The sequence below is a fragment of the Haemorhous mexicanus genome, chromosome Z, assembly GCF_027477595.1.
Source record: "Haemorhous mexicanus isolate bHaeMex1 chromosome Z, bHaeMex1.pri, whole genome shotgun sequence".
NCBI lineage: Eukaryota > Metazoa > Chordata > Aves > Passeriformes > Fringillidae > Haemorhous > Haemorhous mexicanus.
The window spans coordinates 37,951,648-38,023,736 of record NC_082381.1 but is presented as its reverse complement, the minus strand read 5'-3'; the positions used below and the strand labels follow the sequence as shown (position 1 = coordinate 38,023,736).

General features: G+C 42.4%; 2 protein-coding genes and 1 long non-coding RNA gene across 4 annotated transcripts; 2 read left to right on the top strand and 1 right to left on the bottom strand.

Annotated features, from left to right (window-relative positions):
- Positions 1–42,471: 42,471 nt before the first annotated feature.
- Positions 42,472–47,870, bottom strand: TOPORS (TOP1 binding arginine/serine rich protein, E3 ubiquitin ligase). Of its 2 annotated transcripts, XM_059873533.1 has the most exons (3): positions 47,615–47,741; positions 46,434–46,547; positions 42,472–46,011 (listed from the first exon to the last, which is right to left on the bottom strand). In XM_059873533.1, the coding sequence occupies exons 2-3, from the start codon at positions 46,491–46,493 to the stop codon at positions 43,030–43,032; spliced, it is 3,042 nt and encodes a 1,013-aa protein (XP_059729516.1). In that variant the 5' UTR covers positions 46,494–46,547; positions 47,615–47,741; the 3' UTR covers positions 42,472–43,029. The 2 variants fall into 2 exon arrangements, with proteins under 2 accessions (XP_059729516.1, XP_059729515.1); XM_059873532.1 differs by lacking the exon at positions 46,434–46,547 and having other exon boundaries at positions 47,615–47,870.
- Positions 47,871–47,945: 75 nt separating this feature from the next.
- LOC132322189 (uncharacterized) lies at positions 47,946–53,698 on the top strand. Its single transcript, XR_009485038.1, has 2 exons — positions 47,946–52,210; positions 52,804–53,698. It is a non-coding gene; the product is annotated as an uncharacterized LOC132322189 (long non-coding RNA).
- A 5,701-nt stretch (positions 53,699–59,399) lies between these two features.
- Positions 59,400–65,089, top strand: LOC132322484 (E3 ubiquitin-protein ligase Topors-like). Its single transcript, XM_059836972.1, has 2 exons — positions 59,400–59,415; positions 63,657–65,089. The coding sequence occupies exons 1-2, from the start codon at positions 59,400–59,402 to the stop codon at positions 65,072–65,074; spliced, it is 1,434 nt and encodes a 477-aa protein (XP_059692955.1). The 3' UTR covers positions 65,075–65,089.
- Positions 65,090–72,089: the final 7,000 nt, after the last annotated feature.

Sequence of the window (72,089 nt, the reverse complement as noted above, 5' to 3'; positions counted from 1 at the left end):
CAGGGGAGAGTTATCGGTCTCTACAACTCCCTGAAAGGAGGGTGTAGCCAGGAGGGGTCAGCTTCTCTCCCAGACAACAACTGATAGGAAAAGCTGAACTACTCAGTATCCAAGAAAACTGATGGAGGGAGAATAAAGGAATATTCACGTTAATGGGTTCAGGCTTATAAGTAACTGAGCTGCAATTTCACCAAGGGAAAAAGGAGTAAAGTTTTGGTTCACACTGAGGCAATGCTCAATTTTTGTTTGCTTCCAGGGATTTCAGGTGAGGTCTTCTCTTGCAGAAAACATGTGACAAAATCAGAGTGACATGTTTAATACCTGTATTGTCGCCTCAAGACACAAGTCATTGCTTGCACATAGAAAACTGAAAACACATAAAGAGGATGCTGGTGATGAAATATGTGCAATTACTCGGCACACTGCAATAAGTTATTTTTCTCATGGTCAGGAATGCAAAATTCCTCACTCAAGATGTCAGCATTACCTTAGGCTTTCCCTCTGACTCTGACTTTTTTTTCTCCCACCATGAAATTGCTTCTGCCTCTTCTTTTCTCCTTTTCTCTTTTTGTCTCTTCTCTTCTTGTTTGGATTTATTACAGGGTCAATATCCAACCCTAAAATAGCAATACATAGAAAACAATTTCTCTTGGCCCTGTCCTTGGCCTGCAGAGCCTTTATTATTTGCCTGATTTGTTATTATAGCTAATAGTATTACTACCTATGCCTGCTAGTACAGCACAAAAGCAAAATGAATTGATAGTAATGAGAAGCTTTTAGAGGCAATATTCAAGCAATAATGACCCCGGAGTCAAACATTTCCTGGCAGCTAATGACTGGCTGGAAGAGTAAAAGGTCTAAGATAAACCCAGGGGCTCTTAACCCAACCCACTATTAGCTGCCAGGAAATGCCTGACTTGGAGAGCACTAATACTATTATACATCATAAAAACATGAGGGAAACCTAATAGCTTTTCTGCATGTTCAAGAGCTCAAAACTGAGTATCAAGTGCCATGGATTGTTCCCTGTTCTTGTGTTTTCCTAGGTGTTAATCACCACAGTAGTTATCAAAACAGAAACTAAAAATAAGTCAACTGGAATCAGTAATATTATTTGGAGCTGATAATTCACCCTAGTGTGTAAGTCCAGAGAAGTCTTTTTTACATCACACTGACTCATTATATAAATTTAAGTCCTCATAAACATGAATATCCATGAGATTTCAAAAGATATGTGTCACACTGACTGTAGACTATTTTTTATACATCTTTGTGCTGATACGGGAATAACAACCATTGGGAAAAGAATAAACATAGTTGCCATCTTCTAGCCAATACAAGCTGGAAATAACCATTTTTGCATCTTCTATAGCTGAATAGATAAGAAAAATTTCTCCAAGCCAGGTCAGTTGCTATTCTAGAATAAAAATAGAGTTTCTTACAATTTCATGACCTAGTGATTCATATGATTTATTGGATGTAGTTTCTCATATTTCAAATGCTTTTGACTTTTCCCCTGAAATGTGCCCTACAGTTTTGTTGCATTGTACATTAACCTTAAGGCACCACACTTCCTTTTCCCACTGCTCTTGCCTCATCCATTTACACCTCCTTGTTCTCTTTGTAAACAAATCTCACCTCTTTTGACAGCTGTCCTGGTGTTCTTTGAGAAAAAGCTTTGGTTTATTATTTATAAAGGCTATTTGTTGCAACAAATTATTTCCCACAGCATTGTGCTTGGATGGGAGCCACAGCTGGACTAGCAGAGAGAAGGAGCTATCACCTGCAAAATGAGAGGCAGTTTGAATAAAGAAGTAGCCCATTTGGAAAATGTTACACTTTTCCTTGCTGAATGTTTGGGCATTGCAATATTTATGCTGTTTAGCATAGAGTACAGGTGGCACAGTGCAGCTATTGCCATAGTTTTGTTATGAAAACAAACACCACCACAGATCAGCTTCACTGTGAAATTTCAAGTCCTTCTTTTCTGGATACTATCCAAAGGCTTTATTTTCTACAGATACGCTTTTGTTCCAGTGAGCTTAAAATTTGTTCTTGTGTAAATGTTTTTTGTGATTTATATCTCCTCTGCTGATTTAAAGTCCTAGAGAAAACAGAAAGTTAATAAATCAGAGCATATCCAGGAGGAGTTATACAACTCAGATAGCACATGCAATAACTCTATTGAAATTAAGAAGAGCCATTACAATGTGCACCTATAAAAGACAAAGAAACAAGGAAAAGTCTAGATACAACCTTTTCCTACTTGGCTCCCTATCCTTACAACCATATTCAGTAGCAGTATGCAAAGAAATGTCTGTTGACCAAAAACTGGACTCCAAAAATCCTGAAAATCCTTGATACCTGTTAAGCTACAAAATTTACCATATACAAACCCCGTGGCCAGTTCTATGCTTGAATATCTGGAAAGCATATCTTGATCCATTAGCAATTAACAATAATGCAGATGTTGTTACTCAGTGCCTTTTTAGTACAGACGTTTAATCTGTAATTCATTTAAGGATGTTCCAACTGTCACAGAAAGTTATATTTAATACCTGCTTCCCAACATGCCATATTCCCTCTGAAACCCAGTCAGAATCTTGGATCTTTGGCCCCATAGGGTACAGGGTAGAAACCTTTCTGTCACCTCTTTAGCCTCCACGTGGATTTGTGATTGTGTCCAAAAAAGTACCATTAACACAGACAGCACAAAGGATCTCTAAGTGCATCTGTCATGTGAGACAGACCAAGCTGTTGCCACTCACAGAAGTTCAACACCAAGGGCAAAACATGGCCCAGAGTTCAACTCCTCTCTGCCCCTGCTTCTCTTTGCCACAATAATCTACTAAATCAGACATTCCAAGAACACTATTAATAATTTCTCAGCATGCTTCTTTCTTGAGCTGGTAAAACCATAAAGAAACAGTTGTCAAGTGTTGGCTTTGTTTTAGATTCAAGTTTCACTTGCTACTTGTGTTGCTAACTCCTTTTAGATTAGTGCAGAAAACCACTGAACCTAGATCAAAAATAATACTTTTACTCACAGACTTAAAGGTTAAGTCTTACACAAAACTTGTTTCTTTGAACATGATGTACTTTACTTGTTTTGGATTAGTATGAAGGGCTGGAACTGACTCCTACTGATTTGAGTTATCTGCTTTTGATCACTGTTGTTTAAATCACAATGGCATTTTCTCCAGTTCCAGCTCCAAGGACACAAACCTTATTCTTGCTTGGAATGACATGTTTTGCATGAGAAATCAGTGTGTCAGCGCCAGGCCTGCCTAGCTTTGTGCCCTGGGGAACAATGAAATAGTAGCTAGTTTTGATCGCAAATGGAAGACTAGTAGATCTGAACAGGTCCTCTCTTCTCATCTGTGCAGTGCAACATCCACATGATATTTCTGTAGGGACAGTTCAAAATCACTATAATGATTTAGTTACTAATCACCCAGTACCAGATTTCAGTTAGCACCTCAAAAGCAGACATTGAGCCCAACAGGAAGGGGCAGGAAGTCTCAAGCTGGTAAAATGCTGATGGTCCAAGGACAGCAGCAGGTCCACAGCATCTCCCTTTTCATCTTTCTGGCAGTCACACACCACACCAAGACTTACAACTGTCCTATTTGCCCCTTCTGGAAAAACTTTAGTCCTGATGAAGCTTAGCTAAGATGGAACTGAGCATGAATGATATCTTCCCTTTGGAAAAAAAAGTCAGTAAGCACCAGACAATTAAAAGGAACTAGGATGATTGGAGACCCTGGAAATATGAATACCTCTCTGACACCAGTGTACAGCGTTTATTTGAAACACCAGTGATTGCTAATCAAGTGCCTGAGAAATGTTTTCATGGATCATTTCCCTATCTAGACAGCTGTTGCACAAGAACAAAAAAAAAAAAAAAACCACAAAACAAAACAAAAAGTTGTTCCATCACTAACAACAATAATTGACAGTGTAAGAATGGAAATGCCTTGTGGAGAAGAATACACACCCCATAGCTTCATCCCTGAGAGTAGCCAGATGTGAGGCAAGCCTAAGAAATGGTGTATGCACATGGAAAGACCTTTTTCCCAAAAGAGTTATTCATATTCTAGTAATGTAGGCAGAGACTGGGAGATGATAACAGACAACAAGACAGGCAGTGATTTCAGATATCAAATGGTTATTTATCTGCTGTAGACCTCAAAATAAAGGACATTCTTAAGGAGGTTGTGTAATTCTGGAGGCCACTGCCCTTGTTCTAGAAGGGGAAGGAGGGCTAAGTTCACAGAACAAAACAGGCCAACCAAAGTAAATCCTATTGCTCCCACTAGGTCTGGTGTAGGACTTCCAGAGAAGCTGGCTACATGCAGAATACACAAACCTCCAGTTCTTTTGCTTCCCTAGCTTTCACTCTCTACAGGTCCTAGAGACCAAAAGACTGCTCACAAATATAATTTATCATATTGCAGAAGTCAAGTCATGCTCCTTGGACCTCTTGCAAAACATGACAAGATGTGCAGAGGTTCCTTGTTTCTGATAGTTTTGCACATGCATATTAAACCTTTCTTTCTGGTAATTGTTTAAGTTGTGACTCAGATATGTTGCATATGAGAAAGCAAAATGCTTGATTAAACTCTTCAAAAGGGTAGAGTTTAGAAGTACAAAGCTAGGATAAAAAAACTTTAAGAGAAGATGCACCAAGTTATCTTCCTATTCCTAAGACAGCATAGATAGTTTTCAGACTACACTGGAGAAATGTTCTTTGTTTTGCTGAAAGAATAAAATTGTGCTAAAGAAGTTTCATCTATTTTCAAAGTGAAAGGAAATAGAGTGTCTGGATTTTAGCATCAATCAATAAACATAACAATAGTTTAATACAAACGTTGCTTTTCATTACTTTATACTATAACAACTTAATTGATGGGAAAGTTGAAAGCATCAAGAATCAAAGCTCCTGTAAGGCACCGGATATTTAATATGAGTTCTCTTCAGGCTTGCTGCTGAAAAAATGCATGAAAAAGAAAGTTCCCATGTGCGCTGTGTTGGAAAGCAGGAGATAACTGAATGTATAAAATTATCTCAATTTCATGCTATTGAAATTTACATTGGAATAGAACTACCTACAATCTAATCAGGACCCTGGGGTGTGTGTTGCACTAATATTTCTATTATTTAAAGGAATAGGCACTAGGAACCTTAGGCTTTTAATGACAGTAGACTCTATAGAAAAATGAATGCACACAAAATTGCCAATTCCAAGCACCACAAAATATGATATTCCCCTTTTTCACAATCATTTCCCCCCACAATTATTTCAAGCAGGATTATCACTGCAAATTACATTTCCCATTTACTGTTACTATCCCCTCATTTAAGTACATATTTATGTTAGTGACAAAAGTACACTAATGTATACTTCCTCAGCTCTTTTTAAGAAGGGAAATTATGGGCAAGTTTTCTGCATGAAAGTTAATTCTTCATGTCTTATCATTTTCTAATAATGCTTACCCGAGTGCAAGCGCAAAACAAATTCAAAGTTCTGGATGATTTGGATTCTTGACCCTTAGCAGGAGAAGACTAATTTCCTGGGACATGAGTGGAGACCTGCGGGAGAACTGCTTCATCTACTGGAGCCACAAGTATGAAACATTTCTGAAGGTGAGAAGTTAACTTTATAAGTAAAGGCAACTGCAGCTAATACACTGATAGCATGCAGGTAATTCCGTCAGTGTCATTGAAGGACAGCCCTGACAGATTTTTTACAAATGAAGTTGTGTTAATTGAAACTGGTGCCCTTTTATTTTCCTCTTATCAGTGTAGCAGTCTGGACTTTGTTACTGATATCTTCTAAAACCGGATATTTTGTCTTCTGGTCAAGAGTAGTTTGTACTAGGATAATTGTCGATGCAGAGTAATCTAATTTAACCTCAACAGCCTTGGAGCTTTGTATCCAGCTGGTGCACTTGGACAAGACCCAAGAATATGTCTCAGAGGTGTTCTGTGGATGCTGAAGTTTGAATCAGTTTTTGAAACAGATTTTGCGTTTTAGCTTGTGCTTTCAAAAACTCTACAAGGCAACAATGAAACAGGATTTACTCATGAAGTTTTTCTGAAGAAGGTAGAGCACTGCAAATAACATTGTATACTGATGGCTTTGGCTGTAGGGTAGATACGATAGAAGGATTCATGTTTTATTTCAATAAAGTGGTTAGAGAATTCATTCTATTTAGCTACTATTTTGAAGTCAGAGATAATTTTGTACTTTATATTGCCCACAAGTACAGGAGGAAATTCAAAGTGATGTGCTGGCAGTTGAAAACCTATGAGAACAGTAAGTAATGGCAAAATGGATGTAAGGAACCAAGGATGAACACTAGGACATACCTAGAGCAAATCTCAGAAAGCCAAAATGGTTATGCTGAAAATTGACTTCACTGCAGGAAGACAGACAATAGCTAATCCCCTCTTGAAATTTTTTAGTTAGTTTTGGCTGAGAAACTTTCTATGGCCATCTGACACAGGATACTTTAGAGACATTAAAATATCAGTGCAGGAATATTATAAACTGCAAATGAAAATAAAATTACATATTAAAATTATTACAATTATGAAAGAGAATAATATTTCACAACTAAAACTAATTGTATTGTCTCCCTTGTTGCTTGACTGCCCTTCAGGCAGTAACCAGCCATGCTGGGGAGATTCCCAGTTGTTGTCAATGAAGTCCTCTTGAACTTCTTTGAGATACTTCCAAGGACCTACAAAACATGAAATTCCTACTGTTCCCCTGAAATCTGCTTCAAGTGTGTATATCTCTGACACTGGAAAGCTTGCAGGGCTCAGGAGTGGTTCAGCAGAGAAAACTGCCCCTGTGTGGGAGTGAGGGGTCTGGGAGAGGATGCCCCTCTGCCTGCACCCAGAGGCATGGCAGGGCTGGCCAGGCACTGCCAGAGAGTAACACTGGAGCCCTGCAGGGCACCTGCATCCACCCTGGAAAAGAGGAGGGGAGGGAAGCCAACAAGGAGCATCCTCATCTGGGTAAAGCAAGCTCCAGGTGAAGGAATGTAGGAAACAGGGGCAATATGCCATACATCATTTAAACATTTCTGTGCACATCATGCTCTGTGCCCCCAGTCAGTCATCTCTAGATAAATTCTTTGGTGTGCAGAATAACTATCCCATATTAGCTTAGAAGACCAGGTGGCTTGGGTCCACAATTTACCCTGGGAATTTTGGTGGAACCACAGCTGCACACATCTTGGGTGTTTCAGTAACTTCTGAAATGAGCTCCTCTGTATGCTAGATTATTTTAGAGTGCAGTTGGATTTCACTAAATTCAATATTGATGTCAAAAAATCTCTGAAAATAAAGAGCTCCCACTCCTTGTCCAAATATCATAGGAGTGCCAGAGAATTCAAAAGCCCCTGCTAGATAGGATGGAGAATATAAAATGAGGACGTAGCAAAACAAAAATAAAACCAAAACAACTTATCAAGCTGATACATTCAGGATTCAAGCAGAAAACAAAGCCACTGATCAAAAAAGCTCCAGCTCCTTCTACATATCAGAGTCCTTGCAGGGGCCCCTCAACACTTCATGAAAGGAATCCTCCACTCACAAATCAACAGAATTTCAAAGACAGAGGAAAAAAATGAATTTTAAAGCAGTCAGTATGAAACAGACTTTGTTTCACCATAAGGGCTCCTCCAGGACTGTTATACAGAGATGCTGGCAGCCAGGAACAGAGAAGTTCAGGTTCAGCATTTAGGGTGAACCACTATATGATTCTGAAGGTAATGCAAACTAGGGAGTTGGTATATCTTCTGTACAGACAGTGACAACTGATGTACTGTGATCAACAGTACATGAAAATTATTCTATAAACCATATATGTGAGTTATACTCTAATGAATGAAAAATACTGAGATCTATTTCCAACTACATAACTTTTGTTTCTGCTCTTCAGAGGACGGTATGAAACATCTGTTACTGAAACGATGCTCTGAAGGAAATATAGTGTAATTTAGGTCAGTGTTTGTTTCCAGTAAGAGGAAATTAGATGCTTTAAGCATTGTTTGTTTGTTTGCTTGTATGTCATATATTTTCTTTCTGAATGTTTTCCCTTCAATGGTAAGATTTGTATAGAAATTTTGTGGAGGCTGTCAGTAACTATCAGTATATACATGGGCTTTAGTCACCAGATGTCATTTATTTATATTATCAGGAAAAATCTGTACATCTTGAAAGGAATCATTTCTATTTAGATGCATATGCCATTACTAGCCCGAAGTTTGGTAGCTACCCTGGAGACAGTGCTTGGTCTCTTAGGTCTGACTGGATTTGTACTGCCAGTGTGAAAACAATTGTGCGTCAAGGACTATTAGGTCAATCCCATTTTTGCAATCACTGACAGCCTCATGTTGTGGTATATCTTATACCTGCAGAAATCTTTCTACCTGCAAAGTTTTGCTGTTGCTGTTATACAGATCTGACAACTGCCCAGACATTTTTAAGTACTGAGTTTGTCCAGAGATTTTTAAGCACTTTAGGAAGTGTAAATTTCATTATTGTACAGTTAGAGAAATTGAGGCACAGGTAAATTATAATGTGTCCAGCGAAAAGATACAAAGGAGACAAAGGAGATTAGGTAAGGACAAGAGTCCACAATAAAAACATTCTTGATAATGACTTTCTGGTTCACATGTCAGTCACGCCGCTCACTGAACCATATATCCAACTCTTTTATTGCAGGTGTTGTTTGGTACGTGTGCTACAGGAGACTAAACACAACCCCATAAAATTTCCCTGAAAGTTTATCCCATCAGGTTTTCACTGCTACATGTACTAAAAAAACCCAAGATTTGTGATACTGGCTGTTGCAACTAAATGGCTTGAACATAATACTCTAATCTTTCTGGCTTATATCATGTAACTCGGTGAGACTCAAAGACTTCATAAAGAAGCTACCACCCTCTGCAGGAGCTGGGAAGGGCTGCAGGGACTCCACTTGCTCCAAGGAGGAACGCTACTTCCATGCGATCGCTGGAGCACTTCTGTCTCTGTTCTGCAGAAGGAAACCCAGGAGGAGGGAAGTCAGTACCACAGGGCGTGGTGGAGCAGTGCTCAGGGTGCTCAGACACTTTGCTGGCCAGCATACAGCGAGGAGGGATCTGCTGACCCCCGTGCACCTGGAAAGCCGATGGTGGGATCCAGGCCGGGGCGTGGGTCTAGCTTTATTTTGTGCAGAACCTTGTGGCAGGCAGCTGGGGGCTAAGCCAGGGTGAAATTACTGGCTATGCAAACGTGCCTGGCTGCAGAAGAGGCTGTGTGAGGACAACTTCAAAGAGACCCCAGTCCCAAACATTTCTACTCCTTTGCCTGCTCCTACAAAGAGACTGTTCTTTCTCTGCCTGGCCCGTGTCAATGTTTTAACAGGTAACAAATATCACTTATGCTTGAAGAAACCTTTGAAGATTAAAAGTGTTTTCTGAAGTGCTTAAGTGTCATAATTAGTAAGGAAAGTACTGAATTGCTCAGTCAAGAAGGCAAGGAAAGACAATTTGTACATTCATAGCATTGTGGTAAAATTACTTCTCACAAGTGAGAGACCTCATATTATTGCACTGATTAAAACTCAGGAGGATTTCATGGCCAGGTGCTCAGTGCAAGATATAAAACTTTTTGCTAAAAGGTTTTATTCTCTAAAATTCTAAAGACATAGAAAACAACTAAAAATGCTGTTAAAACAAAACTTGAAAGAAATACTCTTGGTAGAGTATACACATATGTGGGCTATTACTCCTCCTTTCTAAATTAATCCTTGGAGAGCCAGAGTGGCACAGTAAGAAATTTGTAGTTTCACATAATTTTGGTGTGAAGCCCAGCAAAACTTGGCAGATATAAAAATGGATTTGTAGTACTTAAACGCAAGTGGTTTGGCATTTTTCCCTGGCTTTTTCAGAGTAGCCTAGTTTGATAGCAAAACTGTTTGATAAATGGGCATACTTTGCTCAAAATAACCAAGGGAAAAGGTGAAATTATCCCTGAATTTCAATTATACATTTTATTTCAATTTTTTTAAAAAGTGTTTTCTAAGCATTGCTTCTCAGAGAGGGCCATAAGCTCTTCTGGAGGCAGCAGTGTCTTTTAGCTCTGTCTTTTTACAGAATGCCATGAAGTTTCTAAATACACAAGTGAATTTCTTCAACTTGTAAGCAATAAATAAAAATGTGGAGCCTCTCAATCAGAGAAAAATAGATCTTGGAAAAACTCATACATAAGTCAGATTGAAATTCTGAAAGTACCTGAAGGAGAGAGAAAAAATTTTACTTCAGCTGTAAACTGAAAGTCAGAAATGCTGAATCCACTGTAAAATGAACTTCAATCTTTTTTCCTCCTTCTTTAGTTTGCACTATTAGTAAAACTTCTAATTCAGAAAGTACTGATATCTCTAGTCCTTGTTTGTGTTCAGAGAGCTTATTGTAGCATTATGTAAAAAAAATATTTATATTCCTTTCCAATTAGTAGATGAAAACAGCAGGAAGAATGAATCAGATCTTTTGCTGACCTATTATCAACAGAATAGTTGAAAAAACAACCATCTCAGAATCCTTTTTTTCTGGTGAAACATAAAGGGCAAACTTTCACTTTCCAGTTCCAAGGTCTTTTTGGAGCCAGATATCATGAAATATTTTAAGGTTACACGTAAATGGCCCAAACTAAGAGATGCTGAGATGACTAAAATGCATAAGAAATCATGTATTTAATTTTCAGAAGAGAAAGCTGCCTTAACTTAATTTGTTTATTTTCTCTACAATATGAACCTGACTTACATCCTAGATTCAACCTTCCTCTTTCCAAAACCAAGTGATATACAAACATGAATTATTGACACTTTTGCACATTGCTTTTTTGGCATTTTAGAGAGTAATACATACAAGACAATATTATTCTCCAATGTGTAAAAAATGTGGAAAGCTAAGCAATATCTGTTCTTGTTTGTGCATGAGAGAATTTAAAAAGCAACAATTTGTTGTATCACCTGTTTTAAACCCATTCTCTTCAATTTGTAACCAGCTTTCTCACTGGGAATTTGAAAGAAGAAGATGCCAGTTCCATTTGTTCTGTTGTGCTTAACTACAAGCCACCTCATGCTGTGGGACTGTGCAAAAAACCCGAAACTTCAGATGTGAGCTACACTTTCTTTTCACTGTTAGAAAAATTAAAAAGCACAAAACTCATTCCTATTCCTGCATCCTTTGATTGTACTTTCTAAAAGTGGTAATGGTATCAAGTTTGTCAGGAATACAGTTGTTTTTTTTTAAATGAGTTTCCAAATGAAACTTTGTGGTGAGTTTTTTCTGAGCATATATTCCTTCTGTGACAAAGCAGTCAAAAGAGTTTAAATCAACTCACAACAGAAGTAAAACGTTCAAACTCTGCAGATCATGGTAGAGAACACTTGGAAAAGGTAAGAATATGTCTTATTTATCATTGAGCACTAGTGGTTTCTATTTGGAATCCTGTATTTGGATAAGATTAATCCTACGTCTAAAAGATGATATCACGACAGAAGTAAACTGAAAACACATTTTAGGCAAATTCTTTTTAATTTCAGTTTCTCTGGTTGTTCTTGCAGACAACTGATTTCAGAAGCCAAGTTGAATCTTACTTCTGTGAAACTGATTTGTACAAACTATGGTGGTTTTATAGGGATCAGACTCTTCCCATTCTTTGAGACATCCAAACAGCAGTGGCAACCTGAAACTGTAATAAGTAAAAAAACACATCTATAAAGCTTTCCATTGAGCAAACAACATCACCTCAGTCTATGTTGCAACAAAGTGTTTTGAAACCTTAAAAGTCACTTTTCTTCAATAGCAGGTTAAAACTAAAGGCTACCAAGACACCAGAATAAAGCCTGCACCTTATTTGCATTTGCCAGTGTAATTCTTACATGATGCATCAATTAGCTTTAAAGCATTCATAACTTTATTTAACTTTCATTCATGAGAATACTGTAGCCCTTGGTAATTTCAGCAGAGGTATCTACCTCTTAGCAAATGTAGATAACAAAAATTTGCATAAAGCAGGAAAGCCATAAAATATAAGGAAGAAAAAAAAGCTATTGCAGTTAAGATAAAGAAAGTACAAGAAATAAAAATCAGCTTTCAAAGCCTTCAATCAACATAGCAATTGCAAAGCAGATTAGAATTTGGTCAAAGGTGAAAAAAAATTCCAAACCAAATTCCAAGTTATGAACACAAATGATAATTGTTAAGGAAAGCTATGCTAAAGATTAGCAAAAGTTCTCAAACACCTGAGGTGGCAACTTTTTGGGTGATTTGTGGAACATCCTCCCCAATGGAATTTTTTTTCCAAGGCCTTAGGAAAGCAACATCCGTATCTGTTCAACAGCAGAGAAATTACTTACACAGTATTTTTGACATCAAATATGCATTTCTGTAAGTGCACACTCAAAGACCCAACAGAATAACAGTATTTGAGGGACAGACAGGGAAACTTAAGCTTATACGAAGACTCAGTGCAAGATCTTCCTGTCCCCTGCAGCCGCCATGTTTCTTCTTGTTCCCCCTACAGCATATCTGCACCAACATCACAAAAATGGTCATTCTTTGCACTATCATGGTAAAATAGTGTTCATAATTAGCAGAATAGGTGTTTTTTTTCCAACATCCTTTTGGGAAATAAGGTTGGAAGAGCTGGAATTAGGCAGGGGTGCTGGGGGAGGTGTGCACACACACGTACATGTATAGAGAGACAGACACTCAGTCCAAGCTGCTTCATACAAAACAGAGAAAAAACACCAGCTTTTACTTAAGTCTTGGAATTTGCTGGTTTGGCTTTCCTTCTCCACTCACTTTCTTGCCAAGCTCAAATTAGATCAGAATAAAAAGATTTGCAGGAATTTTTTGAAGGTAGTGTGAAAAACATGTTTCTGTTTCTCAGTTAAGAACAGGGAAGATGATTGTATGCCCACTGATGATAGATGGTTCCTCTCATTATTGAGCATACTTTATTGTATATTTATGGCAACTCTGCTATGCAGTATGTCATTACTTATGGGGGATTTAATGTCAATTTGAATGAGATTTAGAACAAGATCTGGCATAATAAAATTAAATTATTTTTTAAAATAATTTGTGGGTTCTAACTACACAGTTAACAGCATACAATATATTACACTTTTCAGCCATATGGATATAAAAGAGAGTGAAATCTGAAAGTGAAATCTGTACCCGAAAACACTTCATTTAAAAGGAAAATGAGATTTTAGATAACTGTAATAAGAACTTGTAGTCAGTGTTGGCTTGCTGTCAGAAAGCCATAGTATACGATCCTACAATAAAATACATGCTACCCTGTTTGTCACAAAAAAAGCAAATTAAATCTGGAGTTTTCCCTCTGACTTTGTAATATCCTCATTCTTGTTGGTTTATTGAGCCTGTATCTTCTATTTTCAGATTTTCACGTCTACATACATCTTTGCCCATAAATTTCAAAACTCGCCTCTGCCATCTTGTGGGAAAATGTGTGCTGCTACTTTTTCACAAAAAGGTGAAGAAAACTCATTTAACACAATTTGTGTTCTGAAGACATTCCTAACGGTTAATAGAAATATATTACTTCATATCTAAGTCAAAAGTCACAAAAATCATGTATTTACCACGAAATAAAAAAATTGACTATGAAATTAAAATTCAAAAGTACTAATTTCAATAATATCTAAGTATTTGCCAACATCATTAAAACATTTTGTTCTCCTTTTATTATAAAACTCAAAGGGTGTTACACTAAACATCTAGTAACAAAATTTCTGTACTCATGCATCACATTAATGTACTCTATAAATTGAAGAACAGCTTTTTTGACATTTATGAGACGCCTTGACATAAGAAAACAGAATATGTGCTCTAAGACTTTAATTTTTTTTTTTTTAAGGGAAAATTTTTATAAAATGCTTTAGTTTTTAACAAACTGCATTTTGTCATGTTTGTTGTTGTTGTTTTCAAAAAAGCACTAGCATATGCTAAAAATTTATAAAGGCATTAACACTAACAGAACAAACTTTACAGGTATCATTAGAAAATTTACAAGGTTTCATTTCAATGTATGACATCTTAAAAAACAGTAGAATTGCAAAAATATGTCATCATCTTACAAAAATTATCTTCCTTTTTGACACCTCTTCCAATATTTCCATGATCACAAATATTTTCTGGACCATGCACCTAGGGGAGAGAGAACATCCTTATGGGTTTAACAAGGTCAGCAGTGGGACTATAAAAGGCTGTCTGCTCCCTCAGTGGATGGAAGAGTTATCACTGCAGGCTGTGGCACGGCACAACTCTGGTTTGTGTGAGCAAGAGAGATGCCAGTGCAGGACCCGAGCTCACTGAGCTCCCACGGCAACTGCAAACGAGGAGGCAGCTCTGCAGCAGGGGATAGGCACACAGAGCAAGAAAAGTAATTTGTCCTCCCCTCTGACAACAGCAAGGCTTGAGCAGCTCTGCCATCTCAGGCGATTTCGCTCTCTCTATTCAGCTGTACGTAGGTCTAGGAGTTGGGAGGGACACGGAGACACTTGAAAGGTTGCCTGCTGCATTGTGAAGGGACCAGATTTTTTGTATTTCCACCCAAGTTTTTAAATGCATTCTCCCATTTAGGTAGACATCAAAACGCACTTTCTGGTAGGTTGAATACTCTTGCATCTGCTGCTCCAGGCTGATTTGGTACTGCAGAAATGTTGAGAGCAGTCTAAGGTGCTGTGGTGTGAACTACTCCCCTTTAAAGGACCAGACTCAGCAATGTTCTCCCTCTGGCTGACTCACTTCAAATACCGTAAATCCAGGTGACCTGGTCTGAAAAGTCTAGGTTTGCTGTTGACTGGCTTTGTCAAAATATCAGGACCTATTGCTTTAATCTTGGGTACAGCAGATCCTCCACTCATGCAACTTACTCATCCTCAGTGTCCAACAAATACAGACATGTTTATACTGGGTGCACACAGAGAGCAAAAGGAAACTGCCCTGTTACCCTGGTCACTGTCCCTCGGGCATAAAACTCAGCTTTCAGCTGTCTGTGCAACTCTTTGCAAGAAACAGAAATTTGGGATCCCTCCCATGCCTTTACGTCTTACAGTATATATTTCCTTTGTTCATGAATGGAGATGGATAGGAATTAGTAATTCTTAATTGCACAACATGTTTTTAATTATAAAACCTGTCTTTTCTACTTTTGCACTGAGATCAAATTAAAACTTTTCTGTGTACAGTTAACAGGAGGATGAGGAAAAGGAGGAAATTAATGTGAAATAAAAGTGCAATTCACTCATCTCTCTTTTTTCACAAGTTTCATAAATTCCCCTTATAGTAATTTCCTTTCTGGACCACTGACTATGTATTGCTACAATCTGGAAAGTCTTCAGGAACGTAGTTATATAGAACTTCAGGGTTTGTTTTTTTTGTTTTTTTTTTTTGGTTTTTTTTTTTTTTTTTTTGTTTCCTGGGAAAAGAAAAAAAAATTAAATCATCATTTATTTGGAAAATTGACAAACTCTTTTGCCTTTGTCTGAAAAACAAACAATGAAAGATAGAATAGGAATAGGTAATGTCTTTGCTTTGTTCCCTCCAAATTTTTCTCTGAATTAGAATGAAAATCATAAAAGAAGAGAGAACATTGCCTTCTGCTAATCCAAGAGGCAAATGGAGCAGTTTATTTCGACAAGTGCCTGCAGCTTTATCATTCACTCACCAGCAGCTGTCATTGTTATGGCACAGCATGTTGGAAGAGACTTCCTAAAAGCCAAATGAGTCAAATAAACAGCAAACAAGAGTCATCTTACAAAGAGTTACCTAAGGACAGAGAGAAATTCAGGCAAATGATTTGCTCATGGGTGTGCATGAAAGCACATTGTGCAGCTACTGCTGACTGAGTGCTCACCAGTTTCTGACAGCTCCTTGTTGGGTCGGCTGTATGGTGTCAGACTGGGTTACTGCTGCACCAGTACACCACCACCACTGCTGTAGCAACATGGGTGCAGCAGTTTGCTGCACTCCTGCATGCCTGTGTTCCTGGATGTGCCCCATAACTAAGCCTGCAAGTCAAGATTTAGGCATTGGGAAAAAAGGTGAAAGGAGCTGTGTGAAAGATTAGACTTGCAAATCTCAAAGTACAAGGTGTCAGTCTAGTCATGTCAAAACATCTGCTTAGAACAACTCACACAGTAACTGTAACATATTATAGAGAGGAATCATGAATATGCAATCAGAACAAAACAGTTTCAAAGCCTGACTGTCACCTCTGTCAATTCCAGCAGTCAATTTCTCTGATGTTGTCTTGTCATTTTGACAGTGATTATACTTTTGTGTGGCATATTGCAGATACTACACTTCAGTTGTTTACAAATAAAATGGTATCTTACACTTTCACCCTAAGAGTAGAACATTTTAAGAAAAATACTCCTCCTAATAATACTTTCACCAAACTCATTATGCATGAGATGCACTCGAGAAAATCATCCTCTCTCACAGCTGCATGATGTGACCAACTCTACCAAAATCAAGTTTGCAGACAACCTATCTAAAACCAGTGTGAAGGATTTCTCAGCTAATAATGATCAAACCAGCACAATTTTCTCCAAGCAAGCAAGCCATTTTTAAATAAAATATTAACAATTTAAGCTTTTAAAAGCAATTTATTTTAAATACAGCAAGTTATAAACACCTGTTACCTGGCTGAACATTTTATAGAGCTCCTGTATGCAATGTTCATATTCATAAACAGGTTTGTTTATGATGCTATACACCGACTGTTCACTACTGCACAGTGATATAGAATAAGACAAGATATTTTAAAGACAACTTAAGAAAACTGTAGAATCATCATAACAAAAGAGGTATGTAGAAATATTTATTCAATAAACACTCACAGGACATTCTATATTTAATAAATACGTCAGTATATCCTCATCATGTTTGGCATGGAGATTACAGTATATGAAGGATATATATCTCAGTTGTCAATAATTATTACAGCATAAATATCCTCCCAAGTTCTAGTTATAAAGGACTTTCAGAGATCACAATGTAGACTGTATCAGCTAATGTAAAGTGAATACAATGAAAGATTGGAAACTCTTTTATTATTTTTTTCTGCATTTGTTGTCTCTGTGATATCAAATCAGGAATCTTTTACTGGTGATGACTTTAGACAGAGATCCATGTAGATACAGTATCAGATTTATTCCAGGTATTAAATTTTTAATCAGGGGGTTTAGACATTGTTCTAGTAATGATGTACTGGAGATAGTATGAGTAACTGAGTGATAAACACTGCCATGAGAAATGCACAAATTCTGGATCAGTTACATTTTCAGTGATAACTTTTAGTGACCAAATATGACATCAGAACTCTGAGCAATTAGAGCTTTCATATAAGAATTCTGAATTAAACTATTTGATAATTACAAGATAAAAAACATTTCAGAGCATTTGACCTTAAAATTTTTACATATTCTTCAGAGTTACCCATCAGCACAGCTGAGCAACAGCCATGAAAATAGGCAGGGAGAACAATAAACCCTGACTGAAATGCAAATTTTTTTAACCTACTGAGAAACTATATGGCCAGTAAAAGAAAACTGTCCATACAGAACCAAAACTGAATTAATCACTTCTATGTTCATCATCTCCACCAGTTTTTATAATGTGGTGCAATTTGCATCACATCCTTTAATTAATGACAGTCAGAACAAAGCACAAAACATTGTACCCATTTTAAAAGCACCCGTTTCTAGACTTCTGAACACCAATAGTTCACTCAACTCCTCTACAACTATTAGTAAAATACTTGTACCTAAAGGAACTTTCTGGTTTGCCAGAAATTTTAATGCTGATGGTCTTATTCAGGTTTAGTCTTGGCACTTCTCTGCACATGGCAAAGGCAAAAACCACAAAACTTGTCATCAGCAGTGTTAAGGTTGCTATCAAAAGAACTCCCAATATCTGTGACAAGTAGCAGGGGTGAAAGAGCTTATTAAAGCAAATAATCTCTTTCCTTCTTCTGAACAAATTGAATAGTTCAGAGATACTTTGCAAGCAAAATACAGCCAACTTAAAAGCACAGTTATTTAGTAGCTAGCTGTAGTTATAAAGCACCAAAGGCACAAATGGTGTTACTTCTAGCTCCTCTAATTAAAAATAAAAAAGTGTAGAATTACAGAATCACACTGAAGACAGTCAAAGTTCAGCAACAGTAGTATGGTTTTCATGGATGGCACAGGTTTAACAGGAAATGTCAAGAGGAATTTGCTTACCAAGGCACTCTAATTGCTTGAATACTGGTTGTAAAGTACTGCATATCCTTTCAATGGAAAATACCTCTTAAGTTACTCCAGAGTTTGAAGTGTTTGTTACCAAATGCCATTTCAGGTACCTCTGCATTTTATTTCAACAGATACTGTAATGACAAATTGTTTCAGATAAATATTTTCTTCCAGCACTTTTTTCCTGTCTGAGGGCTTATTACCACCATCTCTTGGGTCAGCTTGTATAGCTGCTTTTAGCTCCACATGAAGACTCTGCATTTAAGATATTAAGACTTTCTGGAGTACATAAATTCTATAATGACTCAGCACACATAAAAGACAGCTAAGATCCAACAGGCTAATAATGCCCATTTACTTACCACCCCCAGAAGACCCCTAAAGGCTATTTGGTGGGCTGGAAATTCATCAGACAGAGAAAAGAATGTGAACCACCATCTTCACCAGTGATATCAGTAAAGAAAAGGAAAGGAAAGAGCCTATACAACTGACAGACAATACATTTCATACCAATGGAAGGAAATGCATTTTTTTAGTGCACAATTACCTTGTGAAACTCATTGCCAAGGAATGTTCCTGAGCTCAGAATCTTTGCAGCATTCAAAGGCATAAATCTCTTTATGCTGTAGGAGCACTCAGGATCATTGTGAACATGACAACAGAAGCAAACTGTCATCCTTTTGTCCAAAATTGAATCAGGTTTGATGAAAATGAACATTTTCTCTGGAGTTTAATGTTTGCTTTTACACTCTTCTGGTGCAGCTGACAATGCCCAGTGTTAAGGAAACTTCCCTGCCTGACCATCCGGGAGCCATTCTGGCAGTCACTCTTGCACCACCTGAGCTGGAGCTGAAGCTCTTCCAGTTATAGCCCCCACATCCCCACAGTCAGAACAGGTTTCCTTACTGGGCTGAGCCCAGATTTCCCATAGAAGTCTCAGGTCTCCCAACCATTAAAACGATTTCATCACAGTGCAATAACAAACAAACAGTTTGGGCTGCTGTCTCTGAGGAGGGACCCAGACCAAAGGAACCCCTGGGCCTTTATCCCCTCACCAGTCTAAGCGTGGGAAGGTCTGGGATCGTCGGCTCCTGCCGTGTCCCGGTGTCCGGTCCCCTGGCTGGGCCACAGGTCCCCGGCCCTTGTGTGCCCAGGGTTGGCTCTTCATGGCCTCTTTGCCTGGGCTTCCCCAGCCTGAGCTCAACCTGCAGTTCCCCCTGCAGCTGCACCCTGAGCTACCTCAGTGAATGTGTTCCTCAACATCAGGTATGGTATCCTCAACACGTTACTGAACTCGATGGATCACCACCACTGCCATCCACACGCCTGTCTTCTGCAGCAGATAAGACATTTTGCACAGAAAACTTTGATCTAAGACAACAGAAATGTATCTAGACCAAATCTGAACTGATTCCCAACACATATCCAAACAGCTTTTCTTGTGCAGTTTTAAATTTTTAGTCTCAAAAAGGATTATAGCCAATGACTAAATACTTGCTTGTTAAATGCTTTTCTAATGGACAAAATATATTAGGATTTTTCTAGAATTATTAAATGCAGTAAGCAGAATATTCAGAATATGAATTACTGAATATTAACTGAGCATCCCACATCAATTACTGCTTGAAAAAAAACAAAGCACTGTTACTTCTGTTACTCTGAAAATAGTTCCACTTTTTTCTTCAATTTGCCTCAGACTTGTCTTAGGGATAATCATTCCTTTAACAATATGCTTCACTGTGTTGGCATCAAATACCTACTCAAAAATGTACTTCACAAAATGAAGCATCTAGGGCCCGTAATCATTTTGTAATTTTTTTAGCTCCAGGTTATTTTTTAGTTCCAGAGAATTTAGTGGAAACATGCCAGATAATATACAGCATCTTGTTTCTGAATGTTCAGGCAAGGAAAGACCATTAGCTCACCTAGTTTAACCTCCATTGTAAGAGAAAGTTACAGCAAGCTTATAGCACCTGCTCCAGCTCTCACCCCCTTCTGTAAATGCTACAATCTCATAGGCCAAAGTAGTTAAAATATCCAACAGAATAAAAAAATAGGAAAAGATAGAGATGATGGGAGGGGTTATTATGAGTGTGCATTACCTGTATGAAAAGGGCAGTTGCTGGTAAAGAATATAAAGCAGAAAGTGAACACTAGAACAAGTTCACGGCAAAAAAAAGCCAAAAAAGCAGAAGACAGAAGGAGAGATAGAGGGTTTCACACTTATGTAGCAGTATTAATAAAATGTGTAAAAGTGCCAGATGACTCATACTAAAGTATTTGTGCTGTCTAAGCAAAACGACTCAAGCTGATCCTCAAAAAATACAAAGCATAAAGAAACACACCAAAGATATTTTCAGTGGGCTGAAATAGATGATAGATCAACAGGTGGTGCAGGCCCAAGTAGCCAAGTGAAGAGGTCAGCTTTAAGGATTTGTAAAGACTGATGCTTGAACCTGCTGTCAGCCAGGCTCAGTTCTTTCGCACAGACTTGCAGGTAATCCTGTGGTCCTCACTGAGGTCACAAGCACTGCAGATGGGGGAAATGGCACCACAACAGCTCATCAGCATGGGGGACAAATGGTCACAGAAAATGCTTCCTAGTGATGCATGGTTTGAAAAAGCTAAACTTGATGGAAACTGAATTTTTCACAAAACAGATTGCATAGAAATTCCTGGAGTCCATAGAAGTATTGGCCCTAAAGTTTGAGAGAGGTGGAGGCAATCTGGAAAGCAGCAGGATGGAAGCTTCTGCCAGGACACAAGGGTCTGAGCTCTTTAGAGATTAGAGTAGCAACATTAGCTCTGGTGAACCCAGTACAAACTCTTCTGGTGCAGCCTCAACTAGAACTGCTTTAAAAGTGATTGGCAGATATGTTTTAGGTCCTACTATATATCTCCTGTGGTGAAATAAGAAATGATGTTGCAGTTATTAATTCACAAACATTTATCTTGTTTACCCTCCAACAAAATACTTGCTGCTGGATTATAACTACAAGATGGTTTTGCCATCCATTCATATAGCTGAGGTTACCTTTCCCCCAAGCCACTCTCAGAGGACGGATGCTGCACATGTCACAAACCAAATCATAGTACACTAAGATGAAGTTCACATCCATCTGATCACAGGCTTTTAACTGTTGTAAGCCTATCATATACCTCAAGTTTCCAAGGTCTACATAGTTTAATTCTCACTCATACAGAGCAGGCTCATACCAGGCAGATGGATCTAGAGATTATGAACACACCAGCTCCTCAGCTGAAATCCATGGAACTCCACAAATCTATTGTTAGCTCAAAGGCTGTATTTTTTTTACTTGCTTTCCTTTCACTGAAACAAACAGAGCAAAGTGTTCCCCACACCTGATACATACACAGAGGTGCAAAGGCATGTATATGAATGCATTGAAACAACATTACATGAATCTAAGGTAACAAATAATACACAAGGCTTACACCTAAGAATTAGAAGTTATTGTCCTTTGTAATGGTAATACATTTAGAAAATAAAAACAATACTTGTTTAGCAAAAAAAAACAAAAGAGGTCCTTCCACTAAAACCTTTTCACATTAGACCACTTTCTGTTACCTATTTAAACTCTGAAAAACTTACGTGGATGGGAAAAAATGATGGGGATCTATATCTCATTACTGGTTTTGTATAGATATTGGTATCACAGCAGTGTGTTCACACATTTAGTAAAGAAAGAAAAATAAGAGCAGACATTTTTAAAACAGAATAAACTAGAATATAAAATTACCTGGTTAATTGCAAAGCAAATTCAAGTAATTAAAATAACATGACAGGAACTGCAATTGGGAACAATGGCCCTGGAGATTTTAATTTTCCATTAAATACAGACTTCTGGCTGAGACAATGGTGTCTTCATGCTAAAGGTGGGACAGTGACAGTGTGGTGCTGCTGGCATCTCCAATCAGTTGTTCCTGTCTACCACATTTCAGAAAGTCTGCACTGCTTGACTTAGTTGAGGAGGAGTGAGCAGGCAGAGAAGCTTCACCCATAGACAAACACAAGTGAGAGCTCAGGGATATAAGCACAGCCTCCACACCACATCATTGCTTGTGAGTGACAGAATCACAGAATATACTGAGTTGGAAAGGGCCTACAAAGATCACTGAGACCAACTCCTATGTGAATGGCCCATAGAGGGATCAAATCCACAACCTCGGCATTACTAGCAACATGCTTAATCAACTAAGTTAATCAGCCAAGCCCGACTTACCCAAAGCAACCATCTGAAAATCCTATTGGAGACAGGAGCTACCAAAGCAAAGTCTTGCAGGAGAGCACTTCAGCTAGTAAAAGAACACGGAGAGAAGACGCCAGCTTCATTAGTTCCTTCCTACACCAAAACCAGTGATAATTCCTAAGGTCTACATGCACAGATTTAGCACACTCATTACCTGGGGGTAGGAGGACACATTGTGTTTATCCATTACACAATGTTTCAAAAATTTTGTGTTGGACAAATAAAAAAACTCTTGTCGATCCAAGTGAATTACACAAACGATAATATTAACGTTGATTGCCAAGTAAGGAAATGTAAAGAAGCATAAAACTACTGCTAGTAATGGTCCTTTGTCATTACTTGCCAGAAAAATATAGTACAGAAAATAAGGTAGTATATTTTATAAAAAAAAACCCCACAATTACTAACATACACTTCTACTCCCAACTTTTAAATGCTTAAAAATCGTAGCATCTCACTAGTCCTCATACTTTAGGGAAGTTTGTCAAAATTATTTGCATTTTGCAGAATCAATTCAGCAATTTTTTCCAAACTCACATATGAATTTCAAGGGGAATTTAGAGAGGAAACCAATACGAATAAGAGACTGTCAGAGTTGTTAAGACGTGATTAGGACCCTGGTTGTCTTATAGACCCCAGTGCAGCTGGAGTTATCCAAAGAGTCTCCTTAAGTCATTGAATATTCTGATTAAGGAATTCCCCTTGCCATCTCTGAACTGAGGACAGATTTCACTGAAAAGCTTTGCTAACTTTTCCTAAAATTTTGAGACTCTCTCGTCAACATTTTCAGTGTTTCCAGATTTCTTAATGTGCAGTCTGACACACTCCAGAAACACCTGGCTTTCAATAAATATGCTAATAATTCACTTTTAATACATTTACCACTGCCAGTTATGAAAGGAAGCAACTAGACTTGCTAATTTCCTCTAGAAGTCTTGTTCTGCTCCACTGCTCATATGAGGGGCATTTGGTACATAATATCTCTCTTTAAAATAAACAGAGAGATCCTCTATCTCTCAATGTAATATGGGTTTTGAAGTAAAATTTGAAGCACCCAACAGCAGAAATGAAAGATTGCATAAACAATTAAGCTTCTTCTTTGGGTCATTAGGTGTGGTCTAAGCTTTCAAGGGCAATGCAGGATTTAACTGAAAAACATGAGACTGCTGGTAAGGACTTTTTTTTGTTCTTGCCTTTATGAACGTCTATTGTTCACACTGCCAAATTTTCCTTTCTCTCCTTTTCTCTGCCTCACAATACCAGCAGGAGAACATTGATGTTACTACTGGGCTTTTTTTCTTTTTCCACTGACCATCTGATGACATGAAATCTCCTTTGACATTATTTTTGTGAAGCTCTGGGGGATCAGTGCTGAAGTGTGCTAAATACCACAACTGCCTCCCACTACAAACCAACGTGGTAGATTCTCTTTGAGGAAACAATATTCCTCCTTGCTGAGAGGCAGAACTGCAGACTTCGCTGCTTAAGGAGCTTTTGCAATCAATTCATAAAATACCTCATTGGAAAGATGATCAGCCTACCCAGTCAAAAACACTATGACACATGGGTGTTCTGGATTGCAAGGCAGGATGTATTCTATTACCATCTGTATGGCAGTTGTCTAGGTGTTAAGTGGGCAATTTCCCCTTATCTCTCTCCCTGAGAGATCACAATCACTCCTCCCTCAGCAGGGGGCATCCCGTGATAAGAGGCTATTGAATGTCACTGCATGGCTGATAAGAACTGTAACATCCCATTGTGAGATGCTCTGCCAGAGGGAGGAGCCGAGCATTGCTATCCAGATATAATCAGGAGATTCTGACACACCAACACAGCTTCTCCACTGGATTCACCAGAGGAACAGCAGCTGCTTCTACTTCCACGGATCTGCGGAGGAAGAATCACCCTTTTTTCTACAGGACCCCCTGCTCCAACAGAACCACACCTGACACCTCAGGAGGACTGCAGCCACTTTTCCAATTGGACTGCTGCCAGCACCCTGACCAACAGGGTGTCAGGTTGAGTTCTGACTCTGTCATTTTAGTGTACTGCATTGTTTTTATTTTATCATTTTATGTTTTTTCCCCCCTTCCCTATTAAAGAACTGTTATTTCCTGCTCCCGTATTTTTTTTGTTGCCTGAGAGCCCCTTAATTTAAAATTCATAGCAATTTGGAGGGGTGGGGAGGGTTTGCATTCTCCATTTCAGGGGAAGCTCCTACCTTCTTTAGCAGGCACCTGTCTTATCCAAACCAAGACAATGGGCCAGTTCAGAGAAGATTAAAGAGCAGTTTTTCTTGAGATCAGCTCTTCCCTCTTTCAAATAGAATAGAGAGTATTTAGGAATAACAATGTCTGTACTTTTAGGTATTTAATTTTCATTTGTATATGAAACATTAGAGGTACAAGCTCTTAGCTATGGAGAGGAAATCTTAATCTAACAGGGATTGCTTGTATCTTTACAGTCAAAAAAGTAAGCTCTGGAATCACCAGAACAAACAAAAAATTTTGAACAAATTTACACAGCAGCTGTAGACTGGAGTGTGCATATGTCCTTGAGTCTGTTTTCATAACAATTGAGCAGGTTGCTCAGAGAGGTTCTGGAGACTTTATTCCTGAATATATGTAAGTCCTGACTGGTTATGGTCCTGGGCAACCTGCATTGAGACCCTGCTTTAATGGATCAGTTAGATGATCTCAGAGGTACCAGCCACAGAAATGTGGTAGCTCTTTAAATGAACACCCTTAGATAAAAACAACAGAGATTAGGAAAACAAAACAAAATAAAACAAATCACAGAAGGGAAATACGCATTCTAAGAATAAATTTCATTTAAGGCAAAAAATGCTATTCTAAATTCCTATTCCTAATCTAGATTCTTATTCTGTCCTGTTTTATCTACATATGTGGTAGTGCTCATTGTAGGAAGAGTATATGTGGTGGGGGAAAGACTACTTAAAAGTGAGAAACCTAGTAGAGAAGAAGGAAACAGGAGATTTCACAGAAACTATTTAGCAAATGTGAAGAAACAGAAGCTCTCCTGAGTTCTGAACTCTGCTTGACAGAATGGAGGGTCACAGAGCTCTGTGAACATCTTTCTATAAACAGTGTCTTGCCTTGGAAGGGATACATTGCTGTTTATCTAAGGCTGTGTCATTTGCAAATCTAATATATAGAACCGTGAGGATGGTATCAATAGAATGTGGGTAAAAGACATGACATGGGATGCACTGTGGATCAGTTCTACAGCCCTGTCTGACAAATTCTATGGGAATTTTACAGACTTCATGAGTCAGAAACAGTCCTTATGGGTATCCAAAGCCTGTAACTACTCACACAGGGAGTTAGATTTTCAATTTTGTTTTGCTCTACTGATGTGAGGTAAACCACTGGCCTGTTGAGGTCTAGTGCACTCTCTGTTATTTGTCAGCTTGCAGATCACATTGCGGATCACAACCCCAGTGTGAAGCTGAGGCAGTACCAAAATAATTATATAGCACCATTTCCACTCATTTCAGAAATCTAAGCAACAGGCCTGAAGAGCCACTCCCTTCCTACTGAACACTCAATTAAATGATTCAAATGTTTTTCAACCAAATACTTTAACATTAATTTCTTTAGAAACCCACCACCACTGAAGATGGGATGCCATTGTCTGTAGGTAATTATTTTCTAGGAAGTTAGTTAAACTCACATGAGTATTTAAATTAATAGACTTCCTTCTTGTCCTAGGGTGACTGTTATTCCCATTCGTGTGTGTGTAATTTACGCTGGATATTATGTTCTTTACCTTTAAGACTGGTGAAGGTTTTGTTTTGGGTCTCTTATCAGCCACTCGGCGGGACATCCAGATAGCACCAGTGCATGTTGCTGTTTTTTTGCTTTTTGCTTTCGCTCTTGCTTCTGCTTCACTTCTGCTTTGCTTGCTCTTGCTTTCCCCCCCCCCCCTTCTCATTAGTTACTTTAGCTAAACAGTCCAAATTCCTTTCTGGACTGTTCCCCCCACCCCGTTGGACCTGCTGACTGCTCCGGACTGGGATTTGGAACACGGAGAGAGAGTTTACACCTTGTGACTGCAGCAGCTGCCTCAGCGCCGGAGGGACTGATAAGAGAGCAAACCCCAAGGAGAGACTTTTCTGAATTTGTCATCTTTGTCAGAGCAGTGGAAGAGTGGTGTCATCCGGTATTATTGTGTGTGCTGGGGGGTGCTGTGCTTGTCAAATAAACAGGTTCTTTCCACTTCTCTCCGAGGAATTCTTCCCGAACCAGTTGGGGGAGGGGCCGTGTGGGGTTTTTTTGGAGAAGCCCTTTTTGGGGATTCTCTCCCAAATTTGCCAAAACCAGGACACTTCTTTATCTGTTTCCTTGGATTGCATTATTCAAAACTGTGTTTTTCTCTTGCTCTTCTATGAAACTGACTGCACTATTGCTAGTGGGAATAATTTTACCATGTATAATAATTTAATTAAAGTGAATCTCAGTGTTTCTGCTGCCCATCATTTCCAAGGAGTTTCTCTTTAAGACAAACCATAAGGAAACCTCTTCTGGATCAGATCCTAGTGAATCTGTCTCAGATTGATGTGTCTCAGTACTCTGACTTTGGCTAACTATCACAGTTCAGTTCATCCATCCTTCCGTTTTATCCTTCAATTCCACATCACCAAAAGGGTGGGAACAATATGTCTTCTCTGCTGGCCTTGACTCTTGCCTGTGAGGAAGACAAGACCTCTGCAAAAAGCACCGTCTCTCTTGGCAAGCGCCACAATATGGCCTGTAAGGTATTGGGCAAATTGACTAAGAGGTCATGCTGCAGCTGTTTGACTCAGTACAGACAGATGGCCTGTGCTCAACCAAGACAAAGAAGGTCCCTGGAAACCTTTGTCCTAAGTTTTGAGTCTTACAGCAGTGCTGAACAGGGTGATCTGTACACTAACCTATGGAGGCTGAACTGATTCAGTGAGGAGATATTTTCACAAATTTTACCCAAAATCCTGCCTCTGCAAGGCTCATCCACAGCAGGGACCCCCCTGGCATGAGTAGGCATTTTAACAGTGTTGTGTGTATATAGGTTCCTTGGTCCAGTCCTGGTATTTGTTCTTTGCTAAAACACAAAATAACCAAGGGAATTTTAAATCTTAGTTTGTGATACCATTATTTGGCTAAAAACTTTGTCTCTGTGTATATGTACATGAACAATGATAATATTAATTCATTTGTGATCATTTTTTTAATTGCATTGATTTTAAAAGATAACTACACTATATGGTATATCCAGTTCCTATCCTTTCCTTACACAAAAAAGAATTAATGATCTTTCTTCTTTAATTTTGAAAATTACAAACATTTTTGCCTGCTTTGGCAATGTTCTGCAATGTTATCATGTAGAGAAGTCTAGTATAAGCAACAGCAATTTTAATAAGAAATACTGTTATTTTATAGTTTCTAGTAACTTGTTCGATATGCCAAGCCTTAAAGGTAAAAGCTTTCCACACTCTGACTGCATTGCAGTCTGGCTGGCACATGTGAAAGGCAAGCACTTCAGGAGAGGAGTTAGGTGATTGTGCACTCCAGGAATACTTCTCCCGTTATACCAGTTGCAGAATACTGTCAGGCCCTTTCTTTGTGCAGCCTGCAGGAGTGAGCACATGGAGAACCTTTTGGCCTCATCAGAATCTGGTGATAGTCTGATAATCTGTATTTTAGCCACCCTCCAACCTGCAAATCTTGTCCACATCTTTGAAAATTCAAATTTTCAGTGAAATGCAAAAAAAGCTCTATTACTTCAGGGACTTGTGTACTAACGTGGAAAACTGAGTAATAACAAAAGGAGAGAGAGAAAGAGGGGTGCTGAAACTGGCACCACAGAGTACTAATAGAGTACCAGACAGGACAGGGGATGATTAGAAGTACAGTGGGAAGAAGAAACAACACAGTCATGAAGAAGTCAAATTAAAGTACTTAAATGGGAACTAATGAGATTAGCCAAAACTCTAATGATACAGTCAGAAGGATGGGAAATCAGAGGGCATTCACCTCCTGTGAGAAAGAAAAATGTGCATGTGCAGAAAGCCAAGACAGAGAAACACAAGGGCATGGATGGGAAGTCCTCTGTGTACAATAAGGTAAAGAATAGTCCCTCTGAAAGCATTTGACTAGAACAAGAGGTAGAGCTATGATTCAAGATGAGGAGAGATCAAGGCTGAACAAGGTCATAGGTCTGAATGGCAAATGTCCCAAGCTGCTGACAGTGAGAGCTTGAGATATTGCGATGGCGTATTCCCCCTAACACCTTTCAGGCTGCAGTGCTCTATGAGAAAATGCCTGTTAGGCCTCATCCTTGAAAATGCCACCTGGGCTCAGGTCATTCTGAGCTTATCAAAAAACAGTCACCTCTCAGAAACTCCTCTCAAGCTTCTGTTTTTCCAATGACCAGCCTTAGAAAATATTTATCTGGCCTGAATGGCATAACATTCCTGTTCTCACACTTTCAAAGAAAGTGACAACCCAAACTGTGGCCGGGATGAAACATTGTAATGATTAAAGTTCACTCTCATGCGACCCTATAAACAGAGGTCCACAGTGGGACCCATCTGGAGATGCAAAAGCATCTGAAGTAAGTATATTCTCTGATCTCTGAAGGGAATTTTTCCACAGGTACCTTATCTTGCACTATGTCTGCACACATGCTCTTTGCCTATATGTCTGGAAGTTTGGTTTAGGTTAAGTTATAGTTACAATTTAGGATAAATGCTGTTAAGTGTTATTTTTCTGTTAGATTGTTAATGTTTAGCTATAAAAAAAGGTATAAGTTAGGTTAAAGCACCGTTAAGTTTAAGTGTTGTTAAGATTTGAGCTGCATTCTTTTTCATTCTTGCTTACACTATCCTTACACACAGACACACACATGCACTTAGGCAGTTTAAATTATTTTCTGTTTTAATAGCCTGGATTTTGTTTGATTTTGTTGTTGCTTGCTTCCTCCCTTGTTGTGGTGTGAAGCTCTGCTTTCTCCTTGTTTCCCCCCTGCCCTCTTCCTAATGGCTGTCTGTCCAGTTCCACATTCCAGCTAGGGCATAGTGTGATTGGCAGAAGTTCAAAAGATGCTTTTCAGACCTGGAGTCATTGGCCTGTCCAGGTGTCATTGTCCCCTGAGACCCTCCCCCGCCCACCTGGTTGGTGGCTCACCTATCCTCTCCCTCCCACCTCCCGGTGAGCTTAAAAGGCGTTGAGGCCATGTGGTCGGGGGTCTGTCGGAACTGTGCTGAGATTCAGAACTGTGTCACCTTGGAATAAACTCTGGATTTAACTCTCCAGCAGAACCCGCTCTTTTTCTCTTCACCATCGCCTGAACTTTTTCCACTAGAGGTAAACCGAGTTCCTACTTCGTACGGGTCTATTCCGAGTGCCTGCCTGCAACTGCCTGTGAGCTAAAGGTGTCTCTGAGGAGAAGTATCCCCAGCAGTCATCTCTAGCACAGTGCAATCAATACTCCCTTGTTGTGCCTCAGCTGTCCTTGTAAGTAGAGTGAATCTTGACAATGAACCTGTTATGCTTTGTAGTTTAATATTAAATCTGACTTCTGCTCAAACACTTGCTGGTGATTTTTTGAGCGATCTCAAACACACTTGTTCAGAAAAGATATGAAGGTGGATTTTGAGCAAAGTGGTTTCAAAAAGGTTTGGTTTTAATGCCAAATGAGTCAAAATTAGCAAGGGATGGCGGTACAGTTGGTTGCCACATATGGTTGGATACACAGTAGCAGAACTTTTAAAGGGCCGTTGATGCATCAGGGTCTGTAAGAGGAGTGAGAACTTACACCAAAATTACATCTCTGCCCAGGGACTTCTCCAGGATGTAAAAAAGAAGGAAAAGAAAAATATCAGATCTCTGTGGAAAATCAGACAGAACAGGAGTACCTAAAAAAAATGGCTGGGCATTTTAAATTCTTAGAAGAGACAGCATGTTTTCTTCCTCTTATGGAGTGAATATTTGGCAGGCTGGACTATCCGAACTTGCTTAGGAGAAGTAATTACCAATTAAGTAATTTGAGTAAGTAAATGAAATGTTCGCATTCCTAGTTTGCTTTCATGTAATAAGTTCCTTATCAATATTTACTTCCTCAGTATTCACCACCACTTGTGCTAATTTGCAGTCCCCCCAAGTACACAAAAAAAAATAGAAAATATTATTCTGACAATTTTTAACTACCGTGTAACTTATTCCCCTCTTTCAGAATACGTTTGCTACTCTTTAATTATACTCCTCTACTAAAATGTGTTTCAAAGCACTTCACACCAAAGCTAAACAAAACAACATCCTAAACTTGTGCCATTTATTGTGACAATCTGTCAACTTGTTGTGACAGGCATAACAGATTGGTAGGAAAAGCTGAGCAGCAAAGGCTGGCTGACTGACTTTTGTTTTAATAGATGATACTCTTGCTTGGCTACATTTTTAAGAGTTATCAGAGCTAGAAAGACCATTTTCAAAATAATTAAAAACTCCTTAAAGCTGCAATGTAAGTAGAGTTGAAATCTTGGGGGAAGAGGCAAACCATAGCTTTATCATCCACACAAGGCCTTAGAGCAGACATGAACTTACTTACTTGCATGCAGGAAATTTGGGATGCAGATTTCTTCCTGATTCAGTACAGGTTGATTGATAGTTTGAGTCAGGGCTGGGCTGAAGATGATGACACTGAGTCACTGTTAAAAATCAGTTTCCCAGCTTCTCCTCCTGAAGGCAGTCTGTCAGGGCTTGGCCAAGAAATCAGATCACTGTTCTCATTTCCTGTGCTGTGAGGTGTGGAGTCATAGAGTCATAGAATATCCTGAGTTGGAAGGAACACACCAGGATCAAGTCCAACTTCTGACGCTGTACAGGACACCCCAAAAGTCACAGCATGTGCTTGAGAGCACAGTCCAACCACTCCCAGTGGAGGTGTGGATAGGCTGGGGAAAAAAAACAGTATTAGATACATATCCCTTTGGCAAAGAAGAGGCACTTCAGGTATCACTGCAGCTGAAGTACCCAGACAGACGTACACCCTGCAAAAAATCACTATTTTTCTCAAATTTATGGAAACCACAAACCTGGAAACTTCTTGCTGGGAAACAGAATTGCTAGTAAGACGTTTCTGGAAACAAAACTGACAAGCAGCCTCTGGCTGGCTCTGCTCATGACTTCAGCACCATCAAAGGCCAAATCCTTTGGAGAAATTAGTCCATAACCATGAAGACCTTAGCCAAAACTCAAAATACCTCTAAAAAGGTCTGGAAATGTGCAAACGAGTGCAGTCAAAAGCATACAGAGTGTATTTGAAAGACATCAACAATATCCCAGACAACCAATTTTCCAGATTTCACCAGGCACATACTTGACTGCACCAATAATAACCAGAGATTGAAACAAGGACATTAAAACAGTATTGGAGGTAAAACTCACAGATCTGGTTTTTATTTTCCTGCAAAAAAAAAAAGCAGCCAAGTAGATTAAAGATTAGTACAGTTCATAACAAAAAGCCACTAATATAAATTGAAAGTGCACAGTACCTCTTAAAATGCCATTGTCCAGTAAACACCATATTTATACATTGTGACAATCATTTAATCAGATGGCAACCTGATGAAGATGGATCAATTAGTCATGCAGAGACTGTACTGGAGTCAGGGAACATGAGAAGACTTAAGAAAAAGAGATGAGAAAAAGAAATAAAAGCTGCATATAAAGATAGTCAAGCAATCATGTCTGTTTTCATCCAGTAGAAGGAAGTGTGAGGATAGAGGAGACATTTATATCTTGTGCTGTGCAAATATCACACAAGATACTTCAAGAGAGGAAAATTACTTCCGGAAATGCTGTAAAATTCCACAATTGAAGAAAATGGCCTTTCAAGTATCCTATTCTAAGCTTAAACTTAAAATAAACATAACAGCAAGAAGGCATGAAATGTTATGAAAAGATGCAACCAAAGGGTTTAGGGGTCTCTGCATGCTCTTTTTTTTTTTTTTTTCTGGAATTCCAAAGCCAGGCAAAAGCCCAGCCCAGGCAGATAAAGAGAAAGGGAAAATAATTATCTTACTAATGTACTTTCCACACTCAGCAGAGAAAACCAAAAGTTGTTAGGTGCTCTTCTGTAGCTGAAGACAAGTGTTTGTACTTCTAAAGCTGCACAGGGTACCACTGGCTCTTATACCCATGGCCCAGGAAGGCTGACAGCACCCTCAGTACTTCCACCTTGCACAAAGCCCTTCTTATGTCACAGCAACAGCTGTCATTACATTTGAGTTTTTCTCACTAACATGACAGGGAGTCTTGGAGTCAAGGGTCCAGAAGACTAAAATTAGAAAAATAAGGCATTTTTGAGATCTCTAAAATGTGCTAAAATGAAAAAAATATTCCTAACATTCCCATAAGATGTTTTAATTCAAAAAGAGTGGCTTACCTAGAATTGCCTCCACTCTTAATTCATGTCTTAGGAAAACTCTGTCTTTGACTTTAAAAGAAATACCTGAAAGACCTTCAGAATGTTTTTCATTTTTATTCCCATGTATTAAGCCACTCACAAACTCTGTATCAACAAAAATGCCATTCCACAAGATAGTTCACAAAGCCTGTAGAAATAAAATAATTCACTAGTAAATCAGACAGACTTCATCAGAAACTCTGCAAGTCTATTTCTCTATGTCTGATATAACTTTGTACATGCAACTGCTCACTCATATGCCATTCACTGAAAATTCACAGAAGCAGTTGTTTCACAAAAAAAATTACAAGATTCAGCTCAGAAGTTGTACTGCTGTTCAAATGTCCTGTTACCATTATGAAGTTTTCTGATTCTGTTCTCTATGCTACATTTTCCACTGGAGAGTTACCCTGGAGCCATAAAAGCTGCAAGGCTGTAAAGGAGTTTCCACTTCAGCGGGTCTTCAGAGGAAACCTAAATGTTGTTTACACTGATAGTAATGTATATAGTCAGAATCAGACAGAACACATTGGCCAAATACCACTACCCATTTTGTCCATGCTTTCTTTTTTAATCTATAGAAGGTATGATGCTGTGGGGTTCAACTCAAGGCATGAATGCTGGCAGTGTGTTTTCAGAAGACAGATGCCTGAAAAATTACTTACCCTATCCTTACTTGTATCTCTTCTGAAAAAAAAAAGGTAATTTCTTCATCTCTACAGTATTTCCAGTGTGTATAAATGTATGAAAACAGCATAGTTCTTGGGAAATTCTATTAAGCAGAGATGCAGTTTGGATTATAAATAAAGTTGTCTGTCTTTAGAAAAAAGACTGGAAATTTGATGTTTTTAGTCCCCTGCAAAAAACAGCTTATGCAAAGCAAAGGCCTACAGATATTAGCAAAGTTTAATCCCGAGATATATCACTTTGGATTCTATTATGAAAAAGAAAATATAACCAGTTGGGCTATTATTACTCTGCTTATTATCAACTTCACTCTGCATCTTCAGTTTCACAGAATGGTTTGTGCTTGAAGATCATCTACTTCCAATGCCCCTGACATGGGCAGGGATGGCATTCACTAGATCAGGTTGTTCAGGGCCCCATCTAACCTGGCCTTAACCACTTTCAGGAATGTCATATCCACAGATTCTTTGGGCAACCTGTTACAGTGCCTCACCACCCTCTGAGTAAAGAATTTCTTCCTAATATCTAAATTAAACAGCCCTCTCAGTTAAAACCAGTGGCCCTTGTCCTGTTACTATCTGCACCTATCAAAAGCCCCTCTCCCTCCTTTAATGCACATAGAGAATTTGACAGTTGCAGAGCAATTAAGCTGTACTTCTGATACATCTAGTTACTTTGATATAAATAAAAGGAAAGCAAACTGCATGAGCAGATGGAGCAAAAGTACATTCAGAAGTGAATGAGCCATAGTATGGACACATTTAAGTTCAAGTAAGAAAGACCATGGAAAATCAGGGAAGAGAAACCATGCAGGAAAGTTCGGCATTGCAGAGACATTTACTTCCCTGTCCTTTTTAGACAACCTGAAAGCATGGCAGGGCTGACACAAAGCTGTTTTGCTGACTATCTTCTAGATTCTCCTGCTGGATCACTGCTAAGTGGTACTGGCAATGTAATATTTCAGGACCTGGAAGCAGGGCAGCACACAACCAGACTCAAGACATGCAGCACAAAGCTAAGGTAACTGGAAGCTGAACCAGTTTGCACCAAGTGCCAATAGCTGGCTGCTTGGCTGAGGAGCTGGGAGTCTGGGCACAAGGACAAACCAGAGGGGCAGAGCTGATGTACACCCCTCAAGAGATGGGGAGCTCCTGGCACCCCAACACCACAGGCCCCAGGCTAATGGCTGCACCATGCCAGAGCTGGACATCAGTGTAGGCAGACAAGAACTGGGGAGAAGGCTGGATTGCAATACCCTAAGGGCTCTGACATTAACTTCACAAGATTCATACTCTGCCCATATGTTCTCAAATATCTGAGATGTTCAGGAAACCTGCAGAACAAATGGAAAAGGTAGGTAAAAGGAGAAAAGGATTAATAAAGAGGAGAAGAAAGAGCAGAGGAAAAATGCCAACTCTATGGCTATTAGCCATTTCGTAGACCTGTTCTAATAATTGATAAAATTTATTATTTTTTTGAGCTTCAGTTATGATGGAACTGGAACTGATCATGATACTCTCTAACTGGTGACAACAAGGCATTATTATATGAAACTATCTCTGGCAGCTGTAGTTACAACGCAGATAATATGCTACATACTATCTCAACATGTCTGCTCAGTGCTGTGTAGGAGATGGATCATTTTTGTTTGGCCTGTGGGACATGGTAGGGGTATTCTGTGACAGCAACTTGTTCTTTGGCAATCTTCATTGTGGTGCCAGCTGTTTCCTGCACAAGCTGTTTCCTGACTGTACACTGTCTTCCATCACTGCTCTGTACCAATCAATAGGCCTGGGCAAAAAAGACAGCAAAAGTGCAATTAACTTCTGACAATTCTGACATGTTAAAACAAGGATTATTAATATTCCCAAGGATGATCACTCCAACCTAGTTTAGCCAACCAGCCCTGTAAATCTGGCAGTAAATAGCTAACCTCACATAAAGCAATAGAAAATTTGGAATTAAAATAAAATAAATTGGTGGTATTTAATCATACTTTGGAACACTGAAATTCTTGCATTAATTTTAAAGTGGGCAACGGCATCTAGTGTGTAATGAGGATAACACTCTCTGAAACTGAGATGCCTGCACAAAAGGCTGTGTTATTAAACAACATGAGGTTTTGTTTTGTGGCTGAACTCTTTAGTTCACTCCTTATTTTTTTGCCTTTTTTTTTAACCTGGAAGGGACTATTTAATTCATTTTTTTACTATGACCTAATTAATAGCAAAAGTCAAAGAGTCCTGCTGAGTTGTCTCTGCATCAACTTGCCATGAAAAATGTAGATATTTCCTTTTTACTTATTAAAAACAATTAACACTATAAAGGAATTGATAAAATCTGTTTCCACTAATTAATGCCTCAGTCTAAAATTACAGGTTTCTTCTGCAATGATCTTGGTGATGTGGTTTGGAGCACAGGTGAAGAAACATCTATAGCTACAGGTAAAGCAGTAGAGGTTGCCTGTACAGGTTACCTGAACACAGCTCAACCACTAGCTTGTGATGGTCCTCTGTATTTAATCATCTGTGTGACTCCTGCAGTGTTTTACCTGTAGCAACTGAAGAAGGAGTTCTGGAAATTAAACATTACAAAGGAAGACTTCCTGAGAAAAAGGGCAAAAAAATGATGAACAGGTTAATACAAGCTTCATAATGACTACATATCTTGAGATTCAGCAGGATGTTGCCTGGTCTGTGCAAGAAAATGACAAATGAATGCTATTTAACATTTTGCTTGAACAGCTTTCCCATTCAGAAAACTATCTGAAATACAATAATGAGAAAAGCAGAACTGTGAAGCATTTTACAAGGCTGATTACCTTTCTAGGACGTATAATCTGATACATGCTTTGTTTATCTAGAGTAAATTCAGTAGCTGAAAAGATGAATTGAAACTATTTTATGCTACTTGTGCATGCTCTCACAGAGAAAGTAACTTACTTTTTTTTGCCTTATTGACTCTTGCACAAGAGCCTGCAAAATACCAGCAAGAGTAAAATGACTTGTCTAAATTTAGTAGTTCATAAATCTTACAAGACACCAATCCAGTGGTTTGTTGTTTGGGGCTTTTTCCTTCTTTCCTATACCCAAATAAAATAGGAGTGCATGCAGGAGATGCACAGTATTGGCTTTTGCTTTTCTCCTTCCCCAGGGTACAAGAGGCATCTGTCAGCTTACTTGTGCTCTACCCCCGACTCTCTCTCCCTCCCTCCCCATAAACATAATGCACGCAGTGTGCACACACATACATGTGCATGTATGTACATTCATTTTTGTCTCTTCAGCTAATGGACAAGAAACTGCTATGACTTCAAGGCATAAAGCCCGCTGTTTTGGAGGAGCTGTGTGACCTGTGTAATTTGCTGAGGATTAAATTTACTATCCCAGCTACACTCATGAGGGGAATTATCTTTAAAAAAAAGTTATGCTCTGCATGTCTTTTCCCCTATGCACTTGATGTTCATCTCAATGCCTTGGACAGCAGCTTGTCACTTAGTTGTTCTTTTTCTGTGCATAACACTCTGGATGGATATCTGATTTCTAATGGCTACAGGTTTTCAAAAGATAAACAGTATTTTTGCCACACACACTGGTTCATATGTTATTCATCAGGACTAAAGACTAACTTAGATGAGCAGTTGGTCAATCCATACCTTGGGCAAAAAATTCTTCAGGACTCAGAATTCCAAAGTATCCCAAGAGGGGACTTTTCCTCAGCCCTTGCTAATAACAAAAGGCATGCTTCAGTAATTTAGTTCCTCTTTTGGAGACCACTGACAACATACCTAGATGAGCAGGTTCCCTAGCTAGGCTTGGGATGTTTCCAGGTCTTCTGTCACTCCATAGCAAAGGCCATGAAACCTGTTGAACTGCAGTTACACCTTGCTGGAAACTGACTCTTGAAACTTCTTAAAACTGAGGCACTGAGCATCTGTGGCATTGCTGATGATTCATCTACCAGTAAAATGTTCAATAGCATGCACGACAGCAGCAGCAGCATTTTCTGCAGTCACCTTTTGGATTCTAGTCCAGTTTGGAGACAGAAACATGCTTCATCTCTGCAGTTTCACTTCAGGGATAAACCTTAGTCTCACTTGAAGCACAGCAGGTGAGTACTAAAGGAGGAGGCCCATGCAGAGCACCCTGGGTAATTATGTACTTCTGACAGGATGAACTGCAAACAAGATCCCAGGCCTACATGAGTAAGCTCTGCATGGATGTACAGCAAAATTACTCTGGTGGGTTTATCTGCTGTCATTGTCTCTCCTGAGATTTCAAGTTACCCCAGTGTGAGAGACTGGAGAAAATCATTACTTGTTTAAAACAACCAAAATGCGTGTGTGTGTGTGTGTGTGTGTGTGTGTGTGTGTGTGTGCGCGGCAGGGTAGCAAGGCAAGCTCTGCAAAAAGTGGGATGAGGCACTTCTCCGTATCCCACCTCCCTGGAGCCTCTAGTCCAGCTCCAGAATGGTTATCAGCCACTGGCACACCAGAAGCCCCACAAGGAGGGGGGGTTCCAAGAGGCCAAAGCAGATAAAAGCAGTTCCACAAACACCCTCTCCCTAATTTATTCTTCTTGAAATCTGGGTAATTTAACTTGGATGGGTTAGAGTTTGGTATGTCAATGCCTTGTGAAATGCTTATGTTGACTGAATGTTTTAAAATTTGCCAGGTACCCTTATTTTCTAAAGTTTGCCTGTAAAACTTTGTTTAACCTCCTGAGAACACTGTGTTTCTCCCATGTGCCTGTCTCAGGGAATAAAAATCTTAATCTTAAAGAAACACGTCAAGAGAGTCTTTACACCCCAGGTCAGGTAGATAAGACACCTTCTTCTCAAAAGGCACCTGGAAAACAGGCAGAATACTCAGGGAAAGTCAAATAGCCCCAGATAAGGTTATGTGGGTTGCTAAATCCAACACAACTGCTTGGCTGAAGTCTTGTCTAAACCTACAAGATTATGCCAGGGGAACTCTAGAAGAGGATTGATAATCTCGTTTCCTACCCTGAGCTAATTAATGCAGTTCAGTCCTTGTCCTAGTTTTGGCTGGAATTTGAGTAGATATTTTTAGAAGCAGGTACAGCACTGTGTTTCAGATTCTGTATGAGAATGATGCTGATAACATACTGATGGTTTGGTTGTTGCTAAGCATGCTTACTCTGAGCCAAGGACTCTTCAGTGGCTCATGCTCTGCCAGTGAGGAAGTGCACAAAAAGGTGGAAAGGAGCATGGCCAAAACAGGATACCTGAACTGTTCAAACAGATATTCCACAAAATAGAATGTCACACCCAGTATATAAACTGAGGGAGTTACCCAGAAGAGGGACTATCTGGGTTTGGCACTGGCCAGCAGGTGGTGAGCAATTGTATTGTACATTACTTACTCTTCTTTGGTTCTCTCTCTCTCTTCTTTTTATTACTATTACTAATACTACTATTATATTTTACTCCAGTTCAATTATTAAACATGTAACCAAAAAGTTTCACTTTTCTTTTTCCCCCCCAGTTCTCCTCCCCATCCCACTGGGGTAGGGTGCTGTTGAGTAAGCAGCTGCATGGTAGTTAGTTGCCAGCTGGGGCTAAGACACAATGCTTTCTCTATGCAGGTACAACCCTTAGAAGCAGCTGACACCAAGTCACACTGCTTACTCACACTGTGCAGGTACGTGCAGTGGGAGTGATGAGCTGGTTTACATGAAGCAGCACTGGAAAGTAATGGCTGCCTGTACCAAACTTGTTTTCCTCAGTTGTGCTCACTGCCATAGACACCCTTCATGTTTAATGACAATTTCCTAGGAATGAGTGTCATGAAAAACAATCAAATGAGGTTTCCCACACCTCATTTGTAAATGAAGTACTGAAAATGTTTTCGGACAGCTTGCTCTTTTCCAGTGTTTGCAGTAGATCCCATGCAGCACGCAGCTCCTGAGACCTCAAGAGCAGATTCCCAAGGGACTCCTGAGTGGCGCAATGTTTGTTCTCTCAAAACAGAGAAGCAACCCTTCAGTTCTTTTTTCCTTATTGCACTTTTTTAAGCTGAACCATTTCCTGATCACTGTGGCCCAAGACCATGCCATCTCCCAACAGGCCTTCTCCATTCCAAACTAACAAGTCTAGGGCATCTTTCCTAGTTGCCTCTCTGAGTACTTAGAATATGAAGTTCTCTCCCACAAACTGTAGGAATTTTTCAAATCTGCTCACTACAGCAGGAGGAATTTCCAGCTGGTCTCCAGAAAGTTGAAATTGGCCATAAGGAGAATGGCTGTTGATCCATAGATTTCTCCTAATTGCCAGTCAAATTAACTTCTCAGCACTGGCATCCTGGCTGGGCAACTGATAGAAGACATATACCATATCTGCTTTTTCCTCCACCCCTTCATCCTCACCCAGAGACTCCCAACCACATCATCACCAACTGTAAGGGCTTTATCAAACCTCTCCCTTCTATTTAGTGCAACAGCTCAAACTTGCCCTGCCCTCTCAATAGCATGTACCCTCCATCCCAGCACTTTGGGTGTAGAAGTCCCACTTATGCCAAGGATATCCCAGCTCTGTGAATGGACCAAGGCTTCCAGCCAAAAGCATTTGCAGCAGCAATCCCTGAGCCATCTGCCAGGGACACCTCAAGGCCTGAGCCCTTACTCTCCAGAATTTGGAGGTTGTAAGGGCTAAACAGAACAAAGGGAGCCACCTCACTGACTCTCCCAGGAGATGCCAGAGAGCTCTTAGCAGCCAATAGCCAGAATGGACCATGGCAAGCCCACCACTATAGTTCACACCATGTGGCCCCCAGGCCTTCCAGTGTCCCAGCTCCTTCAGACATTTGTGCTCCCTGAAACTGAATCCCATGGTAGGGATCAACCTGACCCCTGCAGCCCAGAGATGCTCTCAGGGGCAAGAATGGAGGTGACCGACTGTCACCACTCCTGATTCTCTCTCAGGTTAAGCCAACCTGTGCTGACTGGTCAGGAGCAGCCCTTCTCCACAGCCTGGGCAACTCCAGGTGATGAAGACGATGGTGTAAAAATGTGGGTGTTAGAATGGTGGGTGTTGCTGCCTATTTTCGTCTCCAACAAGCCTCTCCTGCTGAAAGGCAGGCTGAGTTAACATTCAGGCAATGCAGTCAAACCCCCACTCAACACTCACTGCACCTGGCCCTGAGACAGAGGCAAGAAAGGCTCTTTTGCAAGGTTTTATTCCAGCAGAGCATGGCTGAAGGGGACCCACATGGAGCAGGCAGCTTGAGAAGGGGAAGGACTGGGGAGCAGAGGTAAGGGCTGGACAGAGGGGTTTTGTCTCCCGGGGAAGTGGGGGGACACCAGGGATACCAATCCAGTGAGGGGACAGGGGAAGGAGAAACCAGAGGAAGTTGCAGCACAGAAGTCCATTTGGGAGTCTGTCTTTTTCCCCCCAGGAGGACCAACTCTATGGTAAGCCAGGGCCAAGGACTTGGGAATTGACGGAGGCAGGAGAGTTCATGGGATGCTACAACGGTGAGACAAGTTGCCCCCTTCAGCCCCTGGATAACCTCAGTGAAGCAGAGACCCACCTGCAGGCTGCGGAAAAACCCCACTCTGGAGCAGGCAGAGATGCCCTGATGGAAGCTACAGCCCATGGACATGTGACACAGGAACAGGCCTCTGTCAGGAGCTGAAGCCTGCACTTAGGAGCACATACAGGAGCAAGCTTCCTGGCAGCTGGAGCAATCTGTTTCAGAAGCACTGCATACCTGTAAAAAGGGCCCATGTTAGAGCAGAGGAACAGTGTAAGGAGTAAGAAGCAGCAAGAATGTGATGGACTTAACACCCATTCCCCATCCTTCTGCAGAGCTGGGGAGGAGGATGTAGAAGAGCATGTGTGAAAGAATGAAGTTGAGAAAGGAGAGGAAATTTGTTTCAGTTTTGCCTTTGTTTCTTATCCCCCTACTCAATTTTTCATTGGCAATAGAAGATATTAATTGCACCAAACTCTATCTGGCTAGTGACAGTACTCTACCTTGTCCTTGCCTCAACCTAGCTTTCCCATCTTACTTTCTCCCCCATCCTGCAGAGAAAGGAAAGCAACAGAGCAGCAGCTTGACTACCTGGCAAGCAACCAGCCAAGGTCAAACCCATAAAATTCATGGAAGTAATACAGGAGAGACAGAGAAGATATGCTCCTCATTCAGCCCTCAGAGCTACTGCTGTGCACACAGAGAAGGTCCAAACCTGGAAAACAAAACCCTGCCAGAGCCCTGTGTATTGCACATACCTGTGGCAGGACATCTAGGATGTGCTGAGCTGGGTGAATGCTGGTTATTTCAAGGAGGTCAGGAGGAAGACCTTTTATTGTCAAGGTAGACAAGACAGATGATTTTCAAGTATGCAGCCGCAGGATACAAAGAAGAGAAAAACACTTCTTGAAGACTGCATAGCTATAGACCACAAGGCAGAATGCACAGGCTCCAATAAGGGAAACAAAAAGAAGAAATTTGAAAAAAAAAATGTTTACCAAGGGAAAACTCTTTTGTTAGAAAGGGCAGGACAGAGCAGCCACCCAACTTTTGGGAAAACTCAGAACTGAACCAATCCCAGGCAATCTGATCAAAGTTCCTGCTTTCAATGAAGGCTTGTACCAGCTGATCTCCAAACAACCCCTCCAACCTGAAGTACTCTGGACTGCAACATCAAATGGTCTGGATACACACGACACTCAAAACCAAAAGAAAAAACTCCATTTTCAAAACACACAGTACATATGTAAATATATTTAACAAACAACAAAAAAACCCTTATTGCTTTATTCAGATTTTGACATAGATTACCTTAAAATTACTCAAAGTCATTTGAGAAATTCTGTAGAAATCACGCACTGCTTTTCAGCAGAGATCAGCTTAAACCAGAGATTGAAATGATGCTGGAATTCAGACTGAATCACTTTTTATGAACTAAACAACATTTTCCTGGTCTAAGAAAAGTTATCCCCATAAAATGCATTTCCAGGCTCTTGTTTTGGGCTCCTTTTCTGTAGTTTGGTTTACACAAAACTTTTAAATACTCTGTGGATGGCTTTATGAAATTAACAATTCCAAACAGCCCTCTAACAAAGTTTTAGAATTACATACTAGCAATATTCTATCTTCTTTGACTTAAAAGTGCATACACATTCAAAAGTTCTATACGTTTCCCAGACATCTTTTTAACAGACAGAAACCCTATCAGACATTTTAGTTTTCAAGGAGAAAAAGAAAGTAGTTAAATTCACAGTTTTAACAAATGTTCCAAGGAAAGCCTACTACATTTTTTCTTCTGGGAAATCAAACCACGAGGACCTGTTGACAAGTCTCTTTGGCAGTCTCAGTATCAATGGCTCCCTCTCTGGACACTCTAGGAAGGAAGTCCTGGGGGAAGGCAGTTGACTGGAAGGCGCTGCTGGTGCTTCCTGAACATAACTGGTTACAGTTTCTGTGTGAGAGGTGCTACTGCTGGTACTCACTGTGGTAACACTCTGATCAGCAGCTGTTTCTTGAAGTTTGACATCAGCATTTCCAGCGTCACCATCTAAGTTTTCCCTTGTGGCAGGGATACCATACTTTTTGTCTACTCCTCCAGTTTCCTCACATCCTGTTCTCCTCAGAAAAGAAGATGGAGACTCATTTCCCTTCTCATTTATTTGAGTTGTGCCTGTCCATGTAATACTGCTGTCCCATTCGGTACTTTCTGGTTCCTTGCTACTATCACTATCAATTGTAATCACCACTGGAGAAGAATGTACTGAGTTACTCGTGTGATGTTTCCGGTGTTTCTTCTTATGCTTTTTCTTTTTCTTTTTAAGATGCCTCGTTGTGTCTGTTGCTTTTCCTTCATAGACTATTTCCACACTTGGACTCCTCATTTTCTTCTTCCTTTTCTTACGCTTTGTCTCGCTGCTTGCATGATTGTCTGACAGGCTATCTTCATTTTTGCAGCAGTCACCAAATTTTGAGGAAGTTTTCTTGGACTCATTTTCTCTTTCAAGACTTGGGCTTTCCATGAATGCATTCTCCAGGTGGCGAGTTTTGTACTTCCTTTTTCCACCAGGCTTTTCACTTTTCATTCTGTCAGTAGCTCCAGAAGGAGTCCTTGATCTGTTGCTTGACCGACTCCTTGACCTGCATCTTTCATAACAGTAATAGTGTCTCTCATGGAGTCCCCTCTGGCTATGCAGATCTGTCCTCTCAATGAACGATCTTATCCTGTATTCTGGACTGGCAGACTGCCGTGAATAAAGAGTGTTAGACCGGGTCCTCCTTCTACTGGAGGATTCATAGCTGTCTCCAAACACTTTTCGACTACAGAAAGCAGAACCCCACTGGTGTCTACTTTGATAACTGTCTCTTACATAATAGCGATCACTGTCTCTGCTTCTTGATCTCCTTTTACTGTGGCCTTTGCTGCGTGAACGTGATCTGCTCACTTCTCTGGATGGAGTGCTCTCACCACTTAGAGAGGCTCTCTGGCTTTTCAGAGAGGCTCTGGTGTCATGAGCCCTTGATTTTCTGCTGCTTCTTTTGCTCCTGTGTTTGCTACTATCTCTGCTTCTTGATCGTCTCCTTTTAAGTTGGCTTTTGCTACGGTGTTCCCTTCTAGACCGATGTCCGTGACTGCCTCGACTGTCCCGTGAACAGGACTGTGGGCTTCTAGACTTCCCCTTTTTAGACAATCTGTGATTCCATGGGGAGCATACCGTGTCACTCCCTGGAGATGGGCTCCAACTGAAGTCCTGCGGAGGCAGATCTTTTCTTTTACATTTGTTCTTCTCATCCCCTTTTGATTCCATCTTCTCCACTGCAGGAGATAAACAGCTTCTACAACTTCCTACATCCTCCCTATATGTTGGGGAATGTGGTGAGAAGCTCCTGCTTGGTTCACTATCACTCCAGCTGGGACACTGGACCGGTTGCTGTTTCTTGACATCTTCCCTTTTCTCTTCCTTGATGGACTCCTCAGAGTCAGAGGACAGCTCAACCACTTCTGGCGTCCTCTCAGCTAACGGCTTAACGTACCCAACGATGACACAATTGTCTGAGGAAGAGCCACTGTCGTTGGAGTCAGCATTAGCCTGTAACTCAGTCGGCAGCTTGGCTCTCCGGCTCCCTGGAGCAGAGTCCTCGTCAGAACTTTCTGATGACTCCAGAGGAGAAGCTATGGTTGCACGAACCTCTTCTGAAATGGAATAGGAAGGCCCCGGAGTTTCATCGTCCCACGGGGCCTGACCAAGACCGGGCGCAGACAAACTATTATCTGGCCCTTGCGGGTACGCCACATCCGGAGATATTGTAATAATTGATGAGTCTGAGTGGCTTCCCTCCTCGTACGATGGTGCAGGACAGTCATAATTGGCGTGTTGATCGTACGCTTCCAAGTTAAAAGGACAACGAGCAAAACTGATGAATTCGTGCAGGAAGTGTTCTGTCCGATTCAGCAAAAATGGCTTTAGATCGTCAGCAAAGGCCTGGCTTTCCAGATCGTACCTAGTTACGTTGCTCATGATTATGTGCTGCACAATATTGATCAGAGACCCGTGGGCACCGAACAGGACTGTGAGTTCTCGCTTCAGCCAAGGAACCAAGCGGTGAAGGCAAGCAGGGTTGCGGCGGAAGAACTCCGCCGAGATCTCTCGGTATCGCCCGCCGTCCTGAATGCTGCGGATGCGCACGCCGGTGCGGTACAGAGCCCTGCGGAAGGTGATCATGTCCTCCTCCTGAATCTGACGCAGAGACCTGCCCTCCGCGCTGGCCTTCCTCCTCGAGGCCAGCCTCCTGAGCATCTGCTGAATCTCTCTGTGTCTGTGTCGCGCCGGCTCGCTTGACAGCCCTTCAAACAACATCCCGTTATCCGGCGGGGACAGCATCCTTCGGGAAGGGGAGCTGCGCGTGCGGCGTTCCCTCGTTAGGGTAGTGCGGTAACGAAACCTCCGGCCATCGGGGCTGGCAAAAGAGCTTGTTTCTAAAGGGCTCAGGATGTACTCCTTGAAGTCATCTTCGGCGCGAATCGTATGGAAAATGGAAAAAAAGGGCTGCTTGCAGAGCGGGCATTCTGCTTTGTTTTTTGACCATTCCTGGACGCAGCGGAAGCAGAACCTGTGCAAGCAGCGATCTAGATAGGCAACGTTGTCAAATCTGTCCAGGCAGATGGGGCATTTGGAGTCGGGAGACGCATCTGTCGGCAGCTTACTGGTGCTGGCTTTTGGAGAAAAATTGCTATTTTCTGCAAACTCCTTATCTGACGTCATGTTCTAGAAAAGACAGAGACAAAAGATCTTTGCTGTCACAGAGAGGCAAAAATCTTACACTCTAATGCAGAAACCCATAACAATTGCTTTTACAGTTGCAAAACCCAGCAGTGGCTCTGAGAGAATCCTGAACAAAGAGGCAGCATGACCTAACTACTTTGACTTCTCTTCACAGCGAGATCTAGTTCTTCAGTGCTGCAAGTTTTACACAGCACCCAAATCATGCTGGCATAGATGAAGGTAACAGGCAGGCCTATCTTCTTCCCCACTCTTAAATAACTCCTTTGATGTGGTCAGTAAATTTATTATTAAAATCGTAGCTTAAAAAATCTAGCATTTACATATGAAAAGTATGAGAACAGTTAGTTCTGTACTTTAACAAAAACCAGCCAAAATAAGTAATTGGACTTGAACTATGTTATCACCTTCCAAGTTCTGCTGGACCTGCTCTGCTCCTGCACAGTCTGCCCCTCTTTGTTGGGCATTCATGCTGGACCACACACAGCTTGTTGGACAAGACAATCTCCAAGGATGTGTTCCTGCCAAAATAAGTATTTTTTTTCAAGACTGAAGCAGAAACAACCAGATGTCATGCTGAAGTACACACTGTCTTTTATCTAGTCAGGTTGTTACGCTGTTTGCCTGAGATAGTAAATTTTCTTCACAGTGACTGGTCTGGGGCTGAACTTTTAATTTGTATTGAACACAGTGTTGATAATACAGAGTTTTGTTATTGCTGAGCAGGGCTTACACAGAACTTTTTGTACTTCCACACTGGTGAGGAAGTTGGTAGGGCATGGCAGGTTGGGAGGAGACTCAGCTGGGACAGGTGACCCAAACTGACCAAAGTGATTTCCAGACCACGTGACATCCCCAATATACAAAATGGGGGAAACAAGCAGGAAAGGTGAGACATTTGGAGTGATGATGCTTGTCGGTTCAAATCACCATCACACACGATAGAGCCCTGCTCTCCTGGAAATGGCTGAACATCTGCATGCCCATCGGAAGCAGAGAATTAATTCCTTGTTTTGCACTGGTTGAGTGCATAGCTTTTGGTGTCCTTATTTAATTGTCTTTATCTCAACTGATGAGTTTTTCACCTTTCACCCTTTTGATATCCTCCTCGATCTCAGGGAGTGTGCAAGTCACTACCTGGTGCTTGGCAGCTGGCCGTGGTGAAATCATGAGAGATGTCAAACATGGTCAACAAAAAATCAATCTATCAATCTATTTAAGAGTTATTTTAAGTTTTGGCGTTACCCTAAGGCATTACAATACAGTGGAAATAAGTTACCAAGCTACTTCAAAATCCATTAGCCCATGTTTTGCAGCCTGTCTGGCACCAGGCCTTTCCCGCCGGCAGGACACTGGGGGATGGGGCAGCAGCAGCGCTGGGGTGCCAGGGGGGCAGAACGGGGTCAAAGAAGTGCCCGCGCACCCGCGGAGGTGAGCAGGCCCAGGCCCAGGCCCCGGCCCCGGCCCCGGCCCCGCTCCGCCCGCGGCGGCGCCGCCCCCGCCCGCTCCCCGCCACCCCCGCCTAGGGAGCCGCCAGCCAGCGCCACGGAGGGGACGGCGCTCCGCCCGCCCCCAAGCCCGCACTCACCGCCGCCGGGCCCTCGCTTCCCGTGCGGGCCAGGGCCGCGGCCGCCTTCAGCCTGTGGCGCGTCCGGCAGCGCCCGGTGCCGGAAGGCTCCCGCCGCTCCTCTCCAGGCGGGCGGCGGCGGCGGGCACCCTCCGCCAGGCGCCGGGACGGGTCCGCCATCGGTGGCGGCGTTGCCACGGGAACAGGTTTCCGCGGGCGCGGAGCTGAGCCGGGATCAGCCGGCAGCGAGGCCGGCGCCGCCACCGTCACATCCGCGCCCCGCGCAGTGACGCCATTCCGGGGGGCGGAGGCCGGGGAGGGGCCGGGGCGGGGCGGCGCCGGTGGCAGCTCGGGTTCCGGCGGGCGCTCGGCTTGCGGCCCGCTCCGCCGGCTGGTGAGTGCCCGCGGGGCGGGCGGGGCAGCGGCAGCGATGGCGGTACTGAGCAGCCCCAGGGAGCAGCTCGAGGCGGCGGCCGCCCCTGGGAAGGAACAGCGAGGGGAGTGGCGGCGGTGGCGCCACCAGCGCGGAGCGCGCTTTGTTCCTTGGTGGCTGGCGTGGTGATGCGCAGCTGGGGTTTCGTTCTCTAGGGGCCCGGATGGCCCCTGTGGCCGCTGGAGTGCCGCTTCCTGACCCAGAGGTTGCCCTAGGCAATGGCAGAGCCCGCCGGCGGCGCCAGCGGGAGCTTGGCACTGTCTCCCAGAGTGCAGAGGAATCCATAGAAGGCTGGAGAAGCCGCGTGGTTGGTTGGGCAAGTAAAACATGAATAGCATAAAACATAAAGAGGAGATAGATAAAGCATAAGCTGTTATTAGGAAAGAGAAAAATAACTGTCCTTACTGATTTTTACAAGCGCACACCGGCAGTAGATACAAGTGTGGAAAGGACACGGACAAGGCCTGCTGTGCAGGCTGCCACAGGTGGGGCACAGCCTGCCGCAGCAACTGCATATATTACTTCCTGGACTTGTGTAGAACACAAGCACAGCCAGCCCTGTCCTTTTTCTTACGCACAGTCAGTATGGACTAAGGTTCGCAAAATCAGACGTGAATTCACAGATGCCCAAAGTACCAGCGCAGCCCTTCTGTTCATGTGATAACCCTGCCCCATATCCCGAGCCATTTACTCATTCCCACGCACCAGCTGGTCCTGCTTCTTGCTCAAGAACAAATGCATGCTCTGGTACTTCCCAACAGGTACGCCACTCCTAAACATCTCCCTAGGTAGCAGCAAGGGCCTTCCCTTCATCACCTGCCTGGAGCCAGAGCCTGCTCCTCACCAGGTAGTCCACCTTGAAGTTTGCTCAAGAGTTACATCCCTGCCCCCAGTAATTTTCCCTGGTGTTCAGGCAGATGCATCCTCTCTGGTGTCCACAGCAGCAGCAGCAGGCATGTGGGCCGTGACCTGCAGTCCTGCTTTGTGTGTGGGTGCCAAAACTCACTCATTTTACTTGCCTCAGTTCCCCAGTAGGTGCACCTGGGGCACACGTACCCATCCTGCCCCAGTGACTGGAGCCACACTGGCACCTGCACCCTTTGCTGGCCTCAGGGCCATTACCCACTCCCATTTCTGGCATAATGGGAGGGATTTGTATCTCAAATAGTTGTACTCTGTCAACTTGATAAATGCTGTGTGCATGTGTCAGCTCTTAGGCAAGATGGTACCCACTTGGATAGTTCATCTCTGGGTCATGGAAATATAATGGGTATACTTGAAAGGCATTCCAGGCTCTTCACAGGGGTTTATAATTTCTGAGCTGAAAAAAAGCAATTTTAGAAGTAAAATGGATCTGGTTTGAGGTGCTGGTTTTCTACACAGCTGTGAAGAGCAGAACTCATGTGGCTCCTCTGCCACTGCCCACATGGATTGGCAACACTTCATCCCACCTTCTTCTTGAAGCTGGGGAAAAATATTTCTTTGGTGATCCTGGCCCTCCTTCTTCCACCATCAGAGCCTTTGGGGTCCCTTGGTCATCAGCAGGAATTTTCCCTGCCAGCAGCTTTGTGGGAATAAGAGTGTGGAGAGGTCTCATGTCTTCCTAAGCAGCAGCCACAGCACTGGCAGTGCCCACGCTGTTGATACACGTGGGATCTGCAGTCCCTGAAGAGGGACAACCCCCAGCCATCTTTCTGGTGTGCCCTGGCACCTCAGACAATGCTCCCTCAGGCACAGCAGCAACAGCTCCTGTGGGAAAGAAGGTCAGTGGAAGGTTCAGATTGTTCAATTCCTGAGTTTGCTCAGCATCCCCCATCTTAGCTAGATCACCCTGTAAATACATGAAAATTGTCATAGACCTTTAGTAGTGCTTCTCTAACGGTTTCTGTGCTGATGGGCTCTCTGCCTTTCTGCTGACTTTCTCTGAGCCAAAGCTGACTGACTGGATCATTCTTCACTGTCCACACCAGAAGACAGTGAAGAAGAGCTCAGCTTCAGCCCTTCAGCCCATGTCCGCACTGTGGTGTTGAAGCCTCCACCAGCTTGCAGTTATTCTCTCCTTTCCCTGACTAGCTGGGAATCTCCAGCAGCATGACACCAAGAGCAGGAGTTAGAAATTTCTTAATCTCTGACCACTAGCCTGTCCCAGGCTGGGTCCTCTTCAGTGATATCTCCTCAAGCTTTGTTTTAGATTCTGCCACTGCTGTGCACCTGCCGCTGCACACGGGCAGGTAGTGGTCAGTTCAGGGCTGTGGCCGGCTCTGCTGCAAACCTTCCAAGTGTCACTTTGCAGTCAGCTCAATGGAACTATCTCTTTTTTGGCTTTGTTCCTTCTGAGTCTTTGTGGTCACGTTGAGATGCTTTACTTCAGAGCTGCCACGAGATGGCAAAATACTCCTCGGCATCCCCTCCAAGCTAGCTTGCCTGCACCGCAGGCTGGAGCCGTGCAGGACTATGGGGAAGGAGCAGCAGCAACAGCAGCTGAATTTCTCTCCCTTCATCTTAGCCTGCTGCTCGGTGTGCATGCTCGGGTATGCTTCTCTAAAAATCTCCAAATGACCAAGACCTGTCCATTTTGTCTTGTCCCTGAAGTCCAAGGCAGAGACTATGACTGCTCACAAGAGAGAGGAAACACTTGATAATGTCCCTGCTGATGACAAGGACCTTGCACAGTGACAGCAAACTAAGGCAGAAGGAGGCCTTTCTCTTTTTATGACATGGCCTCAGCTAACTGAGAAACCTGTGTGATGTTTCTGTTTATATTAAAAGAACTGAGAGCCTCACTCAAGAGCTTTTATTTCTCTAGCCTGTCTTGACTATTCACTGTATCCTCTCTTTTGTACTGGTATCACAGCTCAATGCTAGAGTAAATGTCAAGGGTCCTAGAAACATCTCCAGTTCCACATCCTGATGCTGATCTGAAGTCATGTCAGCATGATGGCAGAAGCAAGAAGCCACTTTTACCTCCCCCGTAAGACAGAAGTGGGATTAAAGGCCCCATAGAGATTTAGAAAATACCTCCTTCTAGTCCAGTGGGAAGGTCCTGGTTTTGGCTGGGGTAGGGCTAATTTTCTTCATACTATCAGACTGTGATTTGAACTTGTGCTGAAAACAGGGCTGATAACATAAGGATGGTTTTTTTTCCTGCTGAACCAAGGCCTTTGCTGCTCCTCACCCACGCCACCAGTGAGGATGCTGAGGATGTACAAGGAATTGTGAGGAGACACAGCTGGGACAGCTGACCCCAAATGATCCAAGGGATATCCCAGTCCTATACCTTATGGTGCCACGCTTAGCATATAAATCTGGGAGAGGAAGAAGGAAGGGCAGGAAGTTCAGTGTCTTGGCATTTGTCTTCCCAAGTCATCCTTACACAGGATGGGGCACTGCTCTCCTGGCGATGGCTGAACACCTGGCTGCCTATGGGAAACAATGAATGAATTTCTTATTTTGCTTAGCTTCTTTGTGTGCTTTTACTTTCCCTATTAAACTGTCTTTATCTCAACCCAGGAGTTTTTTCACTTTTACCGTTCCAGTTCTCTTCTTCATCCCTCCACAGAGGAGTGAGCAAGTAGTTATGGGGTGATTAGTTGCTAGTTGGGGTTAAACCACAACAGTCCTTCTTTGGACCCAATGTGGGGCTCAAAAAACTCAGATAATGATAGACTTGATTGGAATGTGGTCGATGAAACTCTCAGCTGTTATGGTTGTTAAATTATTAATCAGCAGGCTCCAGTACTTGCCCGCAGGGGTCACTTGCCTGATGCATATTGCAATCCAGTGCTTGTTGGTGGCTGTTTGCTGTAGTGCTGTGCTTCTTATCTCACTCTGCTGTGCCTGGGAACATTTTGATAACAGCCACGATGCGCCTGGGCTGGCAAGTGGCCAGGGCATTGCAGCTGTCTGCTTCTGCACTGGACAGGTTGGAATTCCAGTATGAACTTGAGCCAAAGGGACTGTGACCAGTGGATGAGTCCACACTACAGGGGAACAGTGTGAGAGGCCCTTACCCTGAAGAAGAAGGAGAGGCAGGAGGTGGGCCAGGTGATGAAGCAGAGATTCCCCTGCAGCCTGTGGTGAAGCTATGGTCAGACAGGCTGTCCTTCTGCATCCCATGGAAGTCCGTGGTGGACCCTGTAATGGCTATTGCACGAACCCCTGTTTCTAGCCAGACTAGAAGCAAGGTGAGGAGTTCATTACACTCTTAAACCATTCTGTCTGGCACAAAATGCCTTTAAATTGTTGTAACCCATTATTTGAGTTTCGCTTACAGGAATTACTGTAATAGGAGCCACATGAACCAATGGAGGACAAGTCTTATAATAAACAGTGCAAATGTAGCAGTGACTTCACCTGAGGTGGCTCTAGGCCACAGTACCACACCACATCACCTCTACTCTCCTCTCCTGTCCTGAGTGACCAGCAGAACAGACAGAGCCCCAGCTCATGGGCCCTGAAATGAATTCAGCTGACATTCTATGGACATATGTTAACATTTGGTGGGCTTTTGCAGGGGGTGTCTGTAGACTAAGAAAATTATATCTGTGTTTTGTATCAAAGGATTGAGAGGGAATGGGGGGTGTCAATGAGATTCTATTAAATCATACAGGACTACAGTATGACATAAATTGTATGAAGTGAGAAGTAGAGAATGTACTGAGTCTGGCTGGGGTAGTTTTCTTCACAGTGGCTAGTATGGGGCTGTGTTTTGGATTTGCACTTACAACGGTGATGATAATATAAAGCACTTTCTGCACTTTCTGTTACTGCTGAGCAGGGTTCCCACAGAGCCAAGGCCTTTGTTGCTCCTCACCCACACCATCAGGGAGGAGGCTGGGGGTACAGAAGGAGTTGGGTGAAGACAGGACACTGTCAGGACAGCTGGCCTCAGTGGACTCAAGGGGTGTCCCACACCCTGTGGCATCATGCTCGATATATAAAGCTGGGTGAAGAAGAAGGAATCACGGGAGAGGTTTTTGTCTTCTGAAGTTACTGTTATGTGTGATGGAGATGGCTGAACACCTGCCTGCTCTGGGAAGCGCTGAAGGAATTCTTTGTTTTGTTTTTCTTGTTTATGTGTCTTTTGCTTTACCTATTAGGCTGTAATTATATCAGCCCATAAGGTTTTTCACTTCTGCTTTTCTCCCTGATCTTGCTGGAGAGGGAGTGAGCAAGCAGCTGCATAGTACTTAGTTGCCTGATGGGTTTAAACCACACCTATGAAGTTTCAAAGCCAGTTATCTCAATTTTTAATACACTGATTTACCTCTCTCTGAAAAAGCTGTCTATGAAGCTGTTCACTGACAGTGTTATATATTCCACCTCTCCTTTTTTTTAAAACTCTTTGTTTAGCTTCTGCTTGTGTGCTTGCTCATAGAAGTCAAGAAACACATAGGAACCCCCTCAGCCTGCTTCTGGGATTTAATAAGAAGGGCTTTGTCTCAGTGTTCAGTATCCACCGTCTTCTCACCCAGGAAGATGCAGTTCAGAGCAGAAAGCTTGTGTTTCCTGTCACATTCAAAATGATGCAGCAAATAACTATGTTTAGGGAGCATTAACCATTCAGATGACATCACCAGAGATGGCTAAAGGAATATATGCATAATGCTGATGAAATCTCCCTCAGATCTTCTTTTTAATCCTCTTTAATAAAGCATAGCTTATCTATCAGAGTAAGACTGGTTTATTAGCCTTGAAGTGGTTTGTTTGTTTAGGTTTCAGGGGAGTTGTTTGGAAAAATTGTGATCAGCATGCTTTTGATTAGCATACCTAAGAGGACTTTCATTTAATGAAATGATTAGTTGATTCACCCAGGTATGCAGCCACACTAACAGCTGCTTTAATGGAGACAAAAGATTCTCCTTCAAATACAATCTTATCTCATTAACATGAAGCAGTACCCATGGACACATGTTAATTATAAGGTTGATAAGAATATGTAAGGACAGCTAAACCTGGTGCCTGTAAAAGTTATGGAACAGTTTTTATTGAATGTGCTCCCATGGCTTGTACAGGACAAGCAGGGGATCAGGCCCAGCCAGCATGGGTTTAGGAAAGGCAAGACTTACTTGCTCAGCCCAATATCCTTCTATGACAAAGTGACCCACCTAGAGCATGAGAGAAAGGCTGTGGATGTTGTCTGCCTGGACTTCAGCAAGGCCTTTGACACTGTCTCCCACAGCACACTCCTGGAAAAGCTGGCAGCCCACGGCTTGGCATCTTCACTGGATGAAGAACTGGCTGGATGGCCAGGCCCAGAGAGTGGTGCTGAACAGTGCTACATTCAGCTGGTGGCTGCTCACCAGTGGTGTTTCCCAGGGATCTGTGTTGGGATGGTCCTGTTTAACATCTTTATTTCGTGATCAGGGTGAGGGGATCAAGTGTATGGACAATACACTTTGCAAATGACACCAAGTTCATCTGCTGGAGGGCAGGAGGGTTCTGCAGAGGGATCTGGACAGTCTGGATTGATTGGCCAAGGCAAATTGTACAAGGCCAAGTGCCAGGTCCTGCACTTGGGTCACAACAACCCCCGCAGAACTGAAGGCTGGAGAGGGAAGAGCTGGAAATCAGCCCAGAGGTGAAGGACCTGGGAGAGCAGGTCAACTGCAGCTGAACATGAGCCAGCCTTGTGTCCATGGTGGCAAAGAAGGCCAATAGTGTCCTCCTGGCCTGTACCAGCAGTAGTGTGGCCAGCAGGACCAGGACAGTGATTGTCCCCCTGTACTTGGTGAGCCCACACTTCAATTCCTGTGTCCAGTTCTGGGCCCCTCACTAAAAGAAATACACTAAGGTGCTGAAGGGTGTCCAGAGAAGGGCAACAGAGATGGTAGAGGGCATACAGAGTAAGTTCTATAGGAGAGGCTGATGGAGCAGGGATTTTCACTCTGCAGAAAAGGAGGCTCAGGGGTGACCTTATTATTCTCTACAGCTACCTGAAAGTGGGGATCAGCCTGTTTTCTCAGGCTGTTACTGACAGAAGGAGAAGACAGCCTCAAGTTGTGCCAGGGGATGTCCATGTTGGACATCAGGATGGATTTCTTCACTGAAAGGATGGTCAGGCATTGGAACAAGCTGCCCAGGGAAGTGGAGTAGTCGCCATCCCTGGAAGTGTTCAAGAAATGATCAGATGTGTAATGGACTAAATGCCAGGTTGTGGTTGATCAAAGGTTGCATTGGATGATCCTGAAGGTCTTTTCCAGCCCTTAAGATTCTATGATTACTGTTGCAGCTGAATTATTTAAGGAAGTCTATTAAAAATGAGCAAAAACAAGAAACAAAATCATTAGTCAGGCCACTCTGGGCTAAATACAGCTTTAAATCACTTTAATATACCATGATAATCAATTTCTCACAAGTTTCACCACCCAGAAAGCTCGAACACAATTGCTTCATTCCTGCATTAGCTGGTGTTTGAAAATGGAAGAACTGTGCAATCTCAAAGAGCCTTAATAAAGCCTTCTGCCTCTTTAAAAATAATTGTATATGTTCATATATATAATAAAAATATTATATATATTCATTATCCTCTTTATTATTTATGCACTACCATCTGTAACCTAAAGGCTATATAGGTACAGATTTTGGTAAACAAATGCAAGTTCATGGTGAATGGAAGCCATACAAAGTTTTAAAATCCCAAGATGACCAGGAGAAACATGTATATAAAACCATAACACAGCACTTCAGACTACTTCAGACAAGTAGCTCACAGGTTACCACAGACCAAGAAGCAAAAGCTGCAGCTTCTGTGGGAAAAGAGTAAAAAAGATGTATTTGTGGTATAAGACAGAGAAGGATAAGGGAGAGAGACACGCAGGAAAGCAAGATTCAACACTGAGCCCAAAGGACATATCAGAGGGTGATATGTCAGGAGACCCTGTTCAATGACATTGCAAATGTTTTGTCATTAGAAATACTGAACAGACCTGGAACTGGTTTTTCTGCCTTGTTTTTCTGCCAGATATCTTGTAAGAGTTTGGACAGATGGGTTTCATTTCCCTATCAGCAAACACAGACGGTGAGTTTTCTTGATGCATTGCCACTTCAGATCTCCTCTACTGTTTGCTGCTGTCTTCCATCCCTCATCTTGTGCTGTGACCATTTCAAACGATTCTGTGTTTTCAAACAGTAGTCAGTACTGCAGGACCTTGACTCGCCGACAGAGGCTCGGCAGAGCTGTGTATAACACACGAACGCAAGCAGCCAAGAGGCAGAAGTGCACAAAGCCTTGGTGGAGGCTAGACGGCAGTGTTGGCACACGCTCCCAGGCACAGGCAAGCGGCTGCTCGGGGCTGGCGCAGCAGGCTCTAGCTGTGGAAACTCCGTTTACGGGAACCGCGCTTCCACCTCCCTTTTTTGTCATCTGAAGAAAAAATGGTTTAGCGCCTCTGAAACTTCAGCCTCAAGAACAATAACCACAATAGGGGTGCTCAGGGGGTAGGGAAGAGCAACAGCCAAAAAGGCTCAAGCGAAGCTCCCAAAACAGAAAGAATACACCATTGTCCTTAAATGTAAAAGGTGTTTTTCCCTTTAATTCAAATTTCTGCATGTCAGTAGAGGTCCAACTGAACAGTGACACACCACTAAGTGAGCTTGTCACTAAGAGGAAGTTACAGTTTTTGAAATGGCTCTTTACATTCAAATGAAAGAGAGGTGGTGAGCTCTGCCACAAACACTGGAAGAGACAAATGGTTAAAAAGATAAAGACCTTCAAAGACCATATGTTGCCCCAAGCAGCCGTTAATTGATTTTACTGCGGTTCAGTGAGTCTGGCTTGCTTTTAATGGTTCATTAGGCAAGTTGTTGCTGCAGCGATTTCTAATAATAATAATGTCATAATAATCTTTTAACTGGATACAGATGTGTGGCTATTCAGGATTGCTCTAAAAGAGATTTCTGGATTTGGTGGGATGGAAAAACATAGACAGTAAGTTCCTTTAGTTTCTTCCTCTGTGGCACACATCACACTTCAGAAGAGAAGGACAACAGTCACTCTAAGGAAGAGGCATTTTCTTCCACTCACTTTAAAATAATTGCAGCAACTAAGAGCACAACATGGCCAGCAGATAAAGACAGCATTTACTGTGTTCACACTACGTGTGTTACTGATTACAGCCATTAAGACAATATATTTTACTCAACAAACTATTTTTTGGCAGAGTGGTTTTCATAGTTCACCATTGCAAAGATATAAATGATATTTTGACCTTATCCTTGTGCTGATTCAAGTAGCAAAGTAATCAAAATTACAAAAATGATGAACTATAATTAAGACCATATATTGGTTTTTATCATGAACCAAAAGCTCAGTGGCAGCATTACAGCACAAAAAGAAAAAAAAAATTTAAACCCAAGCAAGTGAAATAATTTGCTGGTTATGCAGCTAGATAATCATATCTTTTTTCATCAGCTGCAGTCATCCTGCTGTCACTCTACATTGCTACAAAGGCTCTCAAATGCAGGAAAACACACTCTGAGTTCTCTGTTGACATTTTTCAGATGTAACTGTGGATGGACAATACATTTTGCAGCAGGTAAAAGTGCCCATTGCAAGAAGGAGAAATTTGTAGCACACTCTTCGTTTCAATTTCTTCCCCTTTTCCTTTCTTTAGAAGACTAAATCCAAAATCCATACAAATTACTCGCCTGACTTGGGGCAAATAATCCCATCAAAGTAAATAAAAGCACACAATTTAAAAAATCATGCTCCATGTAACATCTGCAGTAGGCTTCAGTTCCATGTCAGACATGAAGATTCCCACAAATGTGACAGTTGTTTCCAGTGATTTCAAGTTGACTATTCGCATACAAAAGCATGTGCTGAACTTCCATGTTCAGGACATAAAGCCAATTAATTCAGTTTTAGCTACACACAAGCACCAAACTAAAATCCTTGCAAGGTTGCTATTCATTAATTAGTACTTAGGTATCACTATGCGATATCTTTAAATCATAAATTCACATACTTGAAAAGGATCGATTTGATTTTTATTGATGCCTCAACACGTGATATCCATGAGGTGAAAAACTGCTACAAGGACTGTACAGGTGTTGGGAGCCCTGTCCCGGGGAGCCTTTGCCTGGCACACGCTCGGGCCACAGAAAGCTTCCACGCTCGGGCTGCGAGCGAGCGACCCCCCCTTGCTGCTGGGGCAGATGCCCGGGCGCCTGGCAAAAAATCTCTGGGAAATCGGGCTGTGGGAGGAGCCTCAGCACATCAGAGCAATTAACTGCGACGCGACCAATGCCATTTTCCTTTGGCTTTCTTGCAGGGATCGGGGACTCGTCCGGAGGGTCAGCTTGGCCCCCCTCGCCCCTGCCTCCCCGGCCGCACCTGTCCTGCCGGGCTCCGCCGCTTCCCGGGGCAGGACATCCCGTGCCGCCCGTGTGTCCCGGCGCTCCGGCGTTTCCCTGACGGAGCGGACGCCACCCGCCCCCAGCCCGCAGCGGCACCGCCGCCCCGCTCGGAAGCGGCGCCCGGCGCTGCCCGCGCTGCGCAGGCTCGCTCGGCGCTCCCGCTGCCGCTCCGTCGGCGCGGCTGAGCCTGAGCGGGCGCGCCGCGGCAGCGATCTGTCCCTGCCTGCTGCTCCTCTCTCCGTCTCTATTTTCCCTCTCTGCTCTCTTTTCTCTCCCACTTCGGTAGGAACACTTACCCTTCTTTATCAATAAGCAGTTCTCTGCCTTTGCGCTTTATTTTCGTCCGAGAAATCAATCAACAAGAGTCCTCCTCAACTCCCCTTTTACAACAGGACGGGACAGATGGGTTGAGATAAGCACAGTTTAATAGGTTAAGTGAAAGACACAGAAGCAAAGTGAATCAAGGCGGCAGCCAGGTGTTCAGCCATCTCCAGGAGAGCAGTGCCCCATCCTGTGTAAGGATGACTTGGGAAGACAAAAGCCAAGACACTGAACTTCCTACCCTTCCTTCTTCTTCCCCTAGATTTATATGCTAAGCATGGCACCATAAGGTATAGGACTGGGATATCCCTTGGATCATTTGGGGTCAGCTGTCCCAGCTGTGTCTCCTCACAATTCCTTGTGCCTTTCTCCTTTTCTCAGCGTCCTCACTGGTGGCATGGGTGAGGAGCAGCAAAGGCCTTGGCTCTGTGCAAGCCCTGCTCAGCCATAACAAAAATATTCCTGTGTTATCAACCCTGTGTTCATCAGAAATCCAAAACCCAGCCCTATACTGCCACTGTGAAGAAAGTGGACACTACCCAAGCCAAAACCAGCACACAGGCCATCTCCTTCTCCCGGTTCTTATATGCCTGCACAGATGATGACCAAGTTTTGCACATAACCTGAAGCCTTTTTAGAGGGGTGCCTCATCTGGTCTGAAGTGCTGTCTGACACTGGTATCTCTGCATGGATATGTCCCTGGCTCAAGGTGGGCTGCGAAGCTGTGCCTGCTGGCGTCCTCCCCACACAGCACCCTCCCAGCACAGGCTGCACCCAGGGGCTTTCTCTGCTGAGGAGAAGGGCCATAAAGGAGCTGATGCTGCATTACCCAGCGTCTGGCATCAGGCACAAAAGGTTGCTGGTGTCCAAAGGAGTATCTGAGGGATTAGTTTTGGATTATGGAATGCTCAGCCAGGGCTTGATTTGCTCTTTACCTTGTGCCAGATAGGGAATCCCTGTGGGGAGCAGACACTAGAACCAGTGTTTCTGTATGGGCCTAGGGTGTGGGCATATAAATTGTCATTTTCAGCATGAGCTCCTGACTGTGCAATAGCCAGAGAGACCAGTGGAGATGCAGCTACCCTTCTTCTCTTCCTCAGCTTTCCCACTCTCCTGTCTCAGTTTTCTTCATCACCCTGTCCCCTTCTCCTTCCTCCTTAGTGTCTGCATGACACTGATCCATATGGCTGTAACAGAATATCATTAACCTGCAGCACTACAGAATGCTGGTGCTCTCTTAAAAACCTGCCACTTTCTATTTTTACAGTCTCTGAAGTACAGGCACCTCAGACCAAGCTGAGGGGCTGACCTGCTGCTATGTACTGATCTTGGCTGCTGTATCCCTGCACAGGTTCTGCTGGTACTTCAGGGGTGGCTTGGACTCCAGGTTGTGTTTCTTCAGACTGTGGGCCCATTATGAAATAGTACAGTATCACAACTAAAAGGGTGGAAGTAAATGTGCACATTCAGTTTTCAGATATGGATATGTAAATGAGGATGCCTTTGAAACTTGAAGAAGAGAATGGGGTTTGCTCTGTTTCTATATTTCAAATTCTCTTCTTGCCCCACCCTCATCTATTTTTTGTCCTGCTTTCACAAGTGCTGCAAGAAATGAGCTAACTTGCCTTTAAAACACAACAAATACGGTGTGGAACAGCACAAGTGTGCTTGTGCTCTCCTTCCACCATACTGTAACTTCAACTTGTTCACATGGCTTTTTAAGCAAGAGTATGATAATAGTTTGTATCATTTGAAAAATAAGGACTCTCCATTTTTATCTCTCTCAATCTAGGTTGCATTTTCCTTATTTAGTGGCTGGATAAGTAAATATTCGCTGCATTTATTTCATGTGGTTGCTTTCTGCTCAATTATTATGTTATCTCTTTATGTAGTACTATGCCATGTAAATTTTGGTGGAGGGGGTATAGATTTTTACATTGCAGGCTGATTGCAAACCTTCTCAGTGTTTAGCAGCCTATTTTGCTGGCAGCCAGTTTAATCACGTGTCCATGGTGAAGGAAAGCACACGTGATTATATTTGTAAACTGCCTTTTTGTGAATACCAAGACAAGTTATTTTACCTCAGAACTAAAAAAAAAAAAAATCTTAAAACTGTGGAATCCAGATGGACACCTAACTTTCCTAACACCAGGAATGCTAAAATTGAATAAATTAAATAAAAAAAAAAATCAAACATTTAAACCTTCTCAAATCACCAAGTTTCATTTTAAAAGGCTTTTCAAATATCTAAAGCTCAAAGCATGCATCTTTGTGACTGAAAACCTTTGGTCGTTTTGCATGAGTTTTTAACTTTTAAACTCTGGAACAGAGGAACATAAGGCATAGTACCAGATTTTGACATTTTATATATTCTCTAGTGAAAGTTGCTTATGTAACTTAAATGTGCAGTTCATGCCTTGCAGCATCAGCCTGACTCTGAGAACTTGCCACGGTTACAGAGCATGCTGGCTCCCAAAACCAGGCTGTTCCATATTGGCTGTTTAGATGTCTAAAGTATATTTAATTACAAAAAGAAAAAAAAAGAAAATTAATTGAATGGTAAGTGGCTGCTTACCTGGGAATACACTGTGCTTGCAGAGAGCTACAGTTTGAGTAGGACCTCATAATTTGTTGCAATCTATTTCTTTCATGACCTGACCATTTATAGGCAAGTATTGAAAGGGCTTATTTTTTTTTTCTTTCTCCAGCTGCAACATAATGTTGTGGCATACAATAAAAGCAGCATTTCCACTGCATACAAGGAGCAAAGGAGGGAGCCCCAGAAGCCTTTCTGTGCTCAGGGCTCAGCTGTCATGGAAGCAAGACAGGATGTGAATTACCTTTGTTATTCTTTCCCTTATGGTCTCTACTCGACCTGGCTCATCCTCTTTATGAGAAGCTGCTGTTACAGTTGGATGTCACTTCAGTCCCTGTTCACAAGTGCTGGCTGTTTTTTTCCGAGATGTAAGGACAGATAATTTGGAGTAATTGGCTAAGGCTTCTAGTAAAACCACTGTGCCCTTAGTGTTTCTGTATAAGTTTCCAGATAAATTTTTCAGTGCAAGATTCTGCTATTGTCTTACACCAGTTCCTGCAGCCCTGGGTTGGAATGCTTTTTCTGATTGCATTCCACCAGGGAAAGGATGGGTTGTCTTCGTAGTGTTCACACCTGCCATGCATCTCTTTTTTCAAGGTTCCCTGTTTCTACACTCAGTGTTGTGTGCTCTGAATACATTGCAATGAAGGACCAGAGGCTGCCCAGGATCACAAAGCACCACCTTTGTAAGTTCTGAAATGCAACCAAAGGGTGTTACAGGGATTCTTGTAAGTACTGTCCTGCTAGCATCCTTCTCTGAGGAGGATGGAGTCACTTCTGGCTTTACTGCTCTTCTTTTGAGGCATTAGGTTTAGTCATGGTATGGACAGGCTGGAAGCTTAGACTTTGTGACTTAAGAGGACAATATGCAGAAAATCCTTGGAAGTTTAAAAGTTCTGTATATGTGTCTTATTTGTGAGTGTGGAAGGTTTTCAATGCTGTCCTTGACTATCTGTGAAAGCATGTGATATAATTTCTTCCCTTTATCAGTATTGTTGGTTTTGCTTTTTCCTGCACACCTTCTTGGTTTTGCACTTGGTTTCTGCTCCCAATGCAGCTTGCATCTGCTTTATACAACCTCTGATCACAGTCCAAAACTGCCTGCAGTCTTGAGCAGAGCCAAAAGCAAAGCACATCCTGGCCACAGAGCAATTGATATTGCTGCATGGACCATCTTTGAAATAGCAACCTTAGTTTCTCACTTTGACTAACAGCTTCTGTTTCAGGCCCTTTTGACCCAGTTTTCACATAGCTCGAGAACTCATTGCTCGCTTTACTTTGTGTCTGCAATATGGCTTACTCTGTTCAGAGATTTCCACTTGACCTTTCCTGTTTAACTTGCTTCTTTGCCATCAGCCAACCAAAGGGCAGGCGTTGAATTTGTTTAAGGTGTCAGGTTGCTAATGTGGGCACTGCTTGGCCAGTGGATGTGCAGCCCTGCAGGAGCATGAGGAATGACAGGAGGATGTACAGCTTGCTGGTAGAAGGCAGTGCATTTCAGAGCTTGAAGGCTTTGCATAGAAGAGCCTGTGCCAGGGAATATTGAATATTATTCCATGTTCAGAAATAAAAGTCTGAAGATCATACTGAATTTCTTTCTATCTTCCCTTCCAATTGTTATCCAGAGAACTCCTCAAGAGGAGCATGCAATTTTGAAAATATTCAGTCCCTTTGGTAAGTGACTGCATGGTGTACATATTTGGTCTTTTTGATTATGATGCCAGTTTAGACTGTATATTTAGACTCCTTTCATGTCCAGAAGACTGAGTCTATGTTTTTGCTTGGACAATAATAATTAATTTTCTTTTAAAACAAATTTTATTTTATTTTTTTGCCTTAGAACATGCTTATTTTATGAAGTAAAGTTCTCACTGGACTGTGAGAACTGGGTGGCTTAAAGAAGTGGCTGTGGAAGCTAAACCTTTGCTTTCTGAGTTTCTGACTCAATTCCCATTCACGTATCAGTGAGCAGTGCTGCCATCTGAAAGCTGCCTGCAGGTCACATCAAGATGACATGTTTGCTTAAGACCAGTCCTTGAGAATACAGGGTCTCAAGGATAAAGAAAAATAAAAAGAGAAATAAAGAAAAAAAAAAGAGAAAGACCCTCAAATCTTTACTGAAAGTTGGGACCCTGTGGGCACCCTTTGGCTAAGAGCCAAGAACAGAGGCAAGAGATGCACACAGAGAGAGCATCTGCTTGCAAAAACTCCTTATCTCACTGAGTAAACTCAGCCTGTCCTTCACAGGTCAGGATGTGACTCATGCTCCAAGGTGCTTTGCAGCAGGGATGACCTCACTTGCCAAATGGTAATCCTAAACTGTGGGAGGTACTAGGTGCTTTCTGTTAGCTGAGAGTTTGCAGAAAATAGCAATTTTTCTCCAAAAGCCAGCACCAGTAAGCTGCCGACAGATGCGTCTCCCGACTCCAAATGCCCCATCTGCCTGGACAGATTTGACAACGTTGCCTATCTAGATCGCTGCTTGCACAGGTTCTGCTTCCGCTGCGTCCAGGAATGGTCAAAAAACAAAGCAGAATGCCCGCTCTGCAAGCAGCCCTTTTTTTCCATTTTCCATACGATTCGCGCCGAAGATGACTTCAAGGAGTACATCCTGAGCCCTTTAGAAACAAGCTCTTTTGCCAGCCCCGATGGCCGGAGGTTTCGTTACCGCACTACCCTAACGAGGGAACGCCGCACGCGCAGCTCCCCTTCCCGAAGGATGCTGTCCCCGCCGGATAACGGGATGTTGTTTGAAGGGCTGTCAAGCGAGCCGGCGCGACACAGACACAGAGAGATTCAGCAGATGCTCAGGAGGCTGGCCTCGAGGAGGAAGGCCAGCGCGGAGGGCAGGTCTCTGCGTCAGATTCAGGAGGAGGACATGATCACCTTCCGCAGGGCTCTGTACCGCACCGGCGTGCGCATCCGCAGCATTCAGGACGGCGGGCGATACCGAGAGATCTCGGCGGAGTTCTTCCGCCGCAACCCTGCTTGCCTTCACCGCTTGGTTCCTTGGCTGAAGCGAGAACTCACAGTCCTGTTCGGTGCCCACGGGTCTCTGATCAATATTGTGCAGCACATAATCATGAGCAACGTAACTAGGTACGATCTGGAAAGCCAGGCCTTTGCTGACGATCTAAAGCCATTTTTGCTGAATCGGACAGAACACTTCCTGCACGAATTCATCAGTTTTGCTCGTTGTCCTTTTAACTTGGAAGCGTACGATCAACACGCCAATTATGACTGTCCTGCACCATCGTACGAGGAGGGAAGCCACTCAGACTCATCAATTATTACAATATCTCCGGATGTGGCGTACCCGCAAGGGCCAGATAATAGTTTGTCTGTGCCCGGTCTTGGTCAGGCCCCGTGGGACGATGAAACTCCGGGGCCTTCCTATTCCATTTCAGAAGAGGTTCGTGCAACCATAGCTTCTCCTCTGGAGTCATCAGAAAGTTCTGACGAGGACTCTGCTCCAGGGAGCCGGAGAGCCAAGCTGCCGACTGAGTTACAGGCTAATGCTGACTCCAACGACAGTGGCTCTTCCTCAGACAATTGTGTCATCGTTGGGTACGTTAAGCCGTTAGCTGAGAGGACGCCAGAAGTGGTTGAGCTGTCCTCTGACTCTGAGGAGTCCATCAAGGAAGAGAAAAGGGAAGATGTCAAGAAACAGCAACCGGTCCAGTGTCCCAGCTGGAGTGACAGTGAACCAAGCAGGAGCTTCTCACCACATTCCCCAACATATAGGGAGGATGTAGGAGATTGGACAAGGTAGATACAGTGTCATTAATTGACCATGTAAGCTGGACTTTAGAGCTTAACTTTATAGCTTGCCTGTCATCAGAATGTTGCCAATTTCATACCTTGATTTCAAGTCACTAAAAAGCTGCATATGCCTGCCAGGAGATAATAAGATTGGAATGACCGGGCTGGGCAGCACAGGAAAAATATTCAGAAATGCCTGAATTCCAGGAAACAGGAACTCCTCTGTGAAAATGTCTTTTCAATCAATCGTAATTACAGCTGTCCACTGATAACCTCAGGGCTGGGATGAGACATTAGATTAATGCCATCAAGTGTGCTGGACTTCACAGCCAGACTGATTTAATGAGTTGCCTCAAAAGGTGTTATAACGGATGTGAGTTAATCTCCTCACTGCATGACTGGATCTCATTGTTCCAAATCAAGTTCCTTAGTCTGGCAGACAGTGCAGCCTGGAACATCAGCTTAGCAAGAAGGGCTAAGCCATTGGAAAGCATCTTTTCTAAAGGTAGAGGTAAAAAATGCTGCTTAAAAACTATTTTATTAATTCTTTGATTGATGAGGACAATAGGGGATACTGCCCAGTGTTCAGGACAAACACAATCAAGGTTTTTTACAGTATTGATCTTCTCTGGAGAGCAGAAAACCCTACCTCACATGAAGTTTGCCTATTTCCTCACTCCTGTGTCCTCCTCACACATTTTATTTAGATACATGCAATACAACAGATCCATACTTCACATGCCAGCTTTCCTTTATGAATGGTCAGTGGCAAATGCAGTTCACTCCCAGATAAGCATTCCTGACATTTCCGTCTTATGTTAGCTCTGTTATGACTCAGGAAAAGCCAACATGAAACTTCTCATGTGCACTGGAAGATTTGGGAGTGGAGTGATCCTTAGTCAGTGTTGGGAAAGAAAGGTATGAGATGAGACTTAAAAGCTAACAAAATGCCTTTCTGTTCGACTTACAGTCCTCCTGTAGCATCAGAAGGCCCTGATGAAAGGGAAAAATAAATCAAGGGTGTTGGTTTTTGCACTGTCAATTGAGACTTTGTCCAGGAATTGGAACATATTTGATAATACACACTTTTGTAGATGGTTGAAGTGTGTTGAATTATATTGGGCTTTGTTAATGGTAAAAATTATGTTCTTCATCTTTTCTTACCTTGTTCTCACTGAAAGTAATTGTGAACTTTATCACTGAAGCTCAGCTGATAATTTTGAAGCATTTAGACAGCTTTGTTTTGAGTTGTTATTTTCAATGTCAGTAGAAGGATATAAAGTATGTGACTGATGCATACTAAGGCACCAGAAACAAGTCAAGAAGGCCAGCTGTAGAGATAACTTCCTGGTTATACTTCATATTCCACATGGCTTTCAGAAAATCAAAAGGCTTTAGACATGAATGGTAAAAATGTCTCACTCCATGCACAGGTTAATTCCATGTTGTTCTCTTTGTTCTGTTTAATTAAATCTGTAGTTTAGCATTAGTCAGATTAGTTTTGCACATTTTTGAAGCCATGGAAAGATGAAGAGCATCAGGAAGATGAGATGTTCAGGAGAACCTCACTGGTTTTGAGCATGCATCATCTCTGTGGCATCTCTCTGTTACATACCCCTTATGAAAAATCCATTAATTCAGGTTACTTTTTTGATAAAAGCTTTTGCTTCAGAAGACAAAACGTCTGCTCTGAGTCTATGCAAGAAATCTGTCACCTTTGCCTGTCAGAAACAGCTTGTGTATGTGGCAAAAGGCTGGGCACCTTCAGGGAGAAAAAAACCAGATAATGTCCCAAATTCAGGCAGTGGTTACATAAATTTTTCCACCTTAAACTGCTTAAGCTGATGTCACTTGATGCATTTTGGAGTTAGTGTTGCTCTGGCATAGCAAAACACCTTGCAGCTCCTACCCTTTGATGTTTGTACTTTCACGCAGGCAATAAGTGCGTTGCTGTTTTATGCCTGATTCACATTTTTAAGGCACTCAGAAGAAATTTGAGAACAGAGCATAGAGTAACAATTCATTGATGAGTCTGGCCCATGGAAGAATCCAAGACACCAATCTTTCAGCAGAAACTAGATGGCCTAGGATGAAAACCAATTGGTCAATAGTTGGCCAATTTAAGCTAGATATCTAGTTCTTGGATGGCTGTTAAGATACAATATCTATCTAGGTTGAACTAGATATCTAATTCAAAATATCCATGCAGGCATGACAAGATAATGAAATCCTTAAAATAATAACAGATTTGCAAATATGTAATATAAAATAGGTGTTGTCACCTGGCTTTTAATTGTGTGTTAGTTCTTTATGCTGCTGAAAGCCTCATTCAAGGCTTTTAATTTTAAGCATTAAAGCACCATTTTTACACTGTAGAGTGAGACTGCTGCCTCTGTCTTTCTTAACTTGCAGTTCAAAACTTTTACTTTACTATATTCAAAGGAAGATTGTGTGAACTTAGCAAAAACCTGACTTCAGTTTGAGTTTTTCATTTTCAACTTGTTGCAAGTTGTGCTTGAACTTATTATAAATGTAGCAAAAGAAGAAACAGGCTTTTTTCTACTTTTTTTTTTCAAAGGCATGACTTTGTGTCTGCTGAGCTAATTGTGTCAGGAAAGAGAGTCAAACTTTAGTTTGGTGGGTATGGTCTTGTTTTCTAAAGGGCAAGTGGTTTTAGAAGTCTCTACTTTGCATTTTGTCCCCTGGGAGGGATGAGGGGGTGTGCCTGATCTGACAGCTCTCTACATTCACATGCATGCCATCAATCTATTATTTTTTTTCATTTAGGCTTTTCACACAACATAGCAGGGAAAGAAGCATTTCTTTTAGTGAAAAATATGACTGTGAAAATGTAAATTATCAGCAGGCTGCAGGCACAGCTTCCTGTCTTCTAAAAGAAATAGTAACTCAGTTTTACATGGCAACTGATATTGCCCACTTAATTCAGCACAGAAGTTTTATACAGATTTTTAAAGCATCACTTACAGTTTCATTATCTAACTTAAATAGCAAAACCCAACATAGATGAGTTATGCTTGACCCTGAGGAAGCAATAAAAGAACACATGCTTATTAATTAGAATCCTACTAAGCTATTTTTACAATTCCAAAAGTAGAAGTATGTGCTCTTCAAAATGAGCTCTTTTCCCAGAAGCTGTTTAGAGCTGTGGCTGAAAAAGATAAATTGGCCAACAGCAGGCAGAAGCATGAGCGAAGTAGTTCTGAGATGTAGTTATGTTTCTTTCTTCCTCATGGGTAAAAGCTTCCTAATTAAGAAAAATTGATAGTGGTATTGACTTACTCAGAGACTATCTGTGGGTGAATCTTGCACAGAAAACACAGCCAGTTTATTCTAGTCTACCTGTCTGAAGAAAGCATGGTTTTCTGAGCTTTTAATATTTCAAGAAATTGCAAATTATCTTTACTACCCATTCAAATGGAAAGTTAGTGGTTTGAGATACAACCACTTTATAAAGCATATTAAATTACGTATTTGTACACAGACTTTGTCCTAATACATATTAATAAATCCCATTATATTTGTAATAGTAATGAAAATTGTTTCTGAATTTGTAAGTTGGTTCTACTGTATATTGTAAAAAATCCAAAACCAAAATTTCTTATGCAAGTTTCGTTGGTTGTTGTTTGGTTTTGCACTGGATTTTTTTTTTTTTTTTTTGCCTGAAGTCAAAATTAATGGACCACTCAGAATGAAACAAGCTGTCAGGAAAAATACAAATCAATCATCTATGAGTTGCTGATGTCCCCAAGTGGTCACTTGTACTGGACAGACTAAGGTGGATGGGAAAAATACCCCCTTCTGCTGACTTGCTTCATCTTGAGGAGGGCAGTTTGCCATTGCCTGCCCAGTGAAACTGTCTCCCTTCCTATCCTACCCTTCAGAGCAGGGTTGTTCACTGTCCCTCTTGCTCAGATTTTTAAATATCAGGCTCATTGTCTTTTAATCTGGGACATCACACTGTGACACCATAGGTTTTATTTTCTGTTAATCTCTACAGTTCTCCATTGTCATCTATTTGCAGCCCATATTTCCCATCACAGCTGTGGCTGTGTTTCAGTACAGTTTCAGAAGTCTTTAATAGAAATTATATGTTAGCTGTGTTTTAAAAGCCTCTTTAAAACCCTGTCTGGCTTGGGAGATGCTGTGTCATCACAGGAGGACTGTGGTCAATCAGTAGCTCTCAGCTTGCCTGTGAGCACAGACAACTTACTTACCAGTTCATCTCCTCAGCCTCTACTCAGGGAAACAGTCATGACTGCATTTCCCTTCACTTGTTTTTACAGCCGTTCACATAAGACCATAAACTCCATGGAGTGTTTGCTATTTTTTGCACTCCCACAAAAATTTGGCTATCTCAGTGTTACACTTACAGATGGCTCTAACAGCAGTTCTATCAGACCTCTTTGAAACCTGAGATCAACCCTAATGAAATGCAGTTATTTGAGGAGGGGTTTATTGCTGACACTTTTGTCACTAGGCTAAATCCTCCGTTCTTTTCTGATGGAAACCCTTCTTGTTGCAGTAAATAAGACTAAGGCCTGATGTTGCATTGCCTTAAGCCAGGGATATTAGCTTAATTGACTACATTTTGAATTGTCTGTTTTGAACAGGTTACTCCTCATAGGTGCCATCTACCCAGGAATGGAAACAAAGGAGAGAAATGTTAGCATTGCTTAGTTTAGTTCTCTTGAGGTGTAACACCCAAACAGTGTCTCTGTGGAGAAGACAGGCCAGCTTTACCAAGGCAGGGGTTGTTCATTTGAAGTCATGGGCTTTCTTCTCGTAACGGGTGATGAGATGATAATGAGCTAACACATTCAGCTGCAAATTTCAGGTAAAATGTAGTCCACAGGCCTTTGGAATGCAAATAATATAAAAATCCAGTTGGAAGCGGATTACCTACCGCTAGGGAGAGATCAGCTGAACTCTGCATACTGTCAAGACCTTGGCATTCCCCTTTGTGTACCATACAGTAAATTAGAATATGAGCCCTTCTTGAAGACATACGGTACCTGGGTAACTATCATCCCTATTGTCCAATTCTGTTGATTGACTTCTCGGACGAAAATAAAGCACAAAGGCAGCAGTATTATATCTGAGAACTGTTTACTGTTAAAGAAGGGTAAGTGTTCCTACCGAAGTGGGAGAGAAAAGAGAGACGGAGAGAGGAGCAGCAGGCAGGGACAGATCGCCGCCGCGGCGCGCCCGCTCAGGCTCAGCCGCGCCGACGGAGCGGCAGCGGGAGCGCCGAGCGAGCCTGCGCAGCGCGGGCAGCGCCGGGCGCCGCTTCCGAGCGGGGCTGCGGCGAGTGTAGGTATGGGTGTGTGGGTGTGTGTGTGTGGGTGTGTGGGGCCGTGGGCCGGCAAGGCGGGCCACACGGCGGCGGTGCCGCTGCGGGCTGGGGGCGGGCGGCGTCCGCTCCGTCAGGGAAACGCCGGAGCGCCGGGACACACGGGCGGCACGGGATGTCCTGCCCCGGGAAGCGGCGGAGCCCGGCAGGACAGGTGCGGCCGGGGAGGCAGGGGCGAGCTGACCCTCCGGGCGAGCCCGCGATCCCTGCAAGAAAGCCAAAGGAAAATGGCATTGGTCGCGTCGCAGTTAATGGCTCTCATGTGCTGAGGCTCCTCCCACAGCCCGATTTCCCAGGGATTTTTTGCCAGGCGCCCGGGCATCTGCCCCAGCAGCAAGGGGGGGTCGCTCGCAGCCCGAGCGTGGAAGCTTTCTGTGGCCCGAGCGGGTGCCAGGCAAAGGCTCCCCGGGACAGGGCTCCCAACACCTGTACAGTCCTTGTAGCAGTTTTTCACCTCATGGATATCACGTGTTGAGGCATCAATAAAAATCAAATCGATCCCTCTCACCATGGTTTTTTTTTTCACTCTTACCCTTCCCAGTCTCTTCCCCATCTCACTTCATAGAATGTCAATTTGCCCAATTACACATGTGAAGTGAAACCTGCTTTCCTAATCCTTTAACTTGCTCTCTACGCTCCATGTCACATCTTGGAAGCTAACAGGCTTGGAAGAAACAAAGTTTCAGGGATGACAGCCTTTCTCCAGGAAGGATGTGTACTGAATGTGTTCATCTGCAGATTGAGCTCAGATGAAATGTGAGCTAGATGACTCTTGGTAGCACATGCAGTAAAGGCAGGCACATGCCACCTCCCTGCTGCAGCCTTTACCCAGGACTTCATGTCATGGTCAGAGGATGCCAGTGTCACAATCGGAAGAGGGGTCTGGTGCGATGACAGCTACCCCTGACAGCCACGCAGGAAGGAAGCTGCAAATTGGCACAGAGTGAAACCTTGACGGACACCAGAGACAGACTGACGTATGACGCCCGTCACTGATCAACCTCCTTGCCAGAGCTACTCCACCTGCCAACACTAGTCTGACCCAGAAGCTGCCAGCTGAAATTCTACCCCGCAAGCAATGCAAGCTGAACTGAGCCCCGTGTGGGCTGAAAGGTAAATGCATGCGCAAGTACAGATGAGACGGAAGTGTGGATTATCCCATCTCACAGCAACTCCACAAAAGATTGGTCCCATTGTATCTTGCAGACCTGGATGCATACGCTGAGAGTTGACACAACTGAAAATTCTACAGCATGTCCAAAAGGATCCCTGAAGGTCAAAGAGCAAAGCACATGGTAGAGAAACATCCCCCTTCTGATCCTTGTCATATTCAGCTTTCTTCCTGCGAGACCCTCTCTCATTGCAGCCCGGCTGCTTTTAGCTGCTTCTCCAGCAGTGCAGAGATCCCTCCAAGAAGATGGTGTACCCAGGGGTTACCTTTGGGCCTCACATTGCTTTTGAGCAGAACTACAGAGGCAAGAGGGCATTGCTTTCAAGCCTGGTGTTGAAACATCCTCACTACCACAGTGATTTTAACAGGGGCAAGTTTTCTGAAGGCCTGGAAAGCCCTCTATTCAGAAGCTCTAAGACTGATGTGACAGCTGGCTGCAGTCTGGCAGCAAGGGTCAGACATGAGCACTGCAGCTGATTTTAC

What these genes read in the sequence shown, in the direction of transcription:
- TOPORS (XM_059873532.1), bottom strand. Translation starts at nt 47,773, where the DNA reads ATGGCGGACCCGTCCCGGCGCCTGGCGGAGGGTGCCCGCCGCCGCCGC. An exon ending in GAAGCGAGGGCCCGGCGGCG is followed by an intron (nt 46,012 to 47,614) that starts GTGAGTGCGGGC and finishes TGTCTTTTCTAG; the next exon opens with AACATGACGTCAGATAAGGA.